The following is a 63,216-nucleotide window of genomic DNA, read 5'->3' as shown; positions in this document are numbered from 1 at the left end:
AAATTGGGCAATTCGCATGTGTTGGGGGTCACCGGGGATCGATGGATTCATCCCAAACCCTTTTTGGTTTTATTGATAGGAGTTTCCAACTAATTTTACAAAAGTTTTCGGGTGATATTCGGGCCTAAAATCCTCATTCTTATAGCAGGGTGAATTGTTGGTTAACTAGGAAATTTGTATCACTTTGTGGGTTCGATTTTGGCTTAGAGATAGGCTAAACCTTCTTTTGGGTATTTCTAGGTTTCAGGAGAGGAATTTGTGGCAGCAATTTCATGCTAATTTTCCACTACTCTATGCTATTTCAATTACTTTATCCTAATTCAATAATTTAACAAGCAATTTTTTCCAACAACAATTAGTTCTTCCAATATCCAACAATAAATGCAATGACAATAGGAGATAACCAAGACCATCAACAAGAGATGCCAATTTGGTCAAAGACCAAGGAAAAACCCCACAAGGGGGAAAACCCTTTTAAACTATTCTTCTATTAGATTGTCATAAAATGTTTAGCAAGTAGTACAATGAGCCCAAATCCATAAACAATAATCAAAGTCAAAGTTTTGACTTTTTCAACAAATCTACCAACCAATATTTAAAATATGTGCCAATAGTCAAAAATGTTCAAAGTCAATGCAGTCAAAGATACATGCACACTTCATGTTCCTCATGTGCACTTCCTGTGAGACCTACGTACTTCCTATGACAGCTTCACACTTCTTGTGAAACCTTTGCACTTACTGTGACAGCTTCACACTTCCTATGAAACCTTCGCACTTCCTATGACAGCTTTGTACTTCCTATGAAGCATTGCACTTCCTGTGACAGCTTCGCACTTCCTATGAAGCCTTCGCACATCCTGTGATAGCTTCACACTTCCTATGAAACCTTCAATTTCATATAGAATGAACCTCCAAAAGAATAAGAAATGATATGTGATGATGATGATGTCCAAATGAGCACCTTGATGTGTATTTATAGGCATTGGAAGAGGGATAATTTGTCCTCTTGGCCAACCTGATCAAATGTCATATTGTGGGCTTAACATCAAAAATAAACTTTCCCTTATTTGAATCCAGTGCTTCAAAAGTCAAAATTCGTCCTCTCGAAATGAGGAATCTAGTCCCATGATTGGAATTTTTCACTGATCTACCAAATTAACATTTCAGAGCATTACGGGCATTATTTTGAGTAGAACAACCAGTTTCATTCAGCAGTCAGCAGCAAAGTTTTTTAGCAAGTTCGAGCTACAAATTTGGGCCAATTCCAGCACCTAAACCTACACATTCTCACCTTGGTTTTGTGTTGCTTGTTGTATCAAGCTCGGGTTCTATGGATTTCATCCTAATGTACTTGATTTTCCATGCATAATTAATAAAATGGCTCAAAACTATTGCCTAGATTTTGGAGTTTTCTAATTTGTGCTCTTGTTCATATTTTTATTTTTGTAGTTTAGTTCATGCATCTATTATTTGTTGTATTTTCCTAGTTTGGAATATTACAGTGGTATCAAAGCATGATCTTGGCCAATTGTGGGGAAGCTAGCAAGATCATGAAGGTGTTGGGCATGTGTTAGCACTTCATAATTCCTCCAGGTTGAGGAGAGGAAGCCAAAGGTAACCACAAATCGCTTTAAAGTTGGAACCTAGCCCTTCCAACTTCAGAGAGGGATCTCTTTATATGATTCTTCAATCACTTAGGTCTTAAGCTAGGTAATAAGATTAGAAAGGAATAGATTTTACAATTTTATGGTAGGGAAGAGGGAAAATCCATTGGGCATGGAGTCATGTTAAACTGATTGATTTTCCAGTGAGAGGATGAAGAGATGAGGAATCTTTTGACAGGGGCAAGGTAGGAAATCCTTCTGGTGTTTTTAATCAAATTCGTTATAGAGGGGTGAGTAAAGGAATGGTGGAATAATGACATCTAAAGCATTTGACTGAGGATGAATTCTAAATGTCATTATGGAATGAAACATTAAATGTCCAGTAAGTTATCACAGAGCACTTTAACAATGAATTCTGAAACAAATCCTATCTTTACTAAACATGAAGATTTAACATTCAAGCATGATGATAAAAAGAGAGAGAAAACTTACAACACAAGAGAAATCATCACCATTAGAAACTGACATGTGGATCCATGTAAAAGCAAACCTCGGTCTTTCTTCATTCACTGAAAAAACTTATTTTATGAAAGAGTACAATGCACAATGCTTTTCTCTCAAAACCCTGACCAACCAACCCTTTGCACACTGAAATTGATGAAATATATACAATTAGCTCATCCTTTTACTTAGGGGGTTGAGCTCAACCATTTCCCCAAAGATAGAGTCAGTTACATTAGATTTAGAAACTGCCTACTAGGAAATAGGGACCGAATTTTTGGAAAATAGGGATCAAATATTAGATCATGTTACAAAACGAAAGGAGGTTTTCGTATATGAGCTTGTGCTTGAGAGAAACCTCTCTCAGTTTTCAAAAATTATTCTTCAACTCCTTGTAATCTGCACCTAAAGACCATGGCTAAAACAAGAAATGACGAAATCTGAAAAATAGGTTGTCAATATTCCTTTGAATCTTCCAATCTATGACACCTATTAAAAAATTGAAGATTTTTATTATTCAAATAGTTTTTAGCATAAACCTCTTTTACTTTTTCAAAATTTATTTCAATTTGGTCAAAATCCGATTTTGAATTTACCTACTAAAACAGTTAAAAACATAGCAAATCCCCTGCAACAAAAGCGCAGTGAGCTTCTTTTTAATATTAGATGATCAATACTTGAATGTTGAACCTACAATACACTCAAGGAAATTTCTCATAACCATGAGAATCAATTTCATGAGGTTTAGAGTTGAATTAAAAGGTCAAAATGTTGACAATGTAAAAGCCCAGTGCATTCGTTGTGCTACTTCAAAAGTGCAGTGAGTTCACCATATGTATACTTATGATCATCCCCTATACCTTTGAATGTTCCAAACATGTGGAAAACAACTCCTAAGTCGCGAAATACCTATTAAGAAACACTTGGCCAAACTGCAAACCTTCCTTCTTTGAAAATCATCATTTATAGCAGAAGCACAGTGCCAGAGCATAGCGCAATTTCACCTGCATAGGTTTGGCTAAGCACTAGGGTCTCTGAACGAAGAAAATAGTGTGTTGATGATGCTAATAGTCTTAACAACCTCCTTGAGCCTCCATGAACTGAAATAGCACAAAAAACCTCATCTTCTACTAAACTTCATGATTATGACAGTAACGCAGCAAGAAAGCATAGCGTATTCAAGTTTATGAGGGTTGCGAGCTTTTTTGGGCATTCTCCTCAATTACTAAAGATGAAACTAACATCATACAAGTGAATTATCTTAGAGAAGAGAAATTTGGAACCTGAGTGATTGTGACACAAGAAAACCTTTGATTTTCAGAAGCGCAATGCAAAGGGAAAGCACAACAACAACTTGTAATGATGATGATTTGATTAACTAACTGAAAAGACACCACTAACTGTCCCAATGATGAGAAAACAGAACTCACTATGACCTCACTCATGATTTTGTATGAGACATTAACCCTAGACTCACTTAACTCAACCCTTTAGAGAATCAATGACTATCTTTACAATTCTAACATAATTACATCAATAATATAATTTTACATTCTTCACAAAGACTAATAACTTGATCTCTAAGAGATCATAGCAAAACCTTTACACATTTACCAAAATAATAAAAATACTAAGCTTGCTTTTGACTACTATAACATAGGACACTAAAAACATGTATGCACAGTGATGGGTGAAACCATAGACAAACCCATGGCTCTAGGAAGATTCAGTATGCACGAATTTTGGGGCAATATTCATTGGAATGATGAGAGGTTGCCCAGTTGAGGGAGGTGATAGACCAGATCCATCCTCATCCTTACAACAGAGACACTAGAAGTGTTCAGGCCATGGGGTGCATCCATTTACACCATGTGGGGAAGGTCAACAGAATCAGGGCGCCAGAGCTCCTCAAAAGGAGTGGATAGGATGGGGTCAGTTAGAGGGTGAGACTAAGGGGCGCTTCTGTTAGTGGAGACTTGGCTTTAGATATAAGTGCCTAAGGAGGAGGTTTAGCATGAGGCAAAGGACACACAGGAGTGTGAGGAGCATGCAGTTATACCTAGTGAGATGCGGGAGTCACCCTTGTTGGAGATATCTTTGCTAGCTCCAATTGACACCTTTGTAGAGAGAGTAGAGCATACACTCAAAGCACCATCTATTAAGGAGGTGCCACCCATGGATGAGGCGATGACAGTTGATGAGGTACCTAGCGTTGTGACCGAGTTTTGAGATGATGGTCGCCCACAATAGATCAATGAGGTGCATGTAGACATATCTATCGTTGATGAGGTGTCATAAGACACAAAGGAGTCTAGAGCTATGACCGAGTTTACAAATGATAGTCGCCCACAATAGTTTCATCAGTTCCAGGTTGACCTTATAGCATTGAAAAAGAAGGCCACTATAGTACAAGAGGCCATTTTTCAGTAGAACGAGGAGCTAGAGGGCATGAGAGCAGTTTGTGCCAAGTCAGCGGTCAAACTAACTCGCGTTGGGGAATGGTTGGATTCCCTAATGGTACAACTAGAGTACACATTGGAGCATCAGAACAACCCTCTCTAAACATGCATAGATGGGGGTTGTAGCACTAGTAGGTTGCCTCTACACGTTGGAGAGGGAGAGGCAGAGTCACCTTGATAGATTTTACATGTTGACCATGATGGTGACATGAGCTATGTAGGGTGCAACATTTGCGGGATGGAGGGCTTGTTCTGTGTACAAGAGTTCGTGCATTCAATTCCTCTCCTGGGGTTGGATGGCGAGCGATTCTGATTTGGTACCTGATGGAGTGGACTAGGATTATGGAGATGGTAGTAGACTAGGGTGAAGCTCAACAGAAGCTTCCATACATTTGGGATACCAGAAGTCGAGAATCGCATTGGAATCCAAGTGGCACTACCTACCATTTACCAAATATGTCAGTAGACTACAACATTGGTGGTATAGTTTACCTAACAATTAAGCACACACATTCGCTAGGGGAGTTTCAAAAAGCACCAGTGGCTAGTTAGTTTATGGATAGACTCCTTGGGTTGCCTTGGTATGATAGTTGTACATGGGATCACAGGATGATCAGCATACTCTAGTAGAAGTTTGTCGGAGGAGGTGGCATTACCAAGGCACCAAACAATGCCTTGTATGGGGTCGCAGGTTCTCCCTAGTTATGTGGGGCACAGTGGTCACAAAGGAGCAGCGCAGTGGTGGTATCGCCACTAGTACATGGGTGGATTGACCTCTCGTGTCTCTCAGGGGGTATTTGGAGGTGAGGGCCATGCATCCGAGGGTATGTTGATGTGACAATGGAGGTGGTGATACCAGTAGATGTGGGCCGACACGTACTATCTCAACTTTACATCATGGCATCCAGTGGCGTGTAGGAGCATACAACATTGAGCAGTGGTTTGTAAGTGAGCACAAAGGTGCATCGCGGTGTGCTGCAGTGCATGGATTTACACCATGGAGTAGGGGAAGCGACTCACACCACATTGGGTTTGGAGTGATGGATGCATTGGTGCATATGGGACACTCGACAATACAAGGTGATACAGTAGCAGACAGGGTAATCCAGTGGTGTACAGGTACAGGTTGCGATGTACAGTGGCATGCCGAGGAGTACAAGGATACTTGGTGGTATGCAGTGGAATATGGTGCAACACATTTGGCTCTTGGAGTGTTGCCTCCAGGGAGACTTATGGATAGGGACATTAGGTGTGCCATTTGGTGCAACTCACCCAAGATCGATGAGGACGTTGTTGAGCATCTGGGGTCACCATGTTCGGTGGAGATAGGTCTTTGATTGGGTTATCAACAAATATGAGGCGGAGAGGGACATCCATAGGATTACTCTTCAGTATCCCTGTAGACTCTTGATCCTACCCTTGGGGATGTACCCACCCATCACTCTCCAATGTTGCTTATAGTTGCAAAGTGTTTGATTGTTTCCCCTTGATGCTATTAGTATAGACAACAAGACATGGGAGGCTCACCCTAGGCAGTTGACTGAGACGTAGTGTGTTATGGGTAGGAGGGATACACTCTAGTTGAGACATTTGGTGGGTGCACGACCCGACGAATACAGGCTTAGGGATGGTGTGGTTTACTGCCGAGGTAGCATATGTTCCACCCTTGGGCTCTCACTTGGGGAGGTCTTTGCGATGGACTTGCATGATGCACTTTCGGCGAGACTGACTAAGGCATATATGAGCAAAAGGTGTAGTGGATGATAGACATCATCTACAGTAAAATGTTTAGACTCCAGGCAATATCGGGGTGCACTTTCAGGAGACATAATAGCAAAGCTCATGGTGTGGTATGGCAGGCGCAGGGTTGTTTTGCATGCACCAAATTGATTCATGATACGTGGAGTCTATATATTGATTGCATGCAAGGAGCAGAGATGTGGGATAGGTGGATTCCAGTAGTTTTCAGGACTATGCTGAAGCGGATTTGGTTATGGAATCCAAGGATTCAGTTGGTTGACAAGTTGCTCCATTTCGTGATGAGCAGGATCAGGGAAGAGAATGATCTAGCTCACCTTAGGCTTGACACATGGGGGATCGTTGAGGTCTCCATTATATGGCGAGGCAATTTTTTCCTTTTGTTGCTTAGGATCGGGACTAGTGGTGGATGGGAATATATTGACATCATGGAGATGCCTGGGAAGGAAGAGCTTAGATTTCACTGATATTTCACCATCGAGTTTTAGGAGAGGAGGATACAACATGCACACAATGGTCAGTCAATTATTGTCAAAGTGGCACATCAACAACATGGTGGCACCCTTTTTAGAGTAACATGGGACCCACGCATCAAAGGACTTATCAGTGTAGCTACCCTTAGTGATGAGCGGGTTTCCATATGGAAAGATCATTCAAATCTTTCATTAGGGTTTAATGATTTGTTGTTGGCATGGGGGACTTCACTAGGATGGAAGAATGACCAATAGGAGGAGATAGGGGAAAGCTCGTGTGGGCGAGTATTCATCTCCATAGGGGATGGGTTGTATCTTTAGGTGCTTATCGTTAGAGTGCGCAAGATGGATTACTCAGTACAGAAACTCCATGAGGAGTTGGACAAAGTTTTACATTATCATGATGCTCTACTTATTGGTTGTAGGCAAAGGGATTTTGATTCCTATACCTGGCGAGATAGTGAGTGGAGCAAGGGGTGCTTCATGTGGATCAGGATAGCTTGGGATCCTGGTATCTAAGGACTCCTTCATGGCAGGATAGTGTAGAGATCGGGGATGATAAAGCGGCACAATTTGGGACCCTAGTATAGTTTATTGTGACAGTGGGGATCAGCAGTTAGAGAGGGTGCTTGTTTAGACATTGCTTGAGGACCAACAATTTTTTGTGGGAAGGATTGTAATATCACCAATTTTGATTTTTCATTTCAGGCGATTAACATAGTTTATTGGGGAGGTGCGAAGCATAACACAATTTTTTAATCTGGGCATGGGAGACATTTTTGGCATATGGGACTTCGGAGAAATGGAAAATTGCATCTCTAATGAAATGTGAGGGCCACAAGAGAAGGAAATTCCACCCAATGGAGTAATTAGCTTCTTGGAGGAGAAAGAAAGATAAAGGGTGCAAACTAGTGAAGAGTAGGGGCCACCAAGGAAGAGAGGGCTAACAATTATAAATAGAGCACGAAGGCTGTCATTTGGATATCTTTTGATCATTTGATAATTCAACACTAGTTCTCTTGAGTTGCTTAGCCAAGACAACCCGTGTTGTTCAGCACAAGGAATTTTTGAACAAGAATTCCACCCACATTTCAGAGAGCTTTGAGTGTCTCCCATGTGAGGAAACTTTGGGGAGCTCAATATAGAGTTTCCAATGGGCATAATTGTAGGATATTTCAGCTAGTGCGTGTTTCTTCGAGGGAACATAAGTGGTTTGAATTTCTTGTGGGGAGATCAGTTACAGGGGAGTAGAACACCAAAGGATTTGCATGTGTTTCCTTTTATTTTATGTGGAGATTTTGTGGTGATTAGCAAGGTTGAGTTTGAGGGAATTCTTAGGGCCAAAATTCTATAGTTCTAGAAGTGCGCAGGGGCCCCCAGGCAGGCTTGCGTAGGGTTGGAGTAATAGAGGTTAAGGAGAGTTAAGGGTCAGAGATAAGAGGTATTTCTCAGCGGAGAATTTAGCTAGAGTTGGGAGAGATTTCTAGTGGTGGATTTGGGCTTAATTCAACAATATCAGTATTGTGGGGTGTTTTTTGGCCAAATTGGGAAATTCACACTTGTTGGGTGTCATTGGGTGTCGATGGATTCATCCCAAACACTTTTTGGGTTTTTGTGGGTTTATTGCGAGCAGTGTACAACTAATTTTACAGAATTTTCCAGGTGATATTGGCCCCAAAATCCTCATTCTTATAGCAGGGAGAATTTTTGGTTAGCTGAGAAATTTACAACACTTAGTGGGTTTGATTTTGGCTTGGAGATAGGCCAAATATTTTCTAGGTATATATGGGTTTGAGGAGAGGAGCTTGTGCCTGCAATTTTAGAGCATTCCGAGCATTATTTTGAGCAGATCAACCAGTTCCATTCGGTAGTCAGTAACAAAGTTTCTAAGCAAGTTCAAGCTACATATTTGGGCCAATTCCAGTAGTTGATCCTACATATTCTCACTTGGTTTGCATTCCTTGTTGTAGCAAGCCCAGGTTCTACCGATTTCATCCTATTGTACTTGATTTTTCATGCATAATTAATAAAATGCCTTAGATCTATTGCCTAGATTTTGAGGTTTTCTGATTTATGCTCTTGTTCATATTTTTATTATTGTAGTTTAGTTCATGCATCTGTTATTTGTTGTATTTTCCTAGTTTGGAATATTACATAAACCCTGATCTGCTGCACCAATTTTCGCTTCAGTTTTTTTAGGGACTTTTAGTCCTAAATATTGGTGTTTATTTTTATATGTGTGCATCTATTTCTTAGTTCCTAATTTTACTTCTGCAACGTAATTTTATTGTGAAGAATTGCAATGTGATTTAATCATTATTGTCATAAAACAAATAAACTACTAATCAGTTAGAAGAATAAACTCTAGTTGCTGTAATTTAAGGAATTTTCACAATCTGGACGTCATCACCTTCCTCTGATTTGAAATCAACCAACTCTACTTCCTCCATGGAAAACCCAACGTAATTGACTGTCAGATCAACCTAAACATTGGAGCTCCTTGGAAGCCTATCAACTATAGACCTGATTGGCTTACAACTAGAAGAAAACTACCCACGGTACAAGAGGAGGGTAGATCCATTCACCAGGAGCAACCTACATTTTTTTACTATCCTTAGAGGGCTATGTAGCCCAAGCCCCACTCCTCTAATCCATCTTCAGTAAGTTTATCGATCGTAGCTTCCAAACCCTTACCTTTTGACCTCCTAAAAATTGCAGGCCACCTATAGTCGAAGTACCCCCCCCCCCCCCCCCCCCCAATCGCTACTTTTCTCTTATTTGTTTTTGTAGCATTGGATGGTGTTCTAGTCTCAAGACTTAATGGAGAGGCTTAAACACATGGGATCTCCAAAACCCATAAAACATTTCTGGAAATTCAACCTGGAAATAGCTTAATTAAATTAATTAGCCATCATTTAATTTTTCCTAATTCTAACTTAGGAAAAGGGGTTAATTAATATAAACTAATTGAGAAGGGTGTGAATTATCTGAAAACTCATAGAGATCAACTTAGAATATAATCTCAACCATTGATTAAGTTTTAATCATGGTCATTGAAGACTCAACTAGAGATTATAAGAAGAAGTCGATGGGTTGATGGAGAATACACTTTGGAGAACACTTGAAGGTGAGAAGCACTTGAGAGAGTGAGACCAGTTGCAGATACTCAGTGATCTAGACAGATTGATTCTCCAGTGTAAGTGATTTAGCAAGAGTGATCAATTCATAGATTGAGCAGCAAAGTGTTAGAAAGGTAGAGACAGTGATCCGAAGGAGGATTTCCATATCCAAAAGAGGTAGAAGCGAGTGACTGAAATATTCCATGATGCAACTAATCTATATCAGCCACAAGGGTCGTGCAGAATTTCTTGACGGGTCACAGTTATGGTCGCAGGGGTTTTCCAAGTACAGTCGTGAGGATCGTGCGGGTTTTCCCAACACAGTCGTGCAAATCGACTTAAAGCCGTGAGGGCCTGGGCAGAGGTTGGACGACCAACTTTTTAGAGGCTGAGGTTTGCTTGTGGAGGGAGAGAACCTTCTCTCCAAATATTTTTTGTCAGATTCTTGTTGATTGGATAGCCAACTGGGCTTCCAAAGATTGTACACAGAATTCATCGTTGCATAATAAAATAAACCCTCAGTTGTTGCACCAATTTTCCCAAGTTGAGTTTTTCCAAAGACTTTGGTCCAAAAATAACGGTACCATTTTTATGCGTGTGTGCTAGCATTTTCAGTTTCCAAAGCTTTTATTTTGTTCAGTATTTCTATTTATGAAGATTGTAGTGTGATTGATTCGTTGTCGTCGTAGCAATAAACTTATTAATTAACTAACAATTAGAAGAATTAATTCTAGTTGTTGCAATAGAATTTCAGTGGTGAAATTTTCACACGGTATTAGAGCTTATTTGACAGACATGAAGCTCAAGAGTGAAGGGAAAAATTCGCAGATCAGAGGGAGCTGCAGTACGGATTTTTCGGAGGGTTGTGCACGTTAGCTTAGAACAACCACAAGGAACCTCGTGATATTTTCTTGTACAGATGTGCAGATTGCACGAGTTCCCACTGAATAACTGCCCAAGCATGGAAAAAGTCGCGAGTGCAGCGTAGGAAAAGCAAAAACAACTCAAATTTTCACAGAGCAGAGTTTTTTGTCTAGGCACAAAAGTTTTTGCAGCAGTTTGCTAGAGCAAAATCAGTGATGGGTGGAAGAGGAATATCACACAAATTTGTCTTCAGTAAATTTTTCAGTAAAGTCATGGACATAGTTGATATTGAGGAGGCTTCAAAATTTTCCTCCGGGTTGGAGGAAGACTTCACCATGTTTGCTGATATACCTCCAGGAGTGAGGTGGGGCGATATGGGGTTATGGTCCCTGAGTTATGCAGATTTAGGCAGGGTCCATTGAGGTGTCTTCCTCACGGATCATTACCTTGCTACAAGGGACCACAATATTCAGTAGCAAGATGGATCAGTGTCAGTTGATGCAGTCATATTTCTGAGTGACAGTTGCAGGCTAGTTGTAGTCAGGTGTTGAGGAGCACAGATGCAATGTTGACAGTAGAGCAGGTGGCTCAGTGTAGAGTCAGCAACAATGCAGATTCTTCATTGGAGAGTGTAGAGGCTATTAGCATTCATTTGCTCAGGAGATATATGCAACACAAAGAAACAATTGATTCAGTGTTTCAGATGCTTCTCAGTTGCAATAGTTAAAGTAGCAACAACAACATATGAGAGGGAGTTGCAATGTAGATGTAGAGTTGGAAGCAGTGTAACAGTGTCAGCAGCAGCATAGATGCAGCAGAAGAGTAGCGCAGTGGTTGGTGGGCAGTGGTAAGCAGTCACAGTGGCCAGACATCAACAGTGTGTACAAAGGGAGATGCAGAGATAGGGTGTTGGAGCAGTTCAGCAGTAGAACACCTTCCTCGCTAAGAGGGAGTGTTAGTTTTTGTAGCATCTGATGGTGTTCTAGTCTCGATACTTTGTGGAAAGGCTCAAACACATGATATCTCCAAAACCAAAAAATCGTTTCTGGAAATTCATCCTAGAAATGGATTAATTAAATCAATTAGCCATCATTTAATTCTTCCTAAGTCTGACTTAGGAAAAGGTGTTAATTAATAAATATTAATTGAGAAGGGTGTGAATTATCTAGAAACTCACATGGATCAACTTATAAGATAATCTCAACCATTGGTTAAGTTTTAATCATGGTTGTTGAAGTCTTAACTAGAGATTATAAGAAGAAGTTGATGGGTAGATAGAGAATACACTTTGGAGAAGACTTGAAGGTGAGAAGCACTTGAGAGTGTGAGACCGGTTACAGATACTCAGTGGTTTAGAAAGATGATTCTCCAGTGCGAGTGATTCAGCAGGAGTGATCAAGTCAGATATCGAGTAGCAAAGTGTCAGAGGGGCAGAGACAGTGATCCAAAGGAGGATTTCCAAATCCAAAAGAGGCAGAATTCTGTCACTGAAGTATTCCACAACGTAACTAATCTAGATAAGCTGAAAGGGTAGCACTAAATTTCCTGACGGGTCATAGTTACAGTCATGTGCGTTTTCCCAGTACAACTGTGAGGATCATGCAGGTTTTCCCAACATAGCCATGCAAATCGATCAAAAGTTGTTAGGGCATGCGCAGAGGTTGGACAACCAGTTTTTAGAGGACGAGGTTTTCTTGTGGAGGGAGAGAACCTTCTCTCCAAATATTTTTGTCAGATCTTGTTGATTGGATAGCCAACTGGGCTTCCAAAGATTGTACTTAGAGTTTCACTGTTACATAATAAAATAAATCCTCACATGTTGTATTGGTTTTCTCACATTGGGTTTTTCCAGTGACTTTTGTCCAAAAACAACCATGTTAATTTTTTGTGTGTGTGTTAGTATTTCTTAGTTCCTATTTTTGCTTTTGCAGTATTTTGTTTGATGAATACATTGTAGTGTGATTAATTTAGTATTAATTAGAAAATTAATAAAATGTTAATCAAATAGGATAATTAATTCTAGTTGCTACATTTCAAGGGAATCTTCACATATCTCATCTTCAATACCTAATTATTAGTACATGATAATATTAAGAAGAAATAAATCGCCATTCAAACATCATAAAATGCCAATCTCATAAATTGAACAAGTAACACAAGATATATGTGGAAACCCTTATGGGAGAAAACCACAAAACTTTATATGAAAGATCTTATAAGCACCAACCCACTATTACATCAATTTGTAGGCATCAACCTACAGGAGACACCAATCCTCTGTGCTACTTTTTAGGAACAAACCTACAAGAGACACCAATCCCCTATGTTTCTGTGTAGGCACCAACCCACAAGAGAGACCAATCCCCTCTGTTGTAAATAATTGTATGTGCCAACCTACTCACTTGTTTTTTCAAAATTTATATTAGTTGCTTCTACTTTCAACAAGTTTTTTGGTGCTTCTATCTTCACCAACTATGTCAGTTGCTTCTACCTTCACTAGGTATACTTGTTGCTTCTTCCTTCACCAAGTCTAATTTTCTAAAACTTCTTGTGTTTGGCTTCTTCCCCTAAAAAAATGTGCACAACATGTATCTGATTTTGCAAATATAGTTCTAAATTTTTCACCACAAGTACTTATAGATATCTGCTCTATCTCATCCAAATTTCACAATCTGAAACATCTTAGAAAGAAAGTTATAACAAAAAAGACAAACTGACATGTTTGAAGCGTATTTTATGAGCATTCAGGAACAATAAATTCCTCAAAACGTATCTTTGAAATTGTAGTGAAACGGGGTCTGAAATTTCTACCATAGGTACATTGAGATATCTCCTCTTTCTCTTCCAAATTTCAAATTATGAAACATCATGGAAATAAATATATAGTGAAAATACCAATTTGACCTATTTCAAGAAAATTCTAGGAGCATTCAAAAGCCTAACTTCCTTAGAGCATATCTCTGAAATTATAGCAGAGAAAGGTTTGTAATTTGAATCACAAGTACATCACTGTCTTCTATTTGTATCCTCCAAGTTTCATGGTCCAAAACATTCCATAACAAAAGTTAAAGTGAAAATGCCAAGCTGACCTATTTGAAGAAGATTTTGAGAGCATTCATGAAGCCTAACTTCCTTAGACCATATCTTCGAAATTATAGCAAATCAAGATCTAAAATTTTAACCACATGTACATGCGGATATTCTATCTATATCCTCTAAATTTCAAATTCTGAAACTTCCTAAAATAAAAGTTATAGTGAAAATGCCCAAATGATTGGCCCCATAAATCACATTTTTGATTCCACATTTAGACTCTAAGAATTAGCCTGAATGTTATTCCTCAGCTCTTTTGTGACCTCAAATCTCTTCTTACTTGGATTATATTCAAATGAATCTATATGCCCTTTATTTATAGTGTTTTTACGTTCACTTATAAGGCTGACTTGTAAAACTGGTTGGGTCGGCCTGCTTGTACTTTGGTTGCGTCATCCTAACAAAATCTTTCATAACTCCTCATTCCTATGGAATTAAAGGGATTTCCATATATTATTAGAAAGGTCTTGGAATAAGCTTTCCAACCATATATCATATGCTCCCATTTTAGTTACGTAATTGGAGTAAAAATGTATTCAAAGATAAGGTATCCAAATGGGGCATAAAAAGTCAAAAAACTATTTCCAACAATTTCATTTTCAATATTTATCTTGGACATAAGTAGTCTCCCCTTGTCTTTGACATTAATGAAAACAATATTTCTAACAAATATACATATTAAACAAAGTCTTTCGGTAGAAATCACCTGAGAGAATTTTTTTTTTTGCCAAAAAAATTCTCTCATATGATTTCTACCGAAAGACTTTGTTTAATTCAATATGGATCACAGAAGCTTGAATACAGAAATATACATATTGTTGGATTCAATTTGAAAAGAAAAAGAAATAACATCCATGGCACATCCATACATGTTAATGTTCAAGTTATGGAGAAAGATGACATTGATGTAACACTAGAAATATCAGATTGGGTCGATAGGCAAAAAAATGGGAAGTTAATCAATTGTTGATTAATTTACTCAATGAGAGCCAAATTATTTTGAAATCGAGTTAGTGACATTGCACCACATAGTTTATAATAAGAATTCAAAGAGATTAATGCTTGAAAAGATGAATGTTAAAAAGTATGAAGTTATTATCAAAGTTAGTTCAGAGTTAGAGAATGAGAGAATAAAGCCTTCCAAGTTGTTTGAATTCCATCAAGCAACCTAGGACACATTAGCATATTCAATTTCTAAATAGGAAGTAGAGAATGCATTACTAAAACAAAGAATAAAGGATATGGAAATGATTTTGCTACCAAACCCATTATTGGTTGAACCTATATCTATTGTCAAGCCAACCCAAATTGCAAAGGACATCCCAAAAAGCGGCTTGAGGATTAGGGAGACATCAAGTAATTGCAAAGGACATCCCAAAAAGCGGCTTGAGGATTAGGGAGACATCAAGTTTGTTAGTCGAAATCTTACAATACATTGTCTATAATATTAATAAGAAAATTAATACAATCTTTAAAGTGTGGAAAGTAGCCATGGCTTTGACTACTTTGTATTTTCGAGTTAATTCACTCATTGAATACTTACAAAAGGATTTTGAGATTAATAAAATGTTTTATAAAGATGCTCCGACCACATTTCTTATGACGGTGTCAAACATGAATGGGTTCCAAGAAAAGAACAAAATAGTCCTTCCCCAAAAAGAATAAAACAATTAAAAGCTTTTTGGAAAGAAAGGATAATGACACTCAAAAAAATTAATTTCCAAGTGTGATGATATAAGGACAAAATGAAGTGATTTATTATTTAAGTTGATCGAGGTAGAAAAGGAATTTGAGGGGCATGGTTTAATCATGGATGTTATGTTTTTAAATCAAGAACAAGTGCAGAAGCATGTGGATGTACTAAGGATCACATGGGGAAATGACTTAAACAAAATTGTCTACGAACAAATCAAAAAGTAGTTAATTCATTTTGTTAGCAAAAATGAAGATGAGTTACACCAAGTCAATTACAATTTGAATTATATTAAAGATGACTTAAGTTTAGGTAAAACAAGAAGTTGTTATTGTAACTTTATAAGAATACATTAAACCATGGCTCAAAGATATGTTAGAAAATTTAATGATTTGAAACATTCCATCAATGATTTTGACAGCTAGGTTTTCTAGTTGCATCTAACACTTTAAATTGGGAGAAATCTTCAACAAAAGAGAGAGTTATTTCCAACACTGTAAGTAAACTACCTAATTTGGTTCCATGCCTTTATTTGTCCCATTTAGTAATCATTGAACCTACTTAGTTGTGGAGTTTTCCAAGTATTAAGGTCCATTCCTAATTGTTGTTTATTTTATCTTCTAAGTTTTTTCTTTACTATATGCTTCGCAAGAGCCCAATCCCTATCCTTAAATGGATGAATGCATTTTAAATATCTCAATTGTTACAAACTTTATTTAAATATGTACATATTTTTTAAAAGGGTTCCATAGAAAAAGTATCAAGAGTTAATGTCTAGTGTAATCTTTGGACCTTGAATTTTTAGCTTGAGTTTAAATTTTGTGAGAAGTTGTTTAAGAACACTTTTTATATGGGTTATTTCCTATTTTTATTATTATTTTATTCCTGATGGCACTTGCATGGTTTGAAAATCATATTAAATTACAGGCAATATGAGAAATTATCAATAACAAGCAATATGAAAATATTCATTTGAATGAAACTCAAATCACATAGAATCAATCACATTAGTTTCCACTAGTCGCGGCTTGTGGCATTGATGTGCATGAGTCACCTTCAACACTAAACTAACATTGATTTTATTATTATTTAATTTTAATAAAATTATGTATTTAAAAAATGGATCTAATAATTTAATGTTGTTTGTTCAATGTACCGTACAATTCACTAGAAAGTCACAAGAATATGCCATTGTTGGACACGTGAAATAATGAAATTCATAAATTCCCCTAGATGTGTATTCCATCCAAAAACAAAGTCATGTCCCTTACCAACAATGTAATAATGTACTAAACATCTATTCTAATAGTCATAAGACAGGGCTCATTATTATTACATCTTAATTATCTTATCACTATTATAATAGATTTTAACACATTATTACATTATTGGTAATATACATTAGGTATATTATTTGCCTTTCCTTTTAAAAATTCTTTGTCCTCGCATCATGGGCAATATGATGTTTGAAACCTGTATCATTATTGACACATTGAAAAAGGATCAATCCATTCAAGGTTGATTCATTTTGGAACTCTATGATAATAAGATGATGGGTTTAATCTTATTTATTGAGGTGCATATATCTTTACATACTTCGATATGTAAGTACAAAATTGCTTTTGGTTAGGTACATTGGGATATTGATATATTAATTCTTGCACATTCTGACTTTTGTGATTTGAATGTCAATTTGGTACCTTGATAAGTTTATATTCGTTGATATCTAGTTTAATCTTGTTATGATTTAATTGTGTTGTCAAGATGATATTTGATATTTTTGTATTCACTAGTGTAATAAAATCCTTCAACTAACATATGGATTTGTAAGTGGTGATCATTGGTACGTTAGGCATCATTAAACTTGTAGATGTTGCTTTATCACTAAATTATTTATTGAACTCGACTATTGAATTTGTTTTAGTAATAAAACTTCCTTAATGACAACATAGGTTTTCAATGTTCATTAGGTTGGTATTAGTACCCTTATCGTTTGTTTTTTTGTTGTCTTTTTCTCTTTCTTTTGCTTCTTCGTTTATGGAAGAAGATTTTTTTTGTGATTTTTCAAATGAGAAATTTCATCATCTTTGGTTGATATTATTTTGTTGTTGCAACTCTTTGATCTTTTGTTAAATTTACAATTTTTTACATTTTAACAGTCCAACCTCCTTTGGGTTTGCACAAATTCTATATCTTTGTTGATAAAGGTTTTGTTCCAATCTTTAATTTTCCCTTCCAAATAATCATAACTAATTGTTGCATTGACTCTTCATAACATTGGATTTGTGATGTTTTGCTTACTACCTATATCTTTTGATGATAGAATTTTTGTGCAGAACTGCACTATGAAATCTTATAATGTTATCTTCTCTTTTCCATGGGAATTATCCCTTTTTTTTATGTTGCATTTAAAATGAATATCCACAATGTTTCCATTCACTTAGAACCTAAAATTATATCAACCTATTAAAATAGATATTCACAAACCTGAATTGGGTTATATATTTATAGTTATGAATTGATAGTTGTAATTCTTGAATTTCAAATTACTCCTTGCCTTTAGGGTCTTTCTTTACTAACATACATGTGGAATTAATAATTGTTTTACCAAGTTAACATCAATATAATTTCCTTATTGTATAGACAAATAACAATGATAATATAATTTCCTTAGTAGGTGTTGGGTCCCAGCTCTCTCTTCCTAGTCGCTTTCTTCATGATCTTTTAAAAATTTTAGAATATATTACATTTTTTTAAATATTATTTTATTCTAATATTTTTATTTTTATTTATTTATTTTTTTAATTTTTTAATTTTTTTTAAGTATCTTCCATTTTAATTTAATTTAATATTTTTTAATTCTAATGTTTTTTAATTCTTATTTTTTGTTTTTGTTTTTAAATATCTTCCATTTTCATTAATTTTTTTTTTTTTTTTTTATTTAATTAATTATATTTATATATATATATATATATATATTCATTCAACTAACTTAACCTCTCATTTATAAATTATATACATATTTTTAATTAGTTAGTTATTCCTTTATATATTTTAGTTATACGATCTATTCTATCATTTATAATTTCCATTTATCTATAAAATAGTCAATACTTTTAACTATTGATTAACTCATGAACCAATTTAATTAAAATTAATTTATACTTATAAATTATATATTTAGGTAAAGGTAAGGTCCCTTATTTTATCTTCTGGTTTGTTTGACCTGGGTCCCTAGTTAAATTCAACAATTACCCTTGTTAGCCATTGGAGGCTCTGCTCATACTATTTAAGAGGCAAAGATGGATCTGATTTTTCAACTTGTCCTCACGATGAACCACACTCGTTGATTCGAAATGCGTCGACAAATGATTTATCTTGTGATTTACGCCGAAAAATTTCTCTTAAACTTGATATGGATCACAGAAGCCTCAATTCAACAAATGATAATATACTTTCTTTGAATAGCTCCTTTTAATTCCAAGAATTACATACCAAAACCTAAATCTTAACTATAAATGCTAGCACAACCATATAAATTAAATTGTTGGTAAAAATCAAGACACTTACCTCATGATACATCTCACATTGTCAAGGTTAAAAAACCATAAAAATTAACAAAATGATAACTTTATTTAAATTATTATTAATTTATTCCCAATTATTAAAATAATTAATATATGAGTTAAACATATATACATTTAAAAAAACATGTCACGGGATTCTTAATCATGGAGATTCACTCTCACTTTACTATGGAGATTTTTAACTGTAAATAGGCTTTGTTACAATACCATGGCTAATCAATGCCACATGCCCAAAAAAACCATAATTTATTTTGCAATCATAGTATTTTATAGATGTAGTCTAACTAATGGAGGAAATGGTTGGTGGACTTGAACTTCGCAAATTAAACAACTTAAACTTATGGTTGTTAGAAATCTCTAGCGAATTTTGGGTAAAATTAACTAGAAAAATGCTGGGAAGAATGCCAATTCTTCTACTCTCTCTACATTTTTAAAATTAAGCTATTGTATTTTTTGAAATAAGGTGTCATAATTTTAATTTTGTAAATAATTATTAGATAGATATCCATTCGAGGTTAATTAGATTAAAACCCTTATTCCAAAAAAGAGAGACCTATAGTTGTATCTGAGTTAAAATAAGTTTTTATAAAAATCATATATATATATATATATATATTATTTTAATTTAACTTTATATCATTTTTTGAGTTAGGATCATGTCTTTTCAGAATAAGGTTTTAGAATTTTAGTTTTATAAATAATTAATAAGTATATATTTCGTGGAGGTTAATTAAATTAAAAGTGTAAAGACCTATTCTAAAATAGACATACTTATGTGTAATTAGGTTAAAACTTAAAATAAGTTTTATAAAAATCATGTAAAAGTGAGTATGAAAAATATTAATACTTTGAATTCCGTGAAAAGTTGTAAATGAATGTAAAAAAATTGGTAAAAGATAAAAGTATTAGTCAACTAAGTTAGGGTGCTTCAGGAATCCTAATTTCCTTTTGTTAAATTAAGCCATATTCCAAAATATGCATGTCTATTGGCTTAATTTAAAAACCTTCATTTCTTCTTTTTATTAATATTCATTTTATTTTCCAATAAATTGGCACGCTCCAAATTTCAAATTGATATTCCTTATAGATATTAAATAATATTCTTGTAGTTTGTAATTTAAAATATAAACCTGGCATACTTTATTTGGATTCAGATTTTCACATTTGTTTATATTTTCCATAGACTTTTGGAGTTGAATGGTGTAAGAATACTGAAATATTCTCCAGGAAATACTTGATATATTACTTTTCATACAAAATTGCATTGGATTCAAAATAATGAGCAACCAATCACATTAGATCTCTTTTACTCTTACTTTTCTCACCAGAACTAAGGAATTAATTTTATAATACTTAATTGAATTCTCACATATGAAGAATATACATTTTCTCTAACTTTTTATTTATTTTATTAATAAATCTCTCTCACACGCAGGGATAGAGAGAGATTTGATAATTTTATTGATATCACAAAAATCTACATAATTCTAGAGATATTGTGTGTCTTTAGCGTGACACGGGAAACAAGACCGAAGATAGGATAATGTTTGAGCCATTGCCCAAAAATTGATATTGCCAGAGTCGAGCTCGAAGGTGGCGACCTATCGATTGTTAAAGGAGGCTCTTAAATCAACGAATTGCATTAATGCTGGACGTGAATGGTGGCACGTAAAAGAAGTGGCGTAATAAATTATTTGTCATGTTCATAAATCTAAATTTTACATTCGAGAAGTTAAGAGCATTTATTTTAAAGCTTCACAAAAAAAGAGCTGAATACATCAAGCAGATGAAGAAGCAATATCCCATATGCTATCTTATTTCTTTTTTTCTTTCTTTCTTTTTTTCTTTACTCTTGGTGTCATCATAATCAAAGAAAAAAATCCCTTATAAACTTTACTATTTCTACCTTTTATATATTTTTATTAATTAAAATAACCACTTAATATTAATAAATCAAAACATAAAATAAAAATAGTAATTTTTATAAAATTCAAAGTTCCTTAATAATAACTTAACATAATTAACTAATACTTCTCTCTTAGTAAATCTTTCAGATTAGTTTACAACTTCCCACATTATTCAACTTATTAATATTTTCACACACTTCTACATCAATTCCGTTGTGAAATAGGGCGCTGAAAAGACTAAACGAAATATGGGAGGAAAGAGTATGTATTTTTTGTTTTTCCGGAAAAAGTGGAAATAGAAAAGCACTTCATTTTAGAATGTGAGGGAAAGTTATGCAAATATTATGGCAGCTAGCTCTTGGGATAATCAATTTAGCAAAGGGGGTAATCTATTTAGCGAAGGGTTTGTCGAGAAGCTGGGAGTGTTTATTGTGAGGCTTCAAAGGAAAATGGTAGCTAGCTCTTGGGATAATATATTTAGTGAAGGGTTTGTCGAGAAGCTCAGAGTGTTTATTGTGAGCTTCAAAGAAAAGAGGTCAAATACATTAACTAGATGAAAAAGCAATATATCCATAGACTATCTTTAGCCTCATAGACATTAAAATAAATTCTTTCTTTCTTTCTTTCACTTTTATAAAACTTATTTTAACCAAAAATAAATTATTTCACTTTTATAAAACTTATTTTAACCAAAAATAAATTATTACATCAACTAGATGAAAAAGCAATATGTCCATAGACTATCTTTATTCTCATAAACATTAAAATAAATTCTTTCTTTCTTTCACTTTTATAAAACTTATTTTAACCAAAAATAAATTATTAATATCTATAACTCACCCTCTCCACCCATAAAAAAATAAATAAATAAATAAAACAAAAAATAAAATAAAATAAAATAAAAATCTTATTATTATTAGATTATTCTTTGATTAAAAAACAAACGCATATATTATAAATGTTAATTTTACCCTAAATGCTTATATTATTATAATGTTAATTTTACCAATACATTTTTTGCTATACTCCTTAAATGTTAATTTAACAATACACTTTGGCCTATACTCCTTAAATATTATAGTTTTTATTCATAAAAGAATTTCTATCAAAAGTGGTAAAAAAAATATTGATATCCAACGTTGAAACCAAAATTTTAGAGCCATACTTCCAAACCAAAAAATGTTTCTACCAAAAGTAGTAAAAAAATATATTGTTATCTTGCATTGGAAATCTGGTACCTAAAATTGTCAACATATACATATATATAACTTCTCATCGAATTATTTTTTTTTACACAGTATTACATTTGCTCGAATACATATGTATATGCTCAAGATAAACATCACAAATATATATATATATATACTAAATATGAACAAAAAGTATATGTTTTACACAAACATTAAAGTAGAGATTTTTATCAAACACAATAAACGAACTAATAAATTAAGAAAATATTGACATTGTAATGTTTTAGGTATTAAAGACACAATTATCTTATTAATTTTAGGTGATATAATTTTAACAAAATTATGATATATATTTTTTTAATCATGTGTTTTTGAATGCATAATAATTTAAAGATATTTTAATTAATTTTTATTTGATTTTAGTTAAAATTCACTAGTGACAATTTGACCATGACTTACATAACTAGATTCCAATGTATTGTAAAAAATATAAAAAATTTACATTTGCATTAATTATCTTATGACATTTCAAAATGAATAAAGTATTTGGCAAAAGTGATATTAAAAATGTCATTTAAACAATATAAAATTATAATTTAGCTAACCATTATATCAAAGACTTTGAAAATAAATATAATTGAAATATTTCTGGGTGAAAATGGATATTTCAAGGTGTATTTCAAGAACCAATAGATTAAAAGTTATGGAATCTAAGTACTGTAAAATAATAATTTAGCTAATTATTACTTTTTTTAATAATTTCTATATTTCTCAAAATGAAATGTATTATTTATTATTTGATAATTTATTTTTTAATATGTTATTTGATAGTATAAATGAGAATTTTATAATTGTATCATTCTAGAAATTGAAATTTAATATAAATTTTAAAATGCAAAACAATTAAATAAAGATTCAAAAATACAAAATAATTAAACCCATTGCACCTTCTTACTTTTACTTTTAGTTGAAAACCTTTCCTTGACAATAAACAAAATTCACCAAATCCACCATTTAAAAAAACTTATTGTTGGCTTGAAAAATTGCTGAAACCATTTGTAGCATCACCAGTGCAAAATATTTTATTGTGACTCTAATGAAATTTATGATATTTGATATTTATTAAAAAGCTAGATCACCTCAGCCATTAATTCTTTCACTTTACTTCACAAGAACATAGCCATATAACATTTTATTTCTTGCTAATATAAATCATTTTCAATCAGAGGAATACAATAAAAATATAATATACTTTAATTTTACTTCACATTAATTTTACACATTCTTCCATTATTATCCTTCTTGTTTTCGTACCACCACCAATAAATAGAATTTAAAGTACAAATCCATGTAAAACAAAAGTTGCATTATTATACATGCTTTTAGGCAAGTTATATTAAAATCAGTTTATAGTCAAAAAGCTTTGAACTCTCATCTTAAATTTTTGAAACAATTTATAAAGCTTATTAAACTTCTTAAAAAATTATCCTATAATTAAAATTATTTATAAAATATTTGAAATTCAAAAAGTTTATTTTGTGATTGATCTAGAATATTAAAAAGACAAATTTTATGGAATTTAATTTCTATTTGTTAGAATTAAAAATAATATATAAAACATTAATTTGAAAAAAAAATATAAAAATGACATCTGTAATCTAATTATAATAATTTGTATAAACCTTTTATTACATTGTACCATCAAATTTTTAAAAAATCTTTCTTTTATATTAAAAACTATTTTACATGGTACATGCAGAGCCGTAATTCCTACCACTTTCCGTGTCGGTGTGGCTTATACATTATTTACTTTCGGAAAACTCTTGTGATTGTGGCTTATATATTATTTATATCGTATTATTTTTCAGGACTCCTTTAATGCTCCACTACTAAATTGCAACTGCAAAGTTCTCATACAATTTACACAGGGCAAGTTGTAAATCAATGATTATCTTTGTGTCTAATCTAATATTTTATATTTTGTTTATGTGAAAGGCCAACCCTCATTGCAATCGTTGGAAAAGGCAATGGTTTGTTTTTTAATTTAATTTTAAATGTCATCACAACCACATGCACAATCAAAGCATAGTTATATTAAGATTTTATATACACTGCTATTAATTTGTCAAAGTACATGTTATCATTACAAAATAAGACTCTAACCAATTAGAATGTAGAAAAAATAGATTTCAAAAAAATAAAAAATTAAATTAATTGTTTTTCAAAGGTAAACATTAGATAAGATCATTTAATTCCACGTTATTACCCTACTGTTGAGAATAATAATATCATTGTCAAAATTCCACGTACCAATTAAAGTGGATAAAATTAAATTAAATTACCTCTCATAGTAAAGACTGAAAATAAAAAAAACAAACACTTGGAAATTAATATCATTGTCAAAATTCCACGTACCAATTAAAGTGGATAAAATTAAATTAAATTACCTCTCATAGTAAAGACTGAAAATAAAAATAAAAACAAACACTTGGAAATTGTGAAAAGACGTGGTATGGGATTGGAATATTGGGCCAAATTACACACAATGTCAATTAAAGTGGATAAAATTAAATTAAATTACCTCTCATAGTAAACACTGAAAATAAAAACAACAAACACTTGGAAATTGTGAAAAGACGTGGTATGGATTGGAATAAACACTTGGAAATTGTGAAAAGACGTGGTATGGATTGGAATATTCTGCCAAATTACACACAATATCGAGATTTAAAATATAAATAGCCACGAAGTTATTTTAGCGATAAGATATTGTGGAAGTTGGAAAGCAATAAATAAAGAGAGAATAAGTTAGCATGGAAGCAACCACCAAATTAGTAGTATTTTTTGGAGAAGTGACTAAAGCAATTTTTTTTTTTCCGTAGCTCTCTAGAACGTTGTTGAAGCATTGAATGGTCCAAACTTCTAGTTTGTTCGCTCCTGCAAAGTATGTATGGTTGTGTGGTATATGGCATATATATTGGTCGATGTCCCATTGTGCATTAAAGCCATTCTATTCGCTCCTGCAAAGTATGTATGGTTGTTTGCTATATGGCATGCATATTCAACGATGTCCCATTGTGCATTAAAGCCATTCTATTCGCTCCTGCAAAGTATGTATGGTTGTTTGCTATATGGCATGCATATTCAACGATGTCCCATTGTACTTTAAAGCCATTCCATTGATTAAAATTTCCTACTAATAAAATCAAGAATTTGCATGTGCTTTGGGATTTTTTATGAGCTTGGATTTTATTATATGCATTGATGTTGCAATGGCAGTGATTCCATATATGATGAATAATCTTTTTAACATTATGTAATTTGATATGTCATGCCATGAGTGTTATGCATTGAAGATTGTCCGAAATATATTATTTATTTTTTTCAGGAGGACGTGGCATATGAATAATCTTTTAAACATTATGTAATTTGATAGGTCCTCCCATGAGTGCTATGCATTGAAGATTGCCCGAAATATATTATTTATTTTCTTTCAAGAGGACATGGCATTTGCGTCAGGTGTACAACCATGCCAAGACGCGGTGGGTGGTTACAACATAGTTATGGGGAGTTATTGCAGAGTACATCAACTTTATCTATCAATTGTACAGGAAAAAAATTGTGATGTTGTCAATAAATAAAAACAATTAGTTTTCTCATGCAGTAAGTACCATGGGTTTTAATTGAGTCGAAGAAGTATGTCAGATTTTTGTAATCAATTAAGATTTTCTGTACATTGCCATTAATTTGTCAAAGTACATATTATCATTACAAAATAAGACTCTAACCAATCAAAATGTAGAAAAATAGATTTAAAAAAAAAAAATTAAATTAAAATTAAAAAAATTTCAAAAGTAAACCTTAGATAAGATCAGTTAATTTTTGGTAAATTTAAAATTAATATCAACATCAATAGTTTTTGAATAAATTATTACCCTGCTGCTCTAGGGAATAATAATATTGTATTTTCTGTCACCCCCTAAGTGATTGCATTTTGCATTTCAGGTGTTATACACCTTTTTATCAAGTAAATTTACAAAAATAAAATTAAAAAATTAAAAAATAATAATACAAAAATTAAATAACAAATAATATTTAAAAATAATAATATATATATATATTTCAAATTTATAACTTATCAATTCCTCACGAAAATAAAATAGAATTTTTTATTTATTTTTACAAGAAGAAAGAAAGAAATTATTTTAACGTCCACGAGGCTAAAGATAGCTTATGAGACAGATTACTTCTTCATTACTTGATGTATTCGGCCCTTTTTCTGTGAAGCTTAAATGCTCCCAGCTTCTCGACAAACCCCTCGCTAAATAGATTATCCCAAGCGCTATCTGCGAGCGTATCTACATAACTTTCTTTGTTGTCTTTGAAGGCCTCACATTCTAAAATGAAATGTTTTTCTGTTTCCACTTTTTCGGAAGAACAAAAAATGCATACTCTTTCCTCCCACACTTCCTTTGGCCTTTTGTGAAACTTCAAAATAAATGCTCCCAGCTTCTCGACAAACCCCTCGCTAAATAGATTATCCCAAGAGCTAGCATATTTGCATAACTTTAATGCATACTCTTTCCTCCCACACTTCCTTTGGCCTTTTGTGAAGCTTCAAAATAAATGCTCCCAGCTGCTAAAACCCCTCGCTAAATAGATTATCCCAACAGCTAGCGTATCTGCATAACTTTCCTTGTTGTCTTTGAAGGCCTCACATTCTAAAATAAAATGTTTTTCTATTTCCACTTTTCCTAAAGAACAAAAAATGCATACTCTTTCCTCCCACACTTCCTTTGGCCTTTTCGAGCGCCCTGTTTCACAACAGAGTTATGAGAATTAGTCCTTAACTGAGGAATAAGAATTCTGGCTCTCCAAGAGATATTGGCCTCTATGTATGCTTTTGGGGTATCACTATGAGTGAGATTAAACACTTCAACCTATATGAGGGGTGACATCTCGACACAATGAGATGTTATTTCAAGGTGACATCTTAACACAATGGGATGTTATTTCATTTATCTGATTTCAAATCCCAAATATAATTTTTACACTAGTGCTATATACTATTTTTAATCTTATGGATATTAAAATATCATTTATTTATTCTTTTTATAAATCTTAAAAAATATATTAATTTTGTAATTTTAAATTCAAATAAATACATTTTATCAAATAATATTATAAAAATTAAATTAAATAATAAATAATTAAATAACACATAAATAATTATTAAAATATATATGTATAAGAATCTAAAAAAATTCAAAACTTATTGATTTGTTGTAAAAATAAAATATGAATATTTTTTTCTCATTTTATGTATATATTTTTATTTTTCTCCAAATAAATTTTTAAAATATTTAAAATTTAAAAATATCTTTTTCTTTTTATTAATATTTATTTTATTTCAAAAAATTATATAGTTTTTAAATCCACAACTCTTTTGATTTTTGTAATTTTTAACATATCAATTTTTATCAAAATTTGATTTGAATTTAAAAGAATTGAAAACTCACTCACATGTTCAAACAACTCATCTAACTGAAGTACAAAGGGTGGGAAAGATTTTTTAGCATTAGCATAGACTAATCCAGGTTAAGGTCAGTTGCAATGACCACAAATTAGGTATACTTGGTATATCTCCAAGTCTAAAAGGGTTGAAATCTTTATAAATGGGGATCTTATTCCATAAGACCAAGTTAAACTAAGGAAAGAGGTTCAAAAGGTAAAAGAGGCAAAAAAGAAGGCTAATGGGTAACCATTATAAATAGGAAAGCTATTATTAGAGATAGAGTCCAAAATAAAAGTGATAAATAGGAATTAGAAACACTTCATATCCTCTTCTGGAAATATTGTGGTTTTCCATGGTGCAAACGTCCTATGTTAAGTTGGATGTCGAGTGATATTGATCTTATTCTCTTAGTTGAACCTGGGAGTATGATGAATCTAGGGTCCCCCACATTGATGGATTCATTCTTTGGTCTACTTGGAATAGGAAATCCTCTTGCAAAGGCATTGGTGGTATAGCATGTTATATAAAAATAGCATTGCTTCCCACATTTGGCTTCATAATATTAACCCCCTCAATCAGTACGTTTGGATCAAAATCTCTAACTCTAATACCAATGGGATTTTTCTTGCAACATCTAACTTTGCTACTAGCAACTCTACCTCCTATAAGAAGAACAACCTAGATAAGAATTGTCCCTTCATTACCTTGGAACGAGATATCCACAGTCTAAGGAATGAAGGCAACATCCTTTTGCTTGGGGACTTCAATGCTCAAACTGCTACTAACCAAGCCACTATATTAAGTAATAACTCTAACCCTAACCCCCTATGGCTTGATGAGGATTATGACTTAGCTAGTAAATTCAAAAGAAATTTTAAAGACACTACCGAGAACCTATTTGGTACTAAGCTAATCAAGCTTTGCAGTTCCCAAGACCTGATTATTTGTAATGGGATTAATAAGTGGCCTACCTCTGGCTAGGTGACTTGTATTCATGGGTGCAGTAGGAGTGTTGTGGACCATGTGATATCTAATACCCAGGTTTTAAATTGTATTGTTAGTTTTAACCTCCTAAATGACCATCGGTCTGAATCTAACCATACACCTCTATCCTTAACCATTAACCTTGATATGTACACCAAACACACGCAAAAAAAGGTGAGAACCAAAGACACATTTTCTTTGACAAAAGCAAAAAGGATATCTTCTTAAAATATTTAACAAGGGAATTAGGTTTCTTAACATATAATGATAACATTGATCACATCTACCAAAATTTTACTACTATCCTTTCCACTACCATTAACAAATTCTCTATGGAGATATCGTATAAAAATAACAATAGAACTTCCAACCTGTGGTATGATAATGATTGTAAGTCTAATAGGAAAGCGATTAGAGATGCTCTTAACAAAACTAGAAAGTGTGAACAAATCAATGTGTAAAAAGCTCTTATCAAAAGGAAGAAAAGGTACCATATAAATAAGAGGCAAGATCATCTTCTTAACCTCTCTAAAATTGAGACTAGAAAGTTTTGGAGGAATATTCTTGTCTGTAAAACGAAAGAGAATCGTAAAAAACTTTATGACTCCCCGGACATCATGGGAAACTTCAGAAACACTCCTATAGAGGAAGATACCTTTTCTTTGGAAGATGTGGAGTTCGAGATTAAGAAGCTCAGTAATGGGAAAGCTAGGGATATTAAAGGTCACCAAGCTGATATTATCAAAATGGGAAGGTCCATCCTCATCCCACTCCTACACAATCTCCTCAATTTGGTAGTAAAGCACGACTTCCCTAAGTTGTGGACACAAAGCCTTATTGTGCCTATATTTAAAAGTGGGGATAAAAATGTTTCCTCTAACTATAGGACAATCATGATAAGCCACATTTTAGCCAAATTGCATGGGATCATTTTGGAAAAGAATATTAACACCTAGTTTGAAATCCATGGTAAAAGAGTCAAAGGGAAAGCTAGACTATTGACCACCTTGTCACTCTTAGGACCGTTGTCGAGGAATGCTGCAACAGTAAAATTGATCTCTTATGTTGTTTGTTGACTTTAGAAAACCTTTTGACACTGTCCCTTGGGAGAAGTTATGGCAAAGACTCGATGAGATAATGGTTCCTCTCAAGTTAAGGGTTGTTGTTACTAGGTTATACAAGAACGTCATTCCAAGCTTAAGACCACTGAGGGTTGGTCTACAGAGATTAAATACAACATCGATGTAGAGCAAGGATGTCCCCTATCCCCTACCATTTTTGGCATTTACATTGACAAGCTCGAATAGTGCTTAGAAGCCACTAGTTATGAATGACACAAGCTCATTGGTATAGTCATTACTCTTCTCCTTTATGCTGACGATATCATTCTTCTTGCCAGAAGCCCTGATGATCTTGACAAGTAGCTTAAAACCCTCCATGATTACTGCTCCAAGGCAGGTATGACTATTAATACTAACAAGACTAAAGTCATGATAATTAAATCCAAAAAGATCAACTATGATAATTTCATTTATGATAACAATTACTTAGAGAAGGTTTCTTCATACAAATATTTAGGTATTAACATTCACCATTAGCTCAACTGCAACTATAGTATTGAGAAAAGGATTATAGGAGGTTGGATAGTTTACTATGAGCTTGAAAATAATTGTAAGTCCACTGATCTTTGTGTTTGGAGTAAAAAAAGTTCCTCTTCGAGACTCTTGTCACCCCTATTATTTTATATGGATTGGAGGTGTGGAGCTACAATATATTTAGAGATTCATAGAGAAAGATTGAAATGATCCAAAAACAATTTATAACATATAACCTCAATATTAAACGTAATACTCCCTACCCTATTCTCTTGATTGAAGGTAGCCTTTCCCCCATTGAAAGCATGGCTATGTTTAGGTATTTGATGCATAAGAAGAAGTTGTGCAACATGGAAGCCAAGAGGCTCCCCAAAATTGCTTCTAACTCTAGTCCTGGCATGACCATTGGGGGATAAAGAAAGAGATCATCTTGGAGAATAAGGATAATATTAAAAACACCATTATTTCCAAATTTAAGGATAAGTTGTGGAGTGATAAGAGATCATCTTGGAGAATAAGGATAATATTAAAAACACCATTATTTCCAAATTTAAGGATAAGTTGTGGAGTGATAACGAGTTAGACGGGAAAATGAAGCTAAGGTATTATAAGGAGGTGATCAACCCCACTCTTGCTAACTAGAATTACATTTATATCTATTAGTGCTAAGAAGAAAATGAACATTGCAAAGATTATAACTAATTCCCACAAGCTTCAAAGTGAAACCAAACGTTGGTCTATTCCCAAAACACCTTGGGACGAGACGAAAGAATTTGCCTCCTTTGCGATACTAAGAGAGTCGAAGATGAAAAACACTTTCTCTTGAATTGCAATTTGACGAAATGAAGAACAAGAACATTCAAGCTCGCATCCATGACGAGCTTCTTTCGAGCCTTAGTGGGAAGCCAAAACAACCTTCTTTTATCTGTACGACGAACACCTTCTTGCAGTTTTGGGCCAAAACTGGCTTGTTCTTCTCCTCCGTGTATTTAGTGATAGCCCTGGGAATTGAACCGCCCTTCTCCTTCACGGCAGAGATTGCCTCTCTGATCGCCTGGAAGTATGTAGGATGTGTCGGGGCAGGCTTGGAGCCCTTGGGAGCCTTGGGGCTTTTGTGCCTTGTGTTAGCGCTTGAAATTTCACCTCAGGCTGAGAAAGGTAAACCTCAAGGCAACATCAAACCATTTAGCCTCGTAGCTAGCCCTACGGGGCAGGAGAAGGCTCTCTCCGGTCTATCTCAGTAAAATCTTCAATAGATGAGATGACCAATAAAGTAACACTGATATTAGGCTAGTAAACTGATCGAAAGGGTTGATTTGGGGTTTTTTGGGTTTTTGGTGGCAAATTGAGGGGATAGCAATTTTGGGTGCGGGGATTGGACACAGTTTCTGCAGGGGGTTCTTTGGGGCGAGGTAGGAGACAGTGTTGATGCCTTTGATTGAAGTGGATGGTCAGGAATGAAAGGTGAAGAGCTAAAGAGAGCAAACAATAACTTTGAATTCTCTTTAGATAGTAGAAAACATTGAAATTAAACAAACTTAAAAGCAGAGCATGGCAGGCATGAATTCTTACTTTAACACTTCATTTGTTTAATGTGCAGAAGTAAAAGAAAGGAAATGAGTCACATAACAAGCTTACAAGTACATTGAGAAACACACCATCAACACATGAGTCCACAAGAATCCCAAAGAGGACGGCAAAACCCTGGTCTTCCTTAGCCAAAAATTGCAGAGATACAGTGAATAATACAATGATAGCTTATCCCTCAAGAGTCCAACCATGAAAATGAGCAAGAAAGTACATAATATAGATGATCTAACCTCTTTCCCTGCCTCCATGGGTCGAGCTCACTATCCTAAGAGTTGTTTCAACCACTTCTAAACTAAGCACTACAAATTAGGCAGTCAAAACAACTTGCCTCTATAAACTTGGAAACCAATTCATTCATTTAATTTTCACCCTTTTCATGAATGAATCTTCTAGAAGAGGTACATAAGAGTAAAAGTATCATAAAAGTACAATAATTACATCAAAGAGAATCATAATTCACCCCAAAAAGTCAAACTGAGTCAAACTGCGCTTTTCTGAGCTGTACAGTGCATTTTGGAAAAATCTGCCTGACGGGTCGCGCGCCCCTGCCTGACGGGTCACGCGCCCCTGCCTGACGGGTCGCGCGCCCCTGCCTGACGGGTCGCGCGCCTTTGGAGCCACTTTTGGGGCACTTGCAGGTGTCCAAATTGGGCAAGAGTAGGCTTGTTGGAAAGTTCTGTGAGTCTACTTTCCAACCCAACTGGAATTTTTGAATTTGGAGTTCATTTTCCCTGTCAAAAATCAAATATCCCAAGGCTGCTTTCTGCAATTCAAAAAAGTGGTAGAAAGTCATTTTTTACTAGTTTTTTGACTTTCTGGAGGCCCAAAACTTCACCAAATCTCAAGTCCATCCATGAGAATGTGTAACTTTGCATGACAAATCTGGAAATTCTGAGTTTTTGTCAAATGGAGTTGCCATGATGAAGGGTCGCGCGGGGGGTGAGACCCGTTAATGGGAAAAACCTGCAAATTGCCAAAAAATGCCAAAATTCACCCAAAATTCTCAAAATTTCTTGGGATTTGTGCTGTGGATAGGCTATTTAGTGCCTTGATCCTTGAGTGAGGCCTCAGCCAAGATACGGAGGGGATTGGGCCTCTTTCTCCGTTTTAGTGCCTCGGTCAACCGCCTTTGAAACATCTTCATCTTTGCCTTGCACACATGCATTCTTGCCCAGTAATGGTTTTTCATGTTCCTCAGCAATTTCTTCTCTTGGTTGGCCTTAGCCAACAGCCTCTCCAAGTGTGCATTTACCCGGATGAGCATGGACTCTCGGTCAGCGGGCAATGGATCACCGGGTCTTCTTCGGTTCAAGATTCGGTCACTACGAATCCTCCACAGCTCATCAAGTGCTTGCTCATCTTCCAACTGTTTGTTGCGCTGCTCCAGGTATGTGATGGTCCATTGTGCACCCTCTAACCTCCTCTGCAAGGCATCATTTTCAGCTCTGAGATGCTGAATGATCTCCTTTGCCTCTCGGCTAGGAGAACTGGCCTCAAGATCCACAAGCTCAATATCTGGAACTCCTAATGGCCCCTCATCAATCATGGGTTGTTTGCCCCTCCCTGGTACCTGTGTTGGTGAAGAGAGCGAGGCCCCTTCCACCTGATGTGGAGATAACACTCGTTGAGCTGATGATGAAGGCGAGACCCCTTCCACCTGCTGTGGAGATAGTACTCGTCGAGCTGCTGCAAACAAGGCCCTCGGGCCTTTCTGATAGGTAACCAAAGGTGAGGAGCTGACATGTCTAGTGACAGGGATGTCATGTTGCTGTGATGGTCCTCCCTCCTCGTGAACAACCTCAGGATGTGGCGAGGGTGGTGTTGTGAAAAACTCACGAGAGATGAACTCCTCCCATGAGATGCCCTGCTGAGCCAACTGATGCAATACTACAAGTTGAATCAAACCATAATGGTACAGGCTCCTATACTGTTGTGCCAGGCTCTTCCTCTGCAACATGGGCACCATCCTCTGAATGTTCTGATAGAAGAAAACAGGGATGTTCATCATCCTCACTCGGGTGAAGTGCGTCAAGAGGCGAATATGATATGAATATACCTGTGAAAATCTGCCCTCATAGGTAAAATAGTGCATGATGAGCCTCATCATGGGAGCATACTCGCTCCTGAGAAACCTGAATGGAAACGCACCCGCCAAATGTCTCATGAATGGTGGCCGGACAAAAGGCTCAAAGTGAACACTATCCAGCACCTTGCGCTTATTCCACACCTCCCCAACATTAGGTATCCCTGTGGCATGTGAGATCACCTCGGGTGTCAATGTAAAGTCTACCCCTGCAAGGTTGACATGTCCATCATGCAAGTGTAAAACAAATAGGCGAGCCAACTCTCTGTGGTGCTGAATCCGAGAGATCCTCTCACAAAACTCATAGCAAGACATATACTGGAAACATGTGACTGCCATAGGACAAGCCTGTAACTCTACTAAAGAGGTGGGCTCCTCTCGCCTATGATGACCACCCTTTCCACCCTTATGAGGCCTCCTCTGTACCTCAATCTCTGAAGCTGATGACTGGTCATCACTTTGCTCATAAATTTCGGTTTTTGACATTGTTTAAGGAGCAAAGTGGACAAAATGTACTGTTGTTTCTGCCTTTAAAAGTGCTGATTTATATGTTGTTTCAAGGGGACAAGGAACATGAGGGAAATGTTAGGGGAGGGACATTTTTACAAGGAAAATGGGAATACATGTATACAACAGGGAATTTAGGGAAAAACACTGCAAACATCACTGCATATGCATCATTAAATACATGTGTTTACATGGGTATTATGAGGGGTAGGGTTAGGGTTTGTATTTTTTTTAATGTTTAGGGAGAGGGGTAGGGTTTGTTTTCTTCACAACTTAAAAGGGAAATTTACATGGACATATAGGGAAAATGAAATGGGAATGAGGAAAAATGATTACAAGGGAAAAAACCATTGAAACAGTAATAAACCCTAGCAAATTTTTACAAATTTAATATACAGCCATATGGATCATTTTCTCTTGCACAATTTGATCATTAAAAACACATTCATGATGTCCTTCAAAGATAACCAGCGATCATTTCCAAGTTTGGAGAACCTACCTCAAGCAATTTGATGATTTGGAGGGTGCTTGAACGAATTTGCAATGAGTTTGGAGGGGAGGTCGCTTACGGGTCGCGCGCCTCACCCAACGGGTCGCGCGGGCCTGACGGGTCGCGCCCGTTGAAAAACTGAACTGCGGGAACCCCTCTGACGGGTCGCGCGCCTGTCAAACGCCCGAATTCGCTCAACTTTCACTCCTTTCACTCAATCACTCGCCCAAACTCTCTTGCAAGTGTCTTGGATGCACAATGAGAGTAAAAGGAGGGAGATTGGGTCTTTATAAGTTTCATTTGAATAAATTTCATGCTCAAACCCACTTTCTAATGTTTCTCTTTGACACTTTATAAAACTGACTTTTTGGTTTCCTTTGTCCTGAAATTGACTCATTTAGTGCTTTGACTTGATTCTTTTTGCAGGGAGATCATCTGAGGGATCTTGGCAAGGGGACCAGGGTTACATGCTGTCCACTGAAGTCTTTTAAAATTTCATCACTTTTTACAAAAATTTGAAAAATGACCTTGGCTTTAAAAAGAGAGTCTTTAAATCCAAGGTGAAAATTAACTGTACAAGATAAAAAAAATTTGAAGAAACATCTTTACAATCATCCCTCTGGCTTGCTGAGCACTTATTGACCTTCAGAAACATGACCCTTTAAACATACTTGAACAAAACCCTAGACCTAGGAATTTGACCTCAAGACAAGACAAGACAAGCTTGAAAGAGTTTAATGACTGAAATGACTTGATCCAGAAATGCCAAGAGGGGTAAAAACACACCAGCTCCTCCATCAGGGTTATGGCATGCCTAATGGGATGCAAAAATTGACACTGATGAGACACCTACCTATGCAAATGCAAAGAGTTTTGATCGCTGATGGAGGGCTCAAGACCGACTCTAACACCTTGGGAGCCTTCGCGTTCTTGGCGCCTTTGGGCTCTTCGGCCTTTGTTTCAGGAGCTGTTGTAACAACTTCTTCAGTGGCGATAACAAATACTTCTTTAGGAGCATTCTCGGAAGACGTGGAGGCCATGGCTGTAATTCGCAGGATTCAAACGTATAAAATTTTCAAAATATGAATAAAAATTAGAGCAAACCATTGGTATGATGTTTACAATTTTCTTTCATTTCTAATATGTTTTTCTCCCTTGACCTTCTCAATTTTATTTCAGAATTTTTGGCTTCCTTAGACATGGCTTTCGAATTAGGTGTATCTATATAATATAATACTTCGTTTTTCGTTTTGCTTACATGTATGGTGGACGTGGTGGTATTGGTTTGTTGGTTTATTCTAATATGATGTGTATAGTGGGACCCCGTTACAATTCATGTGTTCAATAACATAGCTAAGTGTGTCAGGGTTGTTATTTTCACTCATGTGTATGGTAGGACCTTGTTCACCATCTAGGTGTTAAGTTGACTAGCTCAGGCATTATTGAGAATGGTGTAGGCTATAGGAAGAAGAAAGAAAGAAAGAAATTATTTTAACGTCCACAACACTAAAGATAGCTTTAACTTCTGGCTAATTTTCAGTGGCAGCTTAAAAACAGAAGTTATATTCTTAAAATTTAATTTCCTGTAAATCAAATTTAAATTGTCCTTAACATATTAATGTAGGGTACGTTGTGGGTTTATTATTTACTTTGTTAGTGGAAAATAATATTATTTTCTATTCTTAAAATTTAATTTTAGGTTAATCAAATAAACATGAAAAGTAATTATGTAGTTAATTGAAAAATTTAATTTATATTAATACATGAGAAATTGGAGGTGGGAGCAAGTAGTGAGGGTTTAGAGAATTGCAAAGACTGTTTCTAATGGTGGGTGGCAAAGGAGGGAGCTCGACTCCCTCCTACAAGGATGCGGTATCCAACAAAGGTAAATCACCGGTGATAAATAGCGAAGGCTAGGCTGAGGAAAGAAACAGGAACAAAGAAAATGGAACAGATGGGACCAAGACAAAGGTAAATAGTAGCACAAAGGACAAGGAGAAAGAAGACAAAAATCAGGGTGGAAGAGTCCAAAAGCAACAGGGACCTTGCAAGCCTAAAGCAGAAATCACTCCCAAAGTAATATTAAATGATCCTACTCTGCAGGCGCATAGGGAACACATGGGAAACTACGCTATTATCTGTAAATTTATGGGACTATGGCCCACAGAAAAAGCTTTACAAACGTGGATCAAGTATCACTGGAAACCCAAAGGAAGCATTCATCTACATCTTGGGTCAAAGGGATTCTTCACAGTGGTGTTCTCAAACATTTAAGATAAAGACAGAATATTCGAAGGAGGACCCTACTTTTATGCAACAGATGGTCTCTATATGAGGCCTTGGATGATGAACTTCATCCCAGAGCGGGAGACCTTCACTTCGGTTCCTGTATGGGTAAGGCTTTATTCTCTACCTCTTGACTATTAGCAAATTGAATCGCTAGCAGCCATTGGAAATAAACTAGGGCGTTTTTTCAAAGCTTCTGAAGCCACAAGAAGAGGGAAATATACCTCCTTTGCAAGAATATGTGTGGAAATGGATCTATCAGAAGCTCTTCCGGATGAGGTTATTCTAGAAGTTTTTGATAAGGAGTGGGTGCAAACAATGGACTACGAGCATATCCCATTCAGATGCCATAGATTCCATGAACATGGACATCTGTTCAGAGATTTCCCTCTCAGTAGAGCAGACAATAAAGGGAAACTCAATGCAATGAAGGACACAAAAATATTTCAGAAAGTGGCAAGTAGAAGAAAAGGGGGAAAAAGGGGGATAAAGCAACAACAGAACGAGGGGCAGCAGGTCAATCAGAACAAGTTTCAAGTGCTGGAAGAGAATGAAAAAAACACGAAGGAAAATCAATCTCAGGAGGAAGATCCTAATGAAAAAGAAAAGGAAGAAAACAATAAACAATCTCATGATATGGGCTATCAGAATGAGACTGTTATGAGTGAAACAGAAATGGAGATGGACCAGGAAATGACCCAAAGCGAAATAGATCTGGAAGATCATGAATTACAGGAAATTCTAGACAAGGAAAACCTAGATCTGGAAGGACTCTTGAGGCAAGGAACCAAGGGAGGAATTGATTCACTACCCCAAGAAGAATGCACCAGAATACAGCAGTGATTTTTGTGCAAAACACAAGAAATAGGGTTGGATAAAGGTAAAGATATTCACAAGCAGGAGCACAGAGGTGTGAAAACTATGAAATCAACTCCAGGACTAGCAACTAGAAATCCAGGAAAGAAAAGGGGCAAGAAGAAGCAAAATAAGCTCTTGATGGAGTGTGGAAAGCTAATGATAGATTCGGGTAAGATGAAAGATCTAACCAGTTACTCATTCACAAACCTTTAATTGTGAAGTTTATATCCTGGAATATCAGAGGTCTAGGTAGTAAAAGAAAACAAAGAATGCTAAGTAATAAAATGAGACTAGCAACACCAGATATAATCTTTATTCAGGAAACAAAATGCTCCATTCAAAAATTAAAGCAAATCCATAGTAAATGGCTTGATAGATTTGAGTTTCTCGAAGTGAAAGGAGATAACACAGCGGGAGGAATCCTCACTCTATGGAACCCCCAAAAAGTCAGCATATTAGATGCGGAGGCATAAAGAGACTATTTATCTGTAATTATTCAACCAGTGGGAGTCGTGGATACTTTCCTGGTTACAGATGTTTATGGTCCTCAAAGAATAGATGAGAAACTCAGACTCTTAACCTCCTTAGCAGAGCTCAGAAGCAGACATGAAGAAATACCTTGGGTCCTGGGAGGTGATTTCAACATGATTAAATCCCTTTCGAAAAAAAGGAGGAACCAGATCGCTAAGTAAAGACTCTGAATTGTTCCAAACCTTCACCAAGGATATGAATCTGGTTGACTCAACAACGCATAATGGCCTTTTTACTTGGAACAACAAAAGAGGAGGTGAGGCTCAGGTCGCCTCCAAGTTAGACAGAGTTTTTATCTCATAGGAGCTTATGCTAGCAAATAGAGAAATAACTGCTAGAGTGCTCCCCTTTGGAGGCTCGGATCACTGGCCGATTCAACTATAAATCAAGGGGTTGGATTCTCCCAAGAATAGACCCTTCAGGTTTGAGAATATCTGGCTCTCCCACCCAGATTTCATTAGCAACATTGAAAAATGGTGGGCCGAAGATTTGCAAATCCAGGGCACTAATATGTTCATCCTGCACAAAAGACTTTAGCATATGAAATTCAGACTTAAAGAATGGAACAAGAAGGATTTTGGCAACATTTTTGTGGACAAAAAGTCAATGGAAACCAAACTACAGGAACTCAATCAAGCACTAATCACAGATGGTTTTGATAAAGTCAAAAGTCAGCAAGTTGATGAACACCATCAAGAATGGGAGAAATTATGCAAACAAGAGGAAATCTTTTGGAGACAGAAGTTTCGAATTCAATAGCTCAAAGGAGGCAAACGTAATACTAAATTTTTTCATAGATCCACCATGGCTAATAGAGCTCACAACAGAATCTCTTCGATATTGAATGAAAATGGGGAGCTCCAGACCTCTCATAAAAATATCGAAGATGTGTTAGTACAGCATTTCAGAGGCATCACTAAGGAAAACAATTCAGACAGGGAGCAATGCATCAAAGAAATTACAAAAAATATCCCTAAGTTGGTGTCAAGAGAGGACAATTTTAACCTAAATAAACCAGTAACCAAAGAGGAAATCAGTGAGGTTATTAAAGACATGCAGAATGGCAAAGCTCCAGGTCCAGATGGTTTCAATGTAGACTTTTTTAAGGCCTGCTGGAACATTGTCAAGCAGGATATTCTAAATGTTGTGGAGGATTCCAGAAGAAGCAGGACTATTCTGAAAGCCCTCAACACCTCCTTCATCTCCCTGATCCCCAAACAGGATTCAGCCGTGACTGCTGACAAGTACAGACCCATTGCTTTATGCAATGTGATATACAAGATTATATCCAAGGTTTTGGTTGGCAGACTCAAACCTCTTCTTCATTCTTTAATCTCAGGGGAACAATCTGGTTATGTGGAAGGTAGACAAATCCTTAATAATATTATTCTAGCCCACGAGGTAGTACACACGCTAACCAACAAGAGACACGCTCGTATGATCATGCAATTAGATACTGCCAAAGCCTATGACAAGGTGAATTGGATCTATATCAAGAAGGTCCTTTCTGCTTTTGGGTTCGATCATAACTAGATCAGATGGGTGATGGCTCTGGTTACCTCTTCCAACTTTTCTATTTTGGTGAATGGCTCACCCTCTGAAATCTTCACTCCTTCTAGAGGACTCAGGCAGGGTGACCCACTCTCTCCCTTTCTCTTTATCCTAATGGTGGAAGGATTGGGCAGGTCCATTAATCAGGCTAAAGTCTTGGGAAAGATTAAGGGCCTTCAATTAACAGAGAACGATCAGACAATGACTCATCAACAATTTGTGGATGATACAATGCTACATGGAATTCCTACAGTCAAAGAAGCTTCAGCGTACAAACAAATCCTGAATGACTTTGCCTTGGCTACAGGTATGGAAGTAAATCTCTCCAAATCAAAAATATTTTTCTTAAATACTAACATTGCAATTCAGAGAAATATCTCTCGAATATTGGATTTTCAAAGGGATTCCCTCCCTTCGAAGTATTTGGGAATTCCCCTTACATCCAAACCCTTGCACAAAAGTATTTGGGAACCGATGCTCAACAAGATGCAAGACAAAGTCAAAAAATGGACTATCAGACCATTGAACCTGGCTGGTGGGTTGATTCTGACACAAGCCATTCTTCTGTCTATCTCGGTTTTCTTCTTATCAGCCCTCCCAGCTCCCAAAGGGGTCTTACAGCAATTCAGGGATATCCAGAGAGACTTCCTTTGGGGCAAGGAAGAAACAAGGAAGAAATGGGCCCTTGTTTCTTGGGATAAAATCTGTAAACCCAAGAGTCACAGGGGTCTAGGCTTAGATGATCAGGAAATTCTGAGTAATGTTTTAGGAGCCAAGCTTTGGTGGAGATGGATTAAAGAACCAGAAGCTCAATGGGCTAAAAGCTAGAAAGAAAAATATGCAAGTTCATGGCAAACAAATGATCTTATCAGAATTTCTGGAAACATAAAGGGCTCTTACATCTGGAATAAAGCTTGGGAAAATAGAAGACTAGTACAAGACAACAGTTTCTAGGAAATCAGAGCAGGAGATCTTGCTCTCTTTTGGGAGGACAAATGGCAACAAGAACCACCGTTGTCAAGAGAGGACTTTAGGAGCCTCAAGTCGGAAACAGATTCCTAGGGATTAACAAAAGTTAAAGATTTCTGGACTCTTCCTCACAATTCTGGAAAGTGGAGAAACTGGAGAAGCATAGACTGTAGAGATGACAGCCCCATAAAAATAAAAGCAAAGGCATTCATGCTTAAGCTAAAACAAAGGAAAATCTTGGTAACAGAGGGGCAGGATCAGTTAAGATGGGGCCTCAATAAAGAAGGCTCCTTTAATCTTAAGGAAGCAAAAAGAATCATCTTGAACCTAGATTCCAGTGATTCAACGAATCCCGGGCAACAACTTTGGAGGCACCAAGGATGGATGAAGATCAAGATTTTCATGTGGTTAGTCCATCACAAAAAAATCTTAACTTGGGACAACATTAGAAAAAGGGGAGTTATTGGGCCTTCTAGATGTCAGCTATGTGAAGCTCAAGAGGAAACAATGGAGCATATTCTCAACAGTTGCACCTACACCAATTGGATTTGGAATTCTTTTGCCACCATTTTTCAACGAACAGACAGAGATAAAGGAAGCATCACTAATAACCTAAAAAGATGGAGAAGGAACTTTTCGGATAATGAGATCCTTAACTTGGCCTGGGCTTTTACGCCAAGCTTCATTATCTGGAATGTTTGGAAAGAACGGAATAAAATAATTTTCAAGGATGAAAAGATTGTCCCTCTTCACCTGTTGGATCTTATCTTGAAGTAGATTAAAGAGACAGTTAGCACCTCTGTTCGCAATTACCCCAAGAACCCTCCCACAGAAAACGAGATGAGAACTCTCAGGTAACTGAAAATGCAAGAGATCATTCCCAATGGACTCAGTAGAAAAGTAGGAAATTTGGAAACGGAAAAGGATTTCTGTCATCCTCCATTGAAAGGTTATCTAAAATGCAATATTGATGGTGCTTCAAAAGGCAACCCTGGAATAGCTGGATATGGAGGGGTGTTAAGAGAGGAAGAAGGAATCATAATCTTCATATTCCACTGTCACTTAGGTAAAGCCACAAACAATATGGCTGAATTAATAGCTTTAGAACAATGTCTAGAACTGTTGAGTCTAAATCATAGCTCAAATGGCGTTATTGAAGCAGACTCAGAGATCTCCATAAAAGCTGTTAAAAGAATCAGTTGCGAAGCAGCACTGGAGAGGGTCTCAAAACACTAGAGACTAATACAAGTGTACCAAAGAATTAAAAAACATCTCTTGAATCTAAGAACTGTTAGTTTCAGCCATGTTAGACGAAAAGCCAACAAGCTAGCGGACACTCTAGCCAACCAAGGGGTGATTAATTCAGAGTGCAGAATTGAAATGAAGTGGCAGGAGATGCCTCAGGGTAGAGTAAAAGCTCTTTGCGAAGAACAGGTGGCAGGAGACAGAAATTTTTAAACAATGGGCCCGAGTGAAAGGCATGGTATGAAGTTGTTTATAACAAGTTCGATCTCAGTACTCGGGTTTGGAACTGGTTGCAGGACGAGCGTAATGCAGGCAAATAACACCCTAGTGTCAATTGAGCAGTCCTCTTTCCTTTTGGACTGCACCACAGGGTTCTATCCACAGTCAATGGCAGTCTTTGTAGCAAGTACTAAGGCGAGCTTGTGCGGAAAGGGTAAGTTCGAAATTTCTGGAGGAAGATGTTCCCCTACATTCCTCTCATGAGACAGAAAACCAAGCTCAAGCGGTTACTGGTTGATCGCACGGCTTAGAAATGGTAAGTGGTTTTGGAATTTTAGAAGCGATTCCAATAGGCTCCCGACACGTGGCAAGGGAGTGGTAAGGAAACCACCCTCCATCGCAAGTTAAGGTTCACTCATCTTGGCCATGCGATATTTCGTCGAGCCGTCCGATTTCGCAATTTGAATTAACGATCAGATTTGAAAGTGCTGTTTTGTGGGGCCACCAGTCTTATCAGGCTTTTCGTGACAGAGACATGGGGGTTAGAGGAACTTTATTTCAAGTTAATGAATTTTATTTAGCATAAGGTTTTATTTGAAAAATTAACATTGTATGTTGTAAAGGGTTGGGTCATTGTTATGGCAGCACGCCCCTGGGTTTTCTGTGTCCATTATGGGGTCATGGTTTTTTTGTACATACTGTAAATTTATTTTTGGCTTAATGAACTAGAAGGAATGACTCTTGCTTAAGCAAAAAAAAAAAATACATGAGAAATTGAATAATATGGATGAATTATATATATATAACATTTTTGTGATATTAACAATACTATATTACAATTAATATAATATAGTATAAAGATAATAAAAAAATAAGTAATATAAATTTGAATTTTTAATTAGCAAGTGTTTAGAAGTGTTTATGTAAAGGTTGATTATAGGTTATTCTTTAAGCATAATATTGTTCATAGGCCATCTAATGTCGTAAGGCTTTCAGAAGTTTAGAAGATGTGGAAGAAGATGAAATTATTTTAACGTCCACAAGGCTAAAGATAGCCTATGAGACAAATTGCTTCTTCATCTTGATGTATTCGGTCCTTTTTCTGTGAAGCTTCAAAATAAACACTGTCAGCTTCTCGACAAACCCTTCGCTAAATTGTGGATCATAATGAGTTGTTGCTTGCATTAATTTCACAATGAAGAATAAGTTTGTTGTGGTTGTGTTAATTTTAGTGTTATGGTGAGGGATATCCTTTGTTATGGTTGGGCTAATTTCATAGTGAAAAATATCCTTAGTTCTAGTGACTTAATTTTAGTTAAATCTTGCATTAAACATATGCTTACCGTCTCTCGAATCAAAGCCTTCAATTTATTAATTGTCAAAGAGCTTCTTTTGTTACACGCCTTCTTTCTGTAGTGATTTGAAGAAGTAGCTAGAAGCTTTTACATCCCAGTGATGGGTTTCTCTTATTGTCTCCATGTATCTAAAGCATTGTTTTATAAACCAATCACTGCAAAATACATGCACTTCCCGCCCATTTTGGTAATAAATTATTTTTGTTGTATCATTTTGGTAGTATGGTTCGATGTCAGATAAATGTCTTTTTCACGGGTTCATTTTGTTTCATTTTTTCGAGTAGATTGTAAAAATTGTAAAATACCGTTCGAAATTTGTAATGCAGTTTAGAAAATCTATTATTAAAATAGTTAAGGTTAAACATACATATGATCTGTTTTGTTTTGTTTTTGTTTTTGTTTTTTTAATTATGAGATAGGCTTATAAGTTGGATTTTGATTTTAATTTTAGTTTATCTTCTTAATTAATTATTATTTATTTTTATAGATAATTTTCAGTCTCGTGGATCTTAAAATATCATTTTATTGTAATTTATACTAGCAATTGCCCCTAAAGGTGCAAAGATACACCTAAGGTATGGAAGATTTGGGAAGATCATCTAGCCAAAATTTTGGAAGATTTGTCTTTGGTCATTGTGATTGAAGTAGCAAGTTTGTCTTGTGGTTATGCATACAACATCCTAAATGAATTATTGACAAAATATGTGAATTGCCCGTGTAGTTGCAACAACTGTCTCAAATTTAAGGATTGGGAGTGCAGTCCCCCAAAAATCTGTTACTACACATTTTAAGCACGGCCATGTAGGGCCCACAAATAATCTTGCTAATGCAATATCAACACTAGATCAGAATGCAATATCAACACTAGATTAGAAGGCTAAAAGCCATGCTAATCATGTAACTATTGGAAATTGGCTAGAACAAAAGCCATGCTGATCATGTAACTATTGGAAATTGGCTAGAACAACCATATGATTGTGAGAACATGGATAGGTGTAGTTGCAACAACTGTCCCAAATTTAAGGATTAGGAGTGTGGTTCCCCAAATATCTATGTAGGGCCCGCAGATAATCTTGCTAATGCAATATCAATAAGAGATCAGAATGCAATATCAACACTAGATTAGAAGGCTAAAAGCCATGCTAATCATGTAACTATTGGAAATTGGCTAGAACAACCATATGATTGTGAGGACATGGATAGGTCTGTTTACAGTAACTTGGAGGCACATGGAATAGGATAGTTCCCTACAAAAAGGATTAGGTAAAGCTCAACCATGTTGAGAAAGAGATGCACAAGATAGTTGTGGATGAGTTCAAATATGGAACAAAGGAAGAGGCTCCCAATGGCCCAATCACAAAGTTGGTTGATACATATTGCAGTCTACTTAAGTCACATGGGAAACGAGGAAAATAAAACGCTGATTTTATATCAAAGAACAAAAGTAATCAACTTGTTCCATTTCACTTTCTACATTGGTGATTTCCTTCCAATATATGCATAGAATGAACTTTTACTGTAAATGAGCAAGGATATTTAATGATTTCCTTTCACAAATGTTATCTATGCTTCCTTGCCCTTATTGCATTAGTGCATCATTTTTTTCCATAAATAGGAACAGGAGCTAAACTCCAAAGAGCCCATTATTTCATTATGCTAATAGAAACATGCATCTAGGATTATCCTCATCCTATAACACATGTTAAATTTCCTATTTAGAAGGTTCAAATAATTTATTAATGTTATATTGTCATTGTAATAGGCTATCAAAGTTATGCACACAGAAAACAAAGAGCTTTGTATGGATGTTTATGATGGAAAAAAACTATTAGTAAAATTGTCAGTGATTTATTTTTTTCACAAAGGTCAGCGAGAAACTCAACTTTGAAGGCTCTCTTGGTATTGCAATGCCAATTTCTAATTGTGGAGTGTCCCATATTGTATTTCTCCAGTTGTTGCAGAATGGGCATTATGTTACTTGAATAAGTTTCCAAACAATTAAATATTTAAAATATGGCAAGCATTTCAAGATTGAAAAAGAAAAAGATTATATTAATAAACAATTTTAATGAAACCCCTTCCATTATTAGTTTTTTTTTTTTCCAAGAGAAAAATCATCTTTATATAATATATATTTTCTTTTAAATAATATAAAGTATAAAGTTATGGAGACAGAAAACAAAGAGCTTTGTATGGATGTTTATGATGGAAAAAAACTATTGGTAGAATTGTTAGTGATTTATTTATTTTCGAAAAGGTCAGCCGGAAACTCAACTTTGAAGGCTCTCTTGGTATTGCAATGCCAATTTCTAATTGTGGAGTGCCCCATATTGTATTTCTCAAGTTGTTGCATAATGGGCATTATGTTACTTGAAAAAGTTTCCAAGCAATTAAATATTTAAAATATGGCAAGCATTTTAAGATTGGAAAAGAAAAAGATTATGTTAATAAACAATTTTAATGATACCCCTTCCATTATTAGTTTTTTTTTCCAAGAGAAAAATAATCTTTATATAATATATATTTTCTTTTAAATAATATAAAGTATTTGCTTCAGTTTCTTTATTCTTTATCGATCCACAACTAACTTTTCATAATATTTCTTCTTTTGTTTACTAGTAGGCACTTGCGTAATTTTCTTGATTGAAGTTGCCTTGTTTGAACCTTGCCATTGATTATTTTATAGTTATACACGTTCATTATTATTATTTTTTCCAAAAGAAAAATAATCTTTATATAATATATATTTTCTTTTAAATAATATGAAATATTTGCCTCAGTTGTTGTGTCCTTTATAGATTTAGGGTGTGGAGCGGCAACTCGCTTTTCATAATTTTTCTTCTTTTGTTATTGGCATAATACTAGTAGGCAGTTGGAATGTTGGTGGATGATTTGGATATTGAGGACTAGAGCAAATATGTATGTCATTGGGTAATTTTCCCAATTGAATTTGACTTATTTGAATCTGCCATTGATGATTCTCTAGCTATGCTTCATTTTATTAAAAATTTGTTATCATATGAACAAAAAGAAAATATGCTATATTGAATGAGAAAATTGATTACAAATAGGGAAAACATCCCTCTCTCTAGCATTTCGATTTTCTACCCCTTTGAACTCTGTGTTCGTCATTTCAATTCATGGAAAGATATTTGTCTCTATTTTTCATGGGGAAGAAGCATGGAGAAATATTTGTCTCTATTTCTCATGGGGAAGAAGCTTCCAAAACTGATTTATGTAGAGCTATAAATTTTTATGATTATGAAATTTATTTAGAAATAAAATATAATTTTATTAACTAATTTCCATAACAATGCTTAATTGTATGCGTCCTAAGTTCCATGATATTCTAACTTAATGTTCTTTCATCATACCATCTAATATGACTTTTCATTTTTCCTTTGGTGAATAACTTTATAATGACCCCAATTTAATAAAATGCAAGAACATTCATTTTAAAATTAAATTTTTCACATAAACCGATTTAGTAATTAGTGATACTTAGGACTTGGTCCTCTTATTAATGTTCAACGTTTAACATTTAAGCTAAAATCTCCCTATTTCATATTCATACACTTAAGTGATCACGCTGAAGAATTTTCACCTTCTTCGATTAATTTGTGTGCCAAAAATAACTCATCCCTATTAACTATGGTAAACAATGTTTTCGACTCATTCATCACAATCACTTTCTATCTGTGATATGTTTAGTCTGGCGATTTTCATAGTTCTGCCACCCAATTACGTTTTTAATTCATAGATTATATATATATATATATATATATATATATTATGATTCATAGATTTTCAATATTACAAATATATATATATATATATATATATATATGGTTTTATGATATTAAAAGATCTCCCTCCACTTGAAGGATTCAACATTCCACTTGCAACTTGACCGCAGAGACTACCTAGATGCCACTTCTGTTTACGACTCATTCGTCACAATTAAATTTTATCCCTCTTATGTAGCATTTTTCATAATTATGTCGTCTACTTGCGTCTTTAATTCATAGATCTTCAAAATATCCTCTCCACCTAAAGGATTCAAAACTCCACTTGTAACTTTACCTCAGAAACTGCCTAAATGCCACTTCTGTTTACCTGCATAACACAGCCCTTGCTAGGTCGAAAACCAGCTGAACTCTCAGTATCCATAGTCCGTCAAAAATGTCAATTTATATCCTCTCCACTGTATAAATATCTATATTCAAAAATTTTTGTTGTATTTGATAACGAATAACATAGATTGGTTAATCCGAGGAGGATTTGGTGTAAGTAGGAGAGGAGATCCAACAATGTTTTGCAGCCATTGACCACCAAACATTCAACATTTCTCCACCTCTCATAAAAGGTCAATGTTACATATTTTTTATTTTAGATATTGTTGGAATGGAGCTCATTGAGAGAAGAGAAGATGGGATGAAGGGATGTAGGTACCTAGGATTTACTATGCGTTGAGTTTCCTGGTGACGTCTTTGCAAAGCATCTTGCGAATCAAGTCTTTGGAAGAATGAGAAATTGACGTCTATGATAGTATCTTGCATATGAAGTCTTTTGGCATAGTGAGAAACTGAGAGCAATGGATCCCTTCGGAAGTGAGGCGCCCACAGAGCACTGCCATGAAGACTAAGCATAGTCAGCCTGTAGTGTGCGGCAGCGCCTTGACACATCTAACGGTGGATAACAAATGTCATCAACGACTAAAAATAGAAAGGTAGACGATTTTGGGCATGGAACTGATTCAAAAAGAAACACCTTCGATGTAATAATTTGGAATTTGGTCTTCCAGGATTATATGTCAAACTAATGGTTCTTATAAAATAATAAACTAAATTTATATGTCAAACTAATGGTTCTTATAAAATAATAAACTAAATTTTTCTTTCACTTTATTTCATTTTATTGTAATTCATATAAATTTGGAATTTGGTCTTCCAGGATTATATGTCGAACTAATGGTACTTATAAAATAATAAACTAAATTTTTCTTTCACTTAAACACAGTGTCATGTGTTTGCTTTTAAACGTAATTTTATATTATTTGTTATGGTGAAATTTAATATATTAAAAATTAAAGTTGTAACAGTATTATATTTCATTTCCTTAGCACATATTCTCTGTCTTTATTTTTTTTGAGAATGCATATCACGATTTAGTTTCATAGGTAATATTTATAGCTTTCTTAAAATTCTTTTATTTTCTTTTTTATTTAACTTTACGAAACTCTATTCTTAACAGTGAAAATGTTTATGTGTATATTAAGTTTTTTTTTTTTCAAATTTATGTTAAAATTTGGTAGGCACTGCTTATAATTAGGTCGATAGGCCTTCCTATGCATCAGCAATCGTCAACACTTTTATCGTGCTCCGTTGGATCAGGGGAGACACTTTCAACCGTTGATTTGAAGTGTGACTGCTTTTTCCAAATATAGGTTGAGTTGCTTTACTGCTTTTTCCCATTCTTTTATGTCACTCTTGAAGATATTTTTACTGTTTTTCCCTGCCAGTTGTCCCGCACATCGCATCTAGCAAGCATGCACTGCACTTTGACTGCTTTTTCCAAATATTGGTTGTCTTGCCTTCTTTTTACCTCCGAGTTCTATTGTGCATTGAATGTGGCCCTGTTATGCAAAAACTCTATTCAGATTGCCACTGGGGGAAATCTTAGGCAGATCCTATTTTCGTAGCCGAGGAACGTTGAAGCTCACAATCGAACAATCCAACGGCTCATAATCTGCAATCCTTGCAAGGTCACATAACTCCCGTGATGCACTTCGCGAAGAAACTTGCTTCCAAAGGTGTTACAGTCACGTTCATTAGCACGCACCACAAGCACCAGCTAAGGCTAACAATCATAGTGCTGAACAAGACGACCCTCTTAAGAAGGAAGTGCTTAATGTTGGTCTTGATATTCGCTCTGTTCAAATCTCTGATGGATTACCTCCAGATTTCGGTCGGTCAGCTAGATTGATCGATTTTTTGCGCTCTGTAGGTAATATGGCGGGAGAGTTGGAACGACTCCTTCAAAATCTCAACAAGACAGGGCCGACAATAGCTGATAGTTGACTTTCCTGGTCATTTGAAGTCACAATGAAATTAGGTATTCCTTGGATTTCGTTTTCACCACAGCCTACCTTTCTTTATTTGATTCACTATCACGCACATCTACTGGAGGATCTCCGTTGCAATCTTTATGAAGGAACCGGTAAGGTTTCTGGGTGCTTTAAATAGTTTTTCCGTTTGAAATCCTGCTTACAGAAGCTTGCAGATATATTTGCGCAAGTCTTCATTAGTAGGCATCTTGTTTAATTTTATTTTGGATTTTAATTATCGTCAGTGCGATTTATCTGCAGCTGATGAGGGTAGCATTTTGATTGATTTTATTCCCGGCGTACCAAACTTAGAAGCAAGAGATCTTCCGTCCTTCATATATCAGACCCCGAGTCACAGTGCATTCTTGATGGGATGCATAGGTCCTTTCAGGTATGTCGCGAAGCAGATTGGGTTCTTGGCAATTCTTTTGACGATCTCGAAAGAAAGGAAGTGAATTTGAACCCTCCTGTATTGCATGTTGGTCCGTTGCTTCCCTCGGGTTTTTTGAACGGTGAACATTCCAAGGACATGAGAGTTGAAACGAGCATTTGGACAGAATGTGATTGTTCTGAGTGGCTGGATGCAAAGCCTAATCGTTCGGTTCTATACGTTTCCTTTGGGAGTATGGTTCATGTGACTAAAGCTCAGCTAGAGGAAATAATATGTAGTATGGTTGATGTGACGAACTTCCAGATCATGTGTCGGAAAGCTTCCAATATCCAATCGATACTCTTCTTCCACTCCAGCCCCTCAGGAATAATATGCAGTTAATATCTAGATTGGGAAGGGGCACGTTTAAACCAGGCTACTATCGTCTCTACTTTGATAGCTACAACATTCTTCGACTCATTTACGATGACGAATCAGGATTGAAGGACAACTACGGGCCTTCTGGCAGGCAAAACACATTATATGTCCAAGCTATGTTGAATGCCTCCGGTAATTTCAGGTCAAACGACGGGTTTAACATTGCGGCATCAGATTATGGAGAAGGCCCCAAGAGAAGATTAACTCTGGACATTGATGGAAACCTGAGGCTATACAGTTTGGTGGAAGAGAAAGGTACATGGACCATTGTTTGGATGGCGGTCCGTGATCAATGCAGAGTTCATGGCTTCTGTGGAATGTACGGTCTGTGCATATACACTCGAAAGCCCAGTTGTACATGTCCCCCTGGTTTTCACATGAAAGATTCCACCAATTGGTTCCAAGGTTGCCAGCGGAATCAAGAACTGGATGGGCATAGTACAAGACTTCTGTATTTTACAGATACAAATTATTCTAACTTCGATCTATCCCAGCCTGTTGAGATTATGCTGGAAGAGTGCAAACGTTTGTGCATGAATAACAACGATTGTGAAGGCTTTGTCTAGGTGGATGGCGCCGGATTGTGTTTTCCTAAGTATTTACTGATCAGTGGATACCGATCTCCCGGTCAGACGGGCCACATGTACATCAAAGTTTCCAGCAATGATTCTACTGTTTCTAATATTACCAATGCGTCTCAGCCTTTGCCATTAAACTGTTCGCCTTCCACGGACGAAGACAAAAGGCACAAGACAAGAAGCGCTACTGTCAAATCTGCGCTAAGATATTTTGCTATTGCATTTGGTGTTGCAGAGCTGTTTTGTGTAATACTTGGTTGGTGGTATATGTCCAGAACATATAGAGATCTTGGCTATGAACGTTTAGCCTACTCAGACATCCCCGGGGGATTCAAGAACTTCAGCTTTGCAGAATTGAAGAAAGCGACAGATAACTTCAAGATAAGACTGGGAGAAGGAGGCTTTGGGTCGGTGTACAAAGGCGTGCTGACCGATGGTGAGGTGGTAGCAGTGAAGCGACTGGAAGGAGTATCCCAGGGTCATGATCAGTTCTGGGCAGAAGTGAGTGTGATTGGGAGAGTCCATCACATGAACTTAGTTCATATGTTTGGCTTCTGTGCCGAAGGAAATCACAGGTTGTTAGTTTACGAGTACATTGAAAATGGGTCTCTAGACAAGTATCTGACTGTAGAAAGCCAAGAAGTTGGCAATGACAGAGTTTTGGGTTGGAAAGAAAGATTTGGGATTGCGGTGGGCACAACCAAGGGGTTAGCCTACCTTCACGAAGAATGTTTGGAATGGATTCTGCACTGTGACATCAAGCCCCAAAACATACTTCTAGACATGAACTTTTGTCCCAAGGTTGCGGACTTTGGGTTGGCGAAGCTGGTAGATAGAGATCACTCATTCTCCTTCTCCACAATTAGAGGCACACGGGGTTACTTAGCACCGGAGTGGGCAATGAATATGCCAATCACGGCCAAGGTGGATGCTTATAGCTTTGGGATTGTTTTGTTAGAAATGGTGACCGGAAGAAGCTTGTTATCCAGTTCAACAGGACATCTGGTTCAGTGGGTCTCTGCAATGATGAGGGAAGGGAGAGAGATTGAGGAAGTGGTGGATCCGAGGTTGCATGGAGATTTTAATTCGGTAGAGTTGAAGAGAATCCTGAAAACAACACTGCTCTGTGTGAGATCAACCATGAGTCAGGCTGTTAAAATGCTTTCTCAACCTGATTCCTTTACATCATCAGATTCTCTTTGGGTGTAATTTTTTACTTCTTAACTCGTCTTGTAATGGAAGCTTTCGTGGTTCAGATCACGACTCACCTTTTGCTTTTTTGATATTAGAGCAGAATAACTCCAATCCCCAAAGTTGCACTTAGCTTGAATACCCTTAAATAGACCGTTGGATATCGTGAGGCCACAAATCAACTCAGCTCTGACAAGGGAAGCCAAATTTTCTTTGTTGTAAACTTATAAATTCAGCACAAATAGCATTGATTCTGTTGTATTCTATTCTTATCATTTCCTTCGGCAAAGCAATATACTCTGTAATTTGATTTTGTATTTGAAATTTACTGCAAGAGGAAATCTATGGAAATTTGAAAACAGTATTCTGATTATTTTATCAAACGACAAAGAGCGTTTAGAAGGGTAATTGCACAATGATCTAGTCCAAGAAAACAAGGTTTTCCACAAACCAATTAACTCTTCTAGAAAAATTCAACAATTCCAATTTAATAATCCTATCGGCCTCTCTTTGTACCATTTGGGACAATTGCTAGTTTTATAAATATGTAGTGTAAATATATTTTTCTTGTACCACAAAATAACAATGGTGTAAAAGTAGTAATCATTAAATAAGTTTGATCATTTATTATATTTGTTATTTATAAATTATATTAAAGAAGGTGAAAGATTGAATATCTATAGAAATTGAAATTATTAAGTATTAAATATTAATTAAGAACGATGATTAATTTTAAGATTGAATTCCAAAAAATATATAAATTATTAAATATTAAATATTAATTAAAATTGATGTTTTATCTTATATGGTTGGAGAAAAAAAAACCATGTGTGCATGTTCAGATATGTTGTTTAATTTTTTTTAATATTTATAAATATATTTAAAAATATATATTTATTGACTAGTTTAATAAATACAAATATTTTAAAACTTTTATTCCATCCATATATAAAAAATAATAATTTAATATTTAAATTATATTCAAACATATTATATATTTATATGATGATGATGGTGGTGGTTAACGTCCGTGAGACCAAACATTGGTCTATCGGATCTAAAGAAACAAATTATTTATTTTGATTTAAGATTTTATTCCTATGCTCAAAATGCTTGGAGAGAAGCCTCTCGAGCTCACTATATTTTTGACATTGTAAAAGGCTAGGAAGGTCAGTACTGTAACAAAGATTGTGAAACTGAGATCTAATGTGATTGTACGTGGGGCACTCTAAGAGGAAGTGGTTTTCATCCTCGATGTTCCTATTCTCACATATATGGCAGATCCTTTCCATCCATGGTGTTTTAGGAACTGCCCAACCACCTGTTTCACTATGGAGCTCATGAGAATTCGTTCTAACCTTTGTTGTATTAATTTTCTTCTTTGAGCTAGTTAAAATAGAGAGATACTTTTGATCTTCTAGGGTGGGGTTGATGACCTTCTTATAATAGCTTAATTTTGTTTTAGCCACTAAATCTTTCTCACGCCACATTTTTTCTTTGAACTTAGAAGTAACAATATCTTTAATGTTATTAATGTTTTGCAATGCATCATTCTCGTTGATCTCCCAATAGTTTAACCAGGCCCTTATGTCTTTATGCCACCCCCGACTGAGCCTTAGGTGGTTTTGGCTGGAATTTAAAGATAGCTTAGGAAGTCTATGATTGTCTATGTTATTGAGTTTGTGCTTGTACAATAGAAACCTAATCATAACTAGGCTCTCAATAAGGGAAAGACCTGCTTCTATAAGGAGAATAGGATAGGGTGTATTACTTTTAATTTTCAGGTTATAAGTTATAAAACGCTTTTGGATTTTCTAAATATTTCTCCATGATTCTCTGGAGATGTTGCAACCCCAAACCTCACAGCCATATAAGATAACAGGAGTGACTAAAGTTTCAAAGAGGAACTTCTTTTTATCCCACATTATGAGGTTTGTTGTTTTACAATTATTTTCAAGACCAAAATAAGCTTTCCACCCCCCATTAATCCTTTTCTCAATGCTATGGTTCCAGTTGAGCTTGTGATGAATATCAATTCCTAGGTACTTGTAAGAATACACTTCCTCCAAGTTATTATTGTCATACATAAAGTTAGCATAAGTGTCCTTCTTGGATTTGATAATCATAACTTTTTGTTTTGTTAGTGTTAACAGTCATATCCATGGTAGAGCAGAAATCCTTAAGAAACCTAAGTTGCTTATCAAGATCAGATGGGCACCTTGCGAAAAGAATAATATCGTCAACATAGAGAAGAAGGATGATGACTATCCTAGCTAAGATCGTGCCATCGCATCCTGCTTCCTCTAAATAGCCTTCGAGCTTATCGATGTAAATGCCAAATAGGGTAGGGGAGAGGGGGCAACCTTGTTTAACTCCGATGTTACACTTAATATATTTCGACCACCCCTCATTGCTCTTTAGCTTGGCAATTACATTCTCGTATAACCTTATAGCGGCAACTCTCAACTCGAGAGGAACCTTTAGCTCTTCTAATCTATTCCAAAGGTTGTATCTAGGAACCATATTGAAAGCCTTTCTAAAGTCCACAAAGCAACAAAATAAATTGGATTTATCATTACGACATTCCTCCGCAATGATCCTAAGCGTAACGAGGTGGTCTTTTGTTGAGTGATGCCTTCTGAAACCTACTTGGCCTTTAGCCCGCTTACCTTCACTTTCAAGCCATATGCTTAACTTCTTTTCCAAAATACTACCATATAACTAGGCTAAGAGAGGGCTGATCATAATTGTCCAATAATTAGAGGGGTTATTTGTATCCCCACTTATAAAAATAAGGATAATGAAGCTCTCAGTCCAAGGTTTAGGGAACCCTTGCTTGACTGCTTGATTGAAAAGCTTGTGGATGTGGGGGATGAGGACAGGACCTCCAATTTTTAAGATTTCTGCCTGGTAACCTTCAATGTCCTTAGCTTTCCCATTAGCGAGGCTATTAACCCCAAACTTAATGTCTTCTAAAGAGAAAACTTCTTTCATTGTGAGCAGGGTTTCCAAATTATCCATGACATTTGGAGATTCATAAAGCTTTTTAAGATAGGAGTTCCAATCGTGAAGAGCAATTTTATTATTATCTTTAGTCTTCCTAGTCAGAATCTGCCTCCAAAATTTCTTAGGAGCTACCTTAGAGAGGTGTAAGAGATTCTCCTGTCTTTGACAAATGCACTGCCTCTTTTTTTAGGGCTTTGTACATTTTTATCTTGTCCATTTTAAGAGATTCATCAACAGCTTCCTTAATTGCTCTCCTCGCACTTTTACAATCTTTGTCATACCATGGATTGGTTTTGCTATTTCTTTTATTATTTGAAACTTCAATTGAGAACTTGTTAATAGAATATGAGAGGGTTGTAGTAAAATTATGATAGAGGTCTTCTATGTTGTCTATACTAGAAAAAGGAAGCAAATTAGTTTTTTATTCATTTAGAAAGAGATCGTTTTTATTTCGATCAAATATTAAGTTCTTTTGGCTGTAAGTATTATTTTCTGTGGGAACTCTATGCATGACAAAATTGAGAGTTATAAGTAAAGGCCCATGATGAGAGTCAGGTTTGTGGTCGTTTAAGATGTCAAAATTTATTATTTCGTTGTATAATGGGAGATCGGAAATAACGTAGTCTACCACGCTGCTACCAAGTCCATGGATGCAGGTCATCTTGCCGGAATTGGGCCACTTCTTTAGACCGTTGCAAATTATGAGATCCTGAGCACTACAGAGCTTGATTAGCTGCGACCCAAACAAATTTTCCCCGAGGTCTTCAGAGTTCCTTTTGTACCTACCAGCCAGAGTAGGGTATTCGTCTAACCAAAGAGGATTAGGGTTGGAATGATTGCTTAGAATAATAGCTTGGTTGTTTGAAGTTCGAGCATTAAAGTCACCTATTAAAAGAATATTACCGTCATTCCTTAGGCTAGAAATATCATTCTCTAAACCAATGTAAGGGTTAGTTTTGTCTAGATTCTTCTTCTTATAGAAGTTAGAATTGATGGGGGGAAATAACATATTGCTATGTAGGACTTTTTATTATTAATGTCACTGATCTCTATCCAACTATATTGGTTGTGAGGGTCTCTTTTATAAATCCTAGCATGGGGGGAGATGTTCTTCTTAATGTAACAAGCTATTCCCCCAATGCCTCTATAGGAGGATCGCTTGTTCCAGGTAGGCCATAGCGTAAAGCCATCTATGTTAGGGACCCTAGATTCTCCGTGCTCCCAAGTTTCAACAAGCAAAATAATATCAACATCATTTGAAATCCAACTTAGCTTGGGGCCTTTGTTCCATGGGAAGCTTCGACAGTTCCAAGAAAGGATCCGGAGCATGTTTAATTGCTATTGATTACTATCTTTTTGGTTTCTATCTCAAATAAAGGCTTTTCTATTTCTGACTATTGCCCATTTTCCTTCCTTTCTAGCTTCTTTTACCTTTTGAACCTCCTTTCTTAATTCTGCTTGATCTTCTGGAATGAGATCCATTATGAATATTCTCGATCCTTTTAGACTTGAGGTTTTACTAAGTATGTCATACTTATGATCATGGAGCTCACCTTTATGCGGATTAGTCTTCCTTTGTTCTCAGTTAATTTCCCCAACCTTGTTGCTTCTGTGAGACACACTATTTCAATTTGTAATCTATTATGTAATTCTGCCTAGGCTAAGGCTAAAGTATCCTCATCTACTTCCTCTTTTAAATCGAAGATTATAAGGTTCAAGGCCCTTTTATTACGTTCGTGGTCTAATTCTATTAATTTTTTCATTTCATTTTTAATTGGTTTGATATCTAACGTATCTACCACATTATTTAGGGTGAGGCGGCTATTAACTTTTTCTTCTAGTTCTTTAATCACGTCTTTCATTTTAAGACTCTCTAAAGTATCACCATCTCCTTGTTGGGATGGTTGGTTAGTATCTTGGTTTTGTTTTTCTTTAACCTGCAATCTAGTCTCCATTACCTCCATTTTATTCTCTAGTAGTTCTATTTTATTTTCTATTTGTTTTTGGATCGTGTCTTCAAGAGATGCAAATTTATTTTCTAACAAGGCTTCTAACTCTTTTTGTAGCTTGGCTTCTCTTTCTTCTCTGCGTTTCTCTAAAGACTCTATATACTCTTAAAGGCCTTATAGAGTAACTGTGCTAGGTCTGCCCTTGGTAATCTTTGGTAACTGTGGTGAAATATTCATACTTGAAATTATATGAGCAAATATGTATTAGAAAAAGAAAAAAATAAGGAATCTGTGCATCTAATATCAGCAAACCTGACTGTAGATCACCCGTGCCCACTGTAGCCCGCAGACCGGAGATGCAGGCCTCGGAACCAGATTTAAATGCCGAAGAATATATGCGAGCCTTTGCCTTGGTCATATAGCGAGCCTTAGAACTAATCACCGAAGATGCGAGCCTTATGGTCTTATATCGTAGAGGAAGTGTATATATAGAGTATGTGTTTAACTCTTTCACTGAGCCTCAAAATATATGCGAAGAATGCGAGGAAGTGTATATATAAAGTACGTGTTTGAATGTTTCACCGAGGAAGTGTATATATATATTATTTTTATTTAATATTTAAAAAGTATTCCAATATTGTATATCTTATTGCTTAGGATTTATTTAAATATATTAAATAAGATATTATACATAGTTTAAAATATAATTTTTATTTTAATTATAATTTAGATTTGGACATACTAATTTAAGGGAACACAAAGTATATTTCTAAAATTTAGCCAAGAAAAAAAAAGCAAGTTCGTTTCAAACTTTACAAGACTTTAAAACAATTATTCAAAATTCTCAATGATCATTTGGATTCATTGGTGGGCCTTGGGGTTTATAAAATTCCATGCTCTTGTGGATATTTTTATATTGGCCAAATTGGTAGATCCTTTAAGCTAGAAAAACACATATTTCCCAATGATCATTTGGATTCATTGGTGGACCTTGGGGTTTATTAAATTCCATGCTCTTGTGGATATTTTTATATTGGCTGAATTGGTAGATTTGTTTAAGTCGGGCTAAAAAAAACACATATTTTTATATTGGCTAAATTGGTAGACACATATTTTTATATTGGCTAAATTTGTTTAAGTCGAGCTAAAAAAAACACATATTTTTATATTGGCTAAATTAGTAGACACATATTTTTATATTGGTTAAATTGGTAGATCTGTTTAAGTCCAGGTAAAAAAAACATGACCAATACGTATCATTTGCAAAATCAACCTTTGTTGAACATGCTTATAAATCCAACCACCTCATATTCTTTGGCCATAACCCTTGCCCCCTACTCCCCTCCTTTCCATTCCACCCAGATCATCCACTGAGCCCTCAAAATCTGGATAACTTTAATCATAAAGATGAATACAAGTTAAACCATTCTTGGAAGCTTCTCATTCAAATTCTTAATTTTTATCATTTAACCAGAAAAAATAATTTCCTCTTCCCCTCCTTCCAAGAATTTATTTCATGCCCCTTTAAAAAAACCCAAAGAAATTGAACTCCTCTACTATGTACCTTGTGCTTGCAAGGATTGCCATTGTTATGGGACATTTATGTTAGTGTAAATTTCTTCTTACATTTAACCTCCTCTTACATTTTTAGAAGATATATAAAAACTCAAATTTTGATTGTATTTCATTGTCTTGATATTTGGCTTGATTATTGCCTTCCACATTCCCCTACTCCTCCTATGGGAGTTGCTTTGCACTACAATTGCTAGTTATATTCATTTGTAATCTTCCATGTTCTTTAATATCATTTTTATTTTCATTTGTAACCTTCCATGTTCTTCAAATTATTACTTTTACCATCATTTTTTATAAAACTTATTTTAATTTTTTTTTATACCAAAGGAATTCAACAACCCAACAAGTAGTTATTAGTAAATCTGTGGGGTCTACGACTTGTCCTCCTCTCCATAAACCAGGTAGCAAAGAGGGGAATTGAATCTTGGATCTCTCAATTTTGAAATATTTCACATGTCCTCCTCTCCATAAACTAGGTAGCAAAGAGAGGATTTGAATAACAATGTAAACTTTGAAACTGGAACTGCTACTGTTACCCGTTTTGTAGAGATAGCAAAAAAGTGACCCATTTTGAAAAAGGGTGATGCAAAACACACATGTTTTTTTTAAAGCATAGTTTTTGGCACTTTAATTTTTTTTTTATGTACATTGTGTTTTAGAATGGTAGTGATTTTCATGCTGATTTAAAAAAGTGGTTATTCTGCACCAGACCCTTTTTTTAAAAGACCTATTTTTTGACTTTAAATTTTTCTAACGTATGAAATGTAAATAATTATTTTGTAAATTTAATAATTTTGGAAGTGGTCTTCTTCTTCATATTTTCTAGTTTTTATTTTTATTTTTATTTTTTTTGTAGTGGGGTTTTTATTATTTGCATATTTAAAGAAGAAGGTCGATATTTTGCATTTTCGATATACTACATATTTATACATTGAAAAAAAAAAAAAACAAACAAACAAACAAACATTAGTAAAATTAATATTAAAAAAAAAAAATTATCTCATAAACAATAAAAGAATTTGGAAAAAAAAATATATATATATATATATATATATACATATACATACATACATATATATAAGTAAGTAAAAATAGAGAAATTCAAAAAAAATAAAAATAAATAAATTAGCAAAAACTAGGGAAACAAAAAACACGCATTAACAAAAACTGGGAAAAGAAATTAAAAACAAACTAGTTTAAAAAAATAGAAAATTAACGAAGAAAATAAAAAAACTAGTAAAAATTAATATTAAAAAAAAAAACAAAAACAAACAAACAAACAAACCAAACCCACCAAAAAATGCTTAATTTTTATCAAAAAAGAAAAAATGCAGTTATTTTTAATTAAACATACATATTTTATTAAATAAATAAATAAATAATTTATTTTTTTTAACCATTTTTGTTTTTATTAAAAAAATAAAAAATAAAAAAAAATTAAACAGTTATTATTATTTTTTTAATTTAAAAATACAAATTATTAAACCTACATTTTATATTTAACAAAAATAAAATAAAAATTAAACTTACATTTTATATTAAAAATAGAAAAAAAAAATTAAACATTATTTGAAACAATTATTATTATTATTATTTTTTAAATACAAATAATAAAAAAATATTTCACTTTTCTTAAAATAAATTTAATTTTTTAATTTAAAATTTAAAAAATTATTAAATATTTATATATATATATATATATTTTTTAAATTAAATTATTAAAAAAAAAATTATCAAATAATTTTAATAAAAATTATTATTACTATTAAATTTTTTTTAACCAAAAAAAATAGTTTGGCCCCCGGCCGCACCACCACCGGGTGGCTGGCGGGCCGTGGGCGATTCCGAGAATCGCCCCACGAGCGGCTGGCGGGCCGTGGGCGATTCCGGGAATCGCCCCAAGGGCGGCTGGCGGGCCGTGGGCAATTCCGGGAATCGCCTCATGGGCGGCTGGTGGGCCGTGGGCGATTCCGGGAATCGCCCGACGGCCTGCCAGCCGCCCGGTGGTGGCGCGGTTGTGGGCGAGGGCTACGCCACCACCGAGCGGCTGGCAAGCCGTAGGGCGATTCCTGGAATCGCCCGACAGCCCGCTAGCCGCTCGATGGTGGCGCGACCGGGGGCCGAGGGTTTGCATGTAGCCGCCAGCCGCTCGGTGGTGGTGCAGCGCTCGCTCACGGCCGCTCGGTGGTGGCGCGGCCGGGGGCCAAACTCCTTTTTTTTTTATTTTCAAACAAAATTTAAAAAATAAATAAGTAAATAAATAAATAATTTTTATTAAAATTATTTGATAAAAATTTTTAACAATTTAATTTTTATTATAATGGTTTAAAATTTAAGTTTTATTAAAATTGTTTATTAAATTAAAATTTAATAATTTTTATTAAAATTGTTTAATGGTTTTTTTTAATATTATTTTTTTTTTTGTTGTTTTTAAATAAATAATGAAAATTTAATAAAAAAAATTATTTTTATTTTTTAAAATCAAAACATTTTTTTTGTAAGTTTAAAATGTTTTTTAATTTTATTTTATTTTTTTAATTGGAAAAGACATATATATATATATATATTTTGCGCTTATTTTTGTCTTTTTAGTTTTTTCTAAATGTTTTTAATAGTAATTTTACTAGTTTTTAATTTTTTTGGTTAGTTTTCTAATTTTGTTTAATCTAGTTTGTTTTTATTTTTTGGCTAATTTTTGTTAATGATTTTTTTAATCTTTCTATTTTTACTTACTTAATTTTATATATATAATTTTTTATTTTTACTTTTATTTTTTTTCCAAATTCTTTTATGGTTTATGAAACAATTTTTTTTAAACATTTTTTTTTTGTCTTTTATATATATATATTTTTATATTTATTTTTTTAAGTAATCATCATTTTAATTTTAATTTCACTAGTTTTAAATTTTTTTTTTGTTAATTTTCCTTCTTAATTTTCCTTTTTTTGTTTTTAATTTTCAATTTTTATTTAGTTTTTTGTTAATGTTTTTTAAATTTTTCTATTTTTACGTACTTAATTTTAGAGTTTTTTTTTTTTTTTAATATGTTTTTTTACTATTTATTTGTTTATAATTTGAAATTTTTTTTTTCTAGTTTTTTAATTCTTATTTTTTATTGGTTAATTGTTTTATTTTTATTTTTTTGATTGATTTTTATTTTTGATGTTTGATTTTTTTTTTTTTTTTTTTTTGTGTTTTTTCATTGTTTTAACTTTTTTATTTTTTATTTATTCCTTTATATGAAATTTTAATGTTTTTCGGGGTCATGATAAAATATTTTATGCTATTATTTCGAAATGTTGAAATTTTACCCTTGAAAAAAAAATTGTCATCCCAGCATCAACACTTTTCATTTTGAGGTTGTTTTCTGCACAAAATTTACCATTGAGTGAAAAAAAAAAAAAATGGTTATTCGAACATCAACACTTCGTTTTGAGGGTGTTTTTTGGACAATTTTTGCACAAAAAAATGGTTTTCACCGCCATTTTTAAAACATGTTTAAATTCACACTACTTCGATGATCAGTTAAATTGCAAAACTTATCTTAATTTATATACTTATATTAATCATATTAATCTAACTTCGTGATATCTAAACCTTACCATCTCCACTAAATGAAAATAAATAAATAATTAATACTATTATTTTTATTCTTCCATGTACAAATAGACACTTACATCATAAATGGTTATATTTTTTCCAACAAAACATACCTATACTCCTTAAATATTATTTAATGTCAATTTTATAATGACTCTAACAACCCAATAAGCAAAGATATTATTATTAATACAAATTAAATAAATAAATAAAATATATATTTGTTGAAAATATTTTAAATATTAAACTAATTTAAAGGAGTATTTTTTTATATATATTAATGGTATTTTATATTCATTTTTGCTTTTCACTCTGTATTAATTTGTTTTTGACCAAAAAATTCTACAACTTATCTATAGTTTAACATTGAGAATT

The 63,216-nt window shown here is 34.8% G+C and overlaps 1 protein-coding gene across 1 annotated transcript; it reads left to right on the top strand.

The window, feature by feature from the left end:
- Positions 1-31,186: 31,186 nt before the first annotated feature.
- LOC149157187 (putative receptor protein kinase ZmPK1) lies at positions 31,187-61,379 on the top strand. The gene is made up of 6 exons (XM_089445011.1): positions 31,187-31,404; positions 42,751-42,887; positions 50,396-50,525; positions 50,965-51,471; positions 51,553-52,609; positions 61,035-61,379. The coding sequence occupies exons 1-6, from the start codon at positions 31,187-31,189 to the stop codon at positions 61,377-61,379; spliced, it is 2,394 nt and encodes a 797-aa protein (XP_089301137.1).
- The last annotated feature ends 1,837 nt before the right edge of the window (positions 61,380-63,216 follow it).

Source organism: Pinus tabuliformis, chromosome 9 (assembly GCF_031772625.1).
Source record: "Pinus tabuliformis cultivar Carrire ecotype Pingquan chromosome 9, CPIR1, whole genome shotgun sequence".
NCBI classification, from domain to species: domain Eukaryota; kingdom Viridiplantae; phylum Streptophyta; class Pinopsida; order Pinales; family Pinaceae; genus Pinus; species Pinus tabuliformis.
This window is presented reverse-complemented; position numbering and strand designations above follow the sequence as displayed.

Coding starts and splice junctions, on each gene's coding strand:
- LOC149157187 (XM_089445011.1), top strand. CDS start 31,187: ATGAAGAACAAGAACATTCAAGCTCGCATCCATGACGAGCTTCTTTCG. Junction 42,888..50,395: donor GGCGAGCTTGTGCGGAAAGG/GTAAGTTCGAAA, acceptor ATTTATCTGCAG/CTGATGAGGGTAGCATTTTG. Junction 51,472..51,552: donor CTGGAAGAGTGCAAACGTTT/GTGCATGAATAA, acceptor TTTACTGATCAG/TGGATACCGATCTCCCGGTC.